Source organism: Nicotiana tabacum, chromosome 12 (assembly GCF_000715075.1).
Source record: "Nicotiana tabacum cultivar K326 chromosome 12, ASM71507v2, whole genome shotgun sequence".
Taxonomy (NCBI): Eukaryota; Viridiplantae; Streptophyta; class Magnoliopsida; order Solanales; family Solanaceae; genus Nicotiana; species Nicotiana tabacum.
Window position 1 is genome coordinate 127,997,705 of NC_134091.1, and position 72,089 is coordinate 128,069,793.

The window sequence follows — 72,089 nt, forward strand, 5'->3', positions numbered from 1 at the left end:
AGCAATAGTTGAAGCTCCCAGCTGTTGTCATAATCGCACATGCGCTTGGCCAGTCGCAGGTGCGATCTCGCAGAAGCGACCAATGAAGGGCAGCCCGGAATCCGCAGATGCGCCCCAACCTCCGCAGAAGCGGGACCTCGCCCGCAGAAGCAGAGCCAGCCTGCCTGGGCACTTTCACAGAAGTGGACTTTTGTCCGCAGAAGCGACAACGCAGGTGCGGCCCTACGACAGCAGGTGCGAGATCGCTGGAGCCAGTGCGGTCTCTTTTAAAATGAGACTTAGTCATTTTGGCTCATTTATTTCCATTGTTGGGCGATTTTGGAGCTCTTAGAGAGGGGATTTCACCTAGCACTTTGAGGTAAGTAATTTCTATACAATGTGTGTTAAATACATAGTTTATGGGTAGATTATAACATGTAAATTAGTGAAAATTTTGGGTTTAGGTGAAAACCTAGGTTTTTGATAAAAATGAGATTTAATCATGAAATTCGTTATGGAACTTAGTAAAAATCATATTTTTGAGTTCATGAGGTCATGGGTAGCAACTTTCTTCAAATAATTTCGGAATCCGGGCACGTGGGCCCGGGGTGAATTTTAGGAATTTTGCAAATAGGCTGGGGAAATCGATTTGATAGTTGGGATATGAACTTTTAAGCGTGTATTAATTATTTTAAATAATATTTGACTAGTTGCGAGTCGTTTGACGCCAAATTGAGGGTCTGGGCACAATCTTGGACCGGAAAGTAGGCCTTGAGATGAGGTAAGTCTCTTTTCTAACCTTGTAAAAGAGGATTTAACCCCATAGGTTAATTTAATCATTATGTACTTCTGTTTGTGGGGGCTACGTACGTACAAAGTGATGAGAGCCCGTGCGTAGCTACTATTCATGCTTATATCCGGGTAGATTTAGGCTTACACCATATTTTTGTTAATACCGTTGCTTATTTATGCTTATTAATTGTTTGGATTAAAGAAGAGGTTGATGATTTCAATATTTTAAAGGTTCCTAGCTGAATTTCTTATTTTGAAAAAGAATTGAGAAATATTGTGATAACTTGAGAAAATCTATATTTAACCGCTTCGCAAGTATATGCCGCGAGCGGGATAAATTTTCACTACTCTCATGGGAGCGGGTCGTTCGCCTTGGCAGGTTAATTGGTGTATTTATGGTTCGGGTCGTTCGACCCTCGACAATGCACAATATATTTGGATCGGGTCGTACGTCCTCAGCATAATTCGTGCGTAAAGATATTGCAACTCTTTTATATTTAATATTGTTCCGTGGACTTGAAAGGTGTAAGGTTTAGACGAGAGAAATGACTTGGTTCTTACTTGAAACGGAAGAATTGTTTACTTACTTTTCATGCTTTGAGTTCTAATATCAGTTTATATATCATGTTTAATTAGAATTTCATACTATTATATTTTTGGCCTATAGTAAGTGTCGAAGTCGACCTCTCGTCACTACTTCTTTGAGGTACATGTTGCTTATGTACTCATGCTACACTTCTGCACTTGATGTGCAGGATCCAAAGTAGGTATATCTGGTTATCAGTCCGGCGCGCACACTTGACTTCTGGTTCGAGACCACACTGTGAGCTGCCCTTCCGAGCCGTTCAGCAGTAGCCAGAGTCTCTCTTTTGAGTTATTTTCTGTCTATTCTTTTTCAGACAGTAGAGTAGAGATCTTTTGTATATTCTACTAGTAGCCCACACACTTGTGACATCAGATCTTGGCACACACTAGTAGACTCATGATTTTGGTTTTATTCCTATGGCCATAAATACATTCAGTTGCTTTCGTTTTATTTATTTAAATTTGTTTTTTATTAAACCTATTAAATTAAGGAAAGTTATTTACTTGGGAAAAACTTATTGAAATGGGAAAATCACTAGATTGTTCACTATTGGCTTGCCTACCCACGGTGCTGGGCGTCATTACGGCCTAAAATAGAATTGGGTCGTGACATTATGTATACGAACAGTGGGGGAACATGCAGGGCCTCGGGTTCCAAAAGGAAAAAAACCCTTACAACCCACACAACAAGTACGTTACTGTTACTGTTCATGAAAATTGGCTCTGCACTCACTGTGATAATATTGGATATTTCAAAGAAATATGTAAAGCCAGATTCCAGTCCCAGCAGAAAAACAAAGTTTTTGCTGAAAAAATAACTATTGCTAAAAAACCTGCTCCCTCATATAACAAATGTGTATTGCTTGCTTGGACAAAAAGAACTTTGATTCACCTGTTTCCTCATTACAAGGGATCCAAACTTGTTTGGGTTCCTAAGTTTAATCCTTTATTTTCTTGTACAGGGAGCAGTGAAAGGAAGCAACCAAAGATGGTACATGAATAGTGGCTACTCGAAGTATATGACTGGAAGCACTAATGACTTCCTTTCACTCAAAGCCTTGCAAAGAGGGAGTGTATCCTTTGGAAATGGCAAAAAGGTATACATTCTTGGAGTAGGAAGAATTGGGAAGTCTCTCACTCACTCAATAAAAAATGTGTATTACGTGAATGGCCTGAAGTACAACTTGCTTAGTGTCTCTCATATCTGCGACAAAGGCAACAAGGTGGAATTTATGTCAAAAATCTGCATAGTCACAAACCTTATGACTGGTGATGTGATCCTGATGGCAAAAAGATACAAAAACATCTATGTCGCTAATTTTGAGTCACTACATAATGGGGATTTCACGTGTCTGAGTGTTGTGGATGATGATGTTGAACTATGGCACATAAGGTTGGGCCATGCAAGTTTTACATTGCTGAACAAGTTAGTCAGGAAGGACCTAGTTCGTGGATAGCCTAAGTCAAGCTTCAAAGATCACAATGTGTGTGATGCATGTGCAAAAGGAAAGCAGATCAGGTCCTCATTCAAACCCAAAAAAGGAAGTAAGCACCTCAAGGCCACTTGATCTCCTCCATATGGATCTATGTGGACCTGTGAGAGTGCCAAGTAGAGGAGGAAAAAAGTACATTTTTGTCATTGTGGATGACTACTTCATGTTCACATGGACCTTGTTCCTCAGAACCAAAGATGAGACCTTTTTAGTGTTTGTTGCTTTTGTCAAAAAGATCCAAGTAAAGATGAGCCATAGTGTTGTGAGTATAAGATCTGATCAGGGTACAGAATTCGATAATGCAAAGTTTGACGAGTTCTGTGCTGAAAATTGTATAAGTCACAATTTTTCAGCTCCAAGAACACCTCAACAAAACGGTATCGTGGGGAGGAAAAATAGGACTCTTGAAGACATGGCTAGGACAATGTTGATTAATGGTGTTGTAAAAGGTTTCTGGGCAGAGACAGTCAACACTGCATGCTACTTAGTGAACAGGTGCATGATCAGGTCCTTCCTGAACAAAACCCCGTATGAACTGCTGAATGGGAGAAAACCTAAGCTAACACACTTGAGGACATTTGGTTGCAAATGCCTTGTCCTCAACAATGGTAAGGAAGCTTTGGGAAAGTTTGATGCCAAGAGTAATGAAGGAATATTTCTTGGATATTCATCACAAATCAAAGCCTACAAGGTATACAACAAAAGAACTCAATGTGTTGAGAAAAGCATACATGTGATCTTTGACGAAGCACAACACCCTCTTGGAAAAGCTGCATATGATAAGGCTGATCAAGATGGAGAGTTATCAAATGTCCCTGGTGAAGTTATTGACACGGCAAATGGAAAGGCCGATATGATGAGTCAGGTCAAGGAATCAAATGACAATGGCACAACTAAATCTCCAGCTGAATAGAGGAACCTGGTCCCTCAATCACAATAACTGAAGCATAAAACAGAGTTGTGGATGTTGTACATGGAACTCCAGCTGCCGAGGTGAGGAACAAGACACATGGATCATATGCAGAAGAACTTGGAACCTCTCATAATGAGATTCATGTGTCTAACTGGAAGCAAAAAAAGCTCACACCCTCTTCAAAATGTGATCACCTTCATTGACTTAGGAATTCAAACTAGATCAAAGTCTAGAAACTCACTTGCCTTCTCTGCATTTCTCTCTCAGATTGAGCCTAAAAATATCAAAAAAAATTGAAAGATGCTGACTGGATTACGACTATGCAAGACGAGCTTCATCAATTTGAGAGGAACAGTGTATGGCACTTGGTTCCTCGACCTGCTAACAGAACTCTCATAAGAACTAGGTGGGTATTTAGAAATAAACTTGATGAGTTTGGAAACACCACAAGAAACAAGGCAAGGTTAGTAGTTCAAGGGTACAATCAAGAAAAAAGAATTGATTATGATGAAACTTTTGCTCCAGTTGCTCGAATGAAGGCCATCAGAATCCTTATTGACTTTGCGTCTCATATGGAATTCAAATTATTTCAAATAGATGTCAAAAGTGCATTTTTGAATGACATTCTGAAAGAAGAAGTTTTCATCAAGCAACTGCCTGGTTTCGAGTGCCATGAGCATCCTGAACATGTGTTTAAACTTGACAAGGCATTATATGGACTGAAGCAGGCTCCTCGTGCATTGTATGAAAGGCTCTTCTAGAAAATGGATTTACAAGAGAGAAAATTGACAACACTTATTTCTGAAGAAGCGGGAGAGGAACTTGCTCATAGTGCAAGTCTATGTTGATGACATTATCTTCGGAGCAACAAATGACTCTTTGTGTGAGAAATTTGCAAGACTCATGGGAAGTGAGTTTGAAATGAGCATGATGGGGGAATTGAATTTCTTCTTGGGTCTACAGTCAAGCAAACTCCTAGGGGCACAATGATAAGTCAGCAAAAGTACATCAAAGAGCTTTTGAAGAGATTTGAGATGGAGAGTTCAAAGATCATTGATATACAAATTGCCACTCCCACTCACCTGGAAATGGATGAACCTGGTTCTCCTATAAACGAGACTATGTATAGAGGCATTATTGGGTCACTTCTGTATCTCACAACAAGTAGACCAGACATTTTTTTCAGTGTGGGAGTGTGTGCCAGGTTTCAATCCAATCCAAAGGAGTCTCATATGAAGGATGCAAAGAGAATTTTGAGGTATCTCAAAGGAACGCATGACCTGGTTCTCTACTATCCCTCAGAAATAACTTTGACTTAATAGGGTATATTGATGCTGACTATGCTAGTTATCTGGTGGATAGGAAAAACATTTCTGTTATGGCACATTTTCTGGGTTCGTGTCTAATCTCATGGTGCACAAGAAAACAAAACTCAGTGGCCCTTTCAACTGCTGAAGCTGAGTATGTGGCAGTTGCCTCTTATTGTGCTCAACTGTTGTGGATCAATCAGCAACTAGAAGATTTCAGTACATTTTCTAATTGTGTGCCCTTACTATGTGACAACACAAGTGCTCTCAAAATCCAGTTCAACATAAGAGAACAAAGCATATTGATGTGTGACATTACTTCCTCAGAGACAATGTTGAGAAAGGGATCATTTGCATGAAGTTTTGCAGCACAGAAGATCAAATTGCAAATATCTTCATCAAAGCACTGGGCAGAGAGCACTTTGAAAATAATCGATTAGCACTAGGGTTGATGAAATCTAGCTAGGGACCCGGTCCCTCGATGATTGGCTATGAAAGAAATGCACAGGTAAAATAGCTAAAAAGTATTTTCTGGCAAAGTTTAACTCATATCTATACCGTTACAGGTAGACACACATGACGATTACAGGGCAAACAATTAGCTAATGCATTGCACTTTGGTCAAAGAAAGAGGCTTATATTTGCAAAATCTGTCAGTGAACCTGGTTCCCTTGACACAGGTTAGTAGTTCCTCTGTACTCTCATGCATAATTTTTAAACGGCTGAAACAGTGCCACGTCATTAAATTGTCAGTTTCTCTCTTTCCCGCTTTTTGAACCCAAGCGTCTCACCCATTATGAAGTGACTCGACTACCCAAAATTGATACCCGTTCCTAACCGGTCCCTCACCCCTATTAAATAAATCCTCTCACAGTCACTTTCATAACTGTTCACATACAAGATTTCTAGTCCACTAGTGGAAGAAAATTCTGCGGTATCTACCCCAGGCATTGATTTAAATGTTGTCGATTCTACAGGTAATGCTTTTACTATGCCTTCTGGGTTTACTTTGGAGTTGCAAGAACAAGAGGCTATAGAAAATATGCTATCAATAGTTGTTGAGGTAAGTCTGGTTGAGGGCTATGCGGGTATGTTTGAAACAAATGGGTCTCAAGGGGAAGATGCTAGTACACAAGGAGAGGGTAGGAAACTGGTGCCTGTAAAACCTTGGCATCAGACAATACTACTGGGGAACTAACTGAGGGACCTGATCCCTCCACCTAAGAGGAGCCCTTTGCTTCTACTTGGGATAAAACCCATGGTTCTTCACAAGAACCCCAGGCCAGTACTGGTCCTGCTCCCTCTTGTCATTTATATGTTGAGCCATTATCAATTATTGATCTTGAAATGAGATCTCTATCCGAGGAAGAGAATGAGGGTAGTGAAAAAGACTATGATAATGTGGCTCTTGCATGTTTCATTAGTGTCGGGGGTAGAAAGGGAACTCCCCAGGGGTCAACTTCTAAGAGACCTATCACTAGGTTGCAGAAGAAGGAAGAACTTGAGTTTTAAGGAAAAACAAAAAAGGAAAAGAAGATGAGGAGATTGGTGAAAGATGGAAAGGTTGTAAGTGAGAAGGTAGTGCCTCCTACAATAGTTGTTGATGTTGATGATGAGGTAGAAGAGGAACTTGGTTCCTTGGTTCGTAAGTCCTCAAAGAAACTTACTGTTCCAAAGTCCAAAAGGGAGTCATCTGTGAGTGAAATGGATTTGAGCAAGGTTGAGGGTGAAAAATCTTGTGAGGAAGTAGCTGAGAAATTTGGTGAGAGAGTGGTTGAGGAGTCTGGTGAAAGAGTGGTTGAGGAGTCTGCTGAGAAGGTTTTCAAGAAATGTGCAGACAAATGAATGAGTGTAAGAAAATCAGTGAAGTGAAAGGCTGGTGCTAATGAGGAACCTAGTTCATCTAAAAAGGCCATAGGGAATGTGGTCAGGGATGAGGAAAGGGAGAATTTGAGAAATCAGAAGGTGCTCTGGGGCCGCACATTTGCCCCTGATATTCTTGATATGTCAGGAATGCGCCAACTGGATGACATCGGTGAATACCAACAGTGGACACATTTGTTCATTGGTGACAGTCCCAAAGTTTATGAGGCAGAAGTGCGCAGTTTCTATGCCGACTTCTTCACAGTTGAGGATGATAATATCTGTCTGAAAGTGAATGGTGTTGATTTTGTGATGGACACTACTGTACTGGGAACCATTTTGGGTATCCCTACTGAGGGAATGTCCACCATTGAGGGAACCTGCTCTTCTAACTTCAGAAATGCCATCGTGAAGGATAAGGCCATACAACAAGGGGAGCGGGTACACAAGAAGTCCCTCCTTCTAGTGTACCAACTGCTGTTTGAATTGGTGAATAAAGTTCTGCTCCCACACGCAGAAAGATGGTCCATTACGTCACGAGCATACCTGGTTCTCATGGAAGCATTGGATAGCTACACCGCTATAAACCTGCCTGGTCTTATGATAGAACATATGAAGAAGGTGGCAGAGTTCAAGGGTGGTAATCATGGGATGCCTTATAGGTTCCTCCTCACTAAAGTTTTTGAAATTTTCAAAGTCCCTTTGAGACCACCCTAGAAGAGTGTGAGTGCATTGACAAAAGTGGAAGGGTTGTCAACAATTATACTATCTCTCAGTTGATCAACACTCAGAACAGTGCCACTGGAAAGATATGGAAGTTGAAGGCAAGGAATGCCATTCTCGAAGGTCATCTTAGTCAGGTTCAGGAGGCACCTGATTCTAGTAGCTCTCACAGCACAAAGGTTGCCCGTCTGACAAAAGAAAATGCTGACCTCAGGAAACAGGTTGAGGACCTGAAGGAGAGACTGCTCAACGAGCAGGTGTCAGCTAATGCTCGAATGTACATCCTTCTTAGAACCCTTGCCTCTTCATCTAGGCCTTCTCCTTCCAGTGCCCCCTAAAAATAGTTCCCTTCCCAGTGTCAAGTTCCTAGTGTCCGTCCTCTGTTTTTAGTCTTAGTGATGTTTATGACTGGTACCTTATGTTGTTTTTATTTTGTGGATGTTTTGGTAACAATGGAACTGCTCCCTGCTTAATTTCCAAAAATTAATGGAAGTTTCATCCTTTTGCTATGTATGTCTTGCTCTTTTGCTCTGTTTTTAGTCATGATTGTGTGCACACATGTAGTATGAGTTAACCAAGCTAGACTTCTTTTTGCTTATTTTTTGCTACTGATCTTTTTATGATGCCAAAAGGGAAAAAAATAATTGAGGGGGAACAAACTGGGGAACAGATTCAGGGGGAATACAAGAAACTGATCTACCATTCTGGTTCTTATGAGGGACTTCAATTATAAGTTTGTCATCATCAAAAAAAAGGAGAAATTGATAGGTTATATGTATCCTTGTTATGTTTTGATGATCTAACAAACTTAATGATAAGAACCATATAAGGAGCCTGTTACATATCCTCAAGTACTTAAAAACAACAAGTCTCAAGTCAGGGACGTGGTTCAACTCTTCGGAGTCAAAGGAATAACAAAGGAAATAGATGGCCACCAGTTCCCTTGGTGACTGTACAAGTCAACTCTCCACATATGTAAAGTTGTTTCATGCACACGCAACAGAGCAAAAACAGTGCAACGGTCAATTTTATGGGGAATGCCTTTTACCTAACTTGCTTGCATCATTCAAGTGATGTCACAAATAAATTATTAACATCATGCAAAGGTAAAACAAAATACTCGCACATATTCAAGAATCGATCAAGCATTTTCTCAAGTATGTGTCAATCTTGCAAGTAATTCTCAAGGGCATCAAGAATGAAGAACAACATAACGAAGGACCAGTTTATTTTATTGAGTCATTACATGTCCTGAGTTGTGTTGCACCTTTATTAAAGCACTTTATTTGTAATTCCTACTTAGCTTAGTTAGAAGAATTTGTGTAGAAAATCTTTGTAAAATCATAAACCCTGTGTTTGTGTCTTGGCTAGAGTTAGTCGAGTTGTAAGCTTTGTAATAGAGTTATTACAAATGGGCTTGTAATAGAGTTGTTACAAGTTAGTAAGAGATTAAGATGTTAATTCTTAGGTTACAATAGTTTGTAATCTGAAGTTTGCTCAGTAGTGAAGTTGAAATCCTACAAGGGTAGGACGTGGTTTTTAATCCCGTGAGCTGGAAATTTTCCACGTAAAATTTCATTGTGTCACTTACTTATTGCAGTGTGCGTGTGTTCTGTAAGAACTTATAGAGAACCTGGTTCTCTATATAGTTTAGTGTTCTCCTATATTTTGATTAGGAAAGTGGCATATACTAGGGGTAGTGACTATTTATTAAAATAATTGAAAGTGTCTTGTGTCCCAAGCTTATGTTCATGTATAAGCCTTTGATTTATACACAATGCAATGAAACTTCTTAAGTTGTGCCAAGGCCACACTTGATTCACTTTTAGAGAAGAAGCTTTAATAGTGGTCACAATAGTGTTACTGTCTGATTTTAATACTAGAAAATCAAATTGCTAAAATGATTTATAACTAGGACAATACATCCGAAGTAAAAGATTTTCAATTCAAGTTGTGTTTCATATTCTCATTTACTTAAAGTAGTATAGTTTCATGCATATTTTTTGTCATTTTCAGCGTGAAGGAAACTTATTGATTACAGGTCCAATACATCCGAAGTAAAAGATCTTCAGTTCAAGTTGTATTTTATATTCTCATCTACTTAAAGTAATATAGTTTCATGTCTATTCTTCGTCATTTTCTCTAACATTTCCTGCGCTAATTTATGTGTATTTTATAGGAAAAACTAAGAAACTATTTAGACACGAGACAACGTCTGGATTATAAAGGTCAGCGTGAAGGGAAACTTATTGATTAGAGGTCTAATATTAATGATCACCTTATTGATTAATTAAGGTCTTTGTTTATGTCAGTTCCGAGCTTACTTCAAATTAAGAAGGTGAAAAGGTGTCTGATTGTATTATATTGTATTATTTTGATATATAATGTTTGGATAAATTGTAGTGTTTGTCATCGTTTCATAATGTTAACAATATAAAAATTAAACTTGTAATATATGAAGTAGAATTATTATATAAAGAAGTAGGGTAAATATAAAATAAGACTATTTAATATTAAAGAAGGGTAAGACGAAATTAAAAAAATAAGATGACAACCAACTATACCAAATAGATCCTACCATAAAGCAATACTTTTGGAGTCCATAGGATTCAATAAAATTTAACTAACAATGAAGTGAAAGATACTTTCTCATAACTCACAGTATTACCCATCTCCCACCTCTTCAAAAATCCCCCTCTTCCCTCTCTTCATCTCTTAACCTCCGTTCCCTTTTCCTAAACCCTAGCGCTCTCTCTCTCATTCGCTCCGCAACATTTCTCTTATAATATTATCTCATATTGTGTTTAACCTCCAATGGCGGAAGCTACTGATGATTCCAACGACATCGAGAAACTGTACGAGTTCGGCGAACGGCTCAACGAGGCCAAAGACAAGTCTCAAGTCAGTAATATCTTATCTTCAGTTTAATTTTCGCTTTTTGTTGTTTCTGCTAGGGTTTCTGGAAGCTTCCATTACACATATTTTGATTATTTAGTTTTGTGAATTGCTTGCTCATGTCTGTCTCAAGCCAGTAGTTTCTCAACTTCAGTGTTTATTTTTTACATTTGTTTTTTTTCTGTTAGGGTTTCTGGAAGCTTCCATTACACTTTATTTGATTATTTAGTTTTTGTGAATTGTTTGCTTCGATTGAAAACAGCATAGGCAGGAATATGAGGGCATTATTGCGGCAGCAAATGGCAGTGGAAAGGCCAAGCAGTTAGCTGCGCAGCTTATTCCGAAGTTCTTCAAGTTTTTTCCTCAGTTAGCGGAGCAAGCTATTGAGCAGCAATGGTATTTATGCGAAGACGAAGAGCTTGGGGTTAGTATTCAACCCATACTTACCATTAACCTGTTATAGAATGTTGCTTACTATTTACTTTAGGTTACTAATCAATACTATTAAATGGAGTTACATGCGATTACATTTTAAAGTGACCTTATTGTTTAAGTTATATAGAATTTAAACTCCTATGACATAGCCTTGAGGTGCCCAGACCCTTTAAATGTATAAAACCCTTTGTGGGTGTTGGACTAATTTAAAAACGATTATCCATATCTCAAGCAGAAGTTATTAGATGGAACTCTTTAATTTCTTAACTAGAAGATATTATTTACTTTGTTCCAAAATCAACACCAAATCATGCGAGTAGTCATCAGATGTGCTAAGGGACATACGTGGCGTACATATTTAGCCAACTTTGTTAGGTGGCTTGCCCAAGAACAATAACTATAATAAGTGATAGTAAAACATAATTTGAAATCATAATTCAACATTCATCATCTTTCCAAGTTTCATAAAACACTTCAAAACCAGTTTAGGCTCCTTAGGACATAACCATAATTGTAAATCCATTTTATTATATTGGGAGTACCATTAAGACACTGACATTTACCACCATGTGACCAACATGGTTTACTCCGCTACACATTGTGTAAGTGGATAAAAGATGATACATACCCAATATGTATGGTTTCCAGAGATACTCGCCCCTATCTATAATATGAACACCCATCTCAGTAACCCAAGGTAATTTCCAAAGCATTTATAACTAGAAGTTAGTATAAGTTATTACATGGAACTCTTTGATTTTCTAACTAGAAGATACTATTTACTCTGTTATAAATCAACTCCAAATCATCTGAGTAGCCATCAGACATATAAAGAGACATACCTAGCGTATGTATTTAGCCAGCTTTGTTCTGTGGCTCACCCAGAAAAATAACTGTGATGGTGTGATGGCATTAATGTGGTTGTGTCCTCATTGTTATATAATAGAAATTGTCAAAAACTAGTTGTTATTGGTGGCTTATTAGTGAAGAAGTTGGAATATTTTAGAACTAGGTTTGACTTTTACCTTATATTGTCTAATAAATTTTGCATTTTCTTTATTGACTACCAGGTCCGTGTACAAGCGATCCGTGGACTTCCGCTTTTCTGCAAAGATACACCTGAGCATTTGTCTAAAATTGTTGACATTCTTGGCCCGCTCCTCGTGGCAGGTAAATTTTGTGCTCAATGCCTTGTGGACTTGGTTGGTTCGTATCATTTGTTCATATTGATACAGTTTATACCAATTATGTCAGGTGAAAATGTAGAGCGTGATGCTGTACACAAGGCTCTTATGACCTTGTTACGTCAGGATGTGAAGAGTGAGTTTCTGCTCCTGAAGTTTAGCATTAAATCAGCTCTCCCCGAAACTATAGAAGTCCAAGAGTTTCATGGTCAATAATTTATCTTCCACTTACATCTGTTATTACTTATTAGTAACATTATGAAGGTTTCTAGTGTGATTATTCATCACAACTATCCTTACTTTTGTATTAACTGGAATTCTCAATGTTGATGTCGTTAACGAATTAACATTAGTAGTCATTGCAATGTCTACTAAACCTACAATTACTTCTAATCTTACTTACACTGGGAAAAATAAGAGAAGCTACAATAACATCTAATCTTATCAGATCAGGCCCAGTGTTGTGAAGAGCGTGAAGCGAGAAAAAACGACAAACCCCATTTCGCTTAAAGCGAGAAGCGAGAAGCGAAGCGCTCGCTTTTTTGAAGTGAAGCGAAATTTAAAATAAAATAAAATTGCATAGACAACACATATAATTGTAAGCAAATGTTCAATACTTCAATGTAAAAACTAAATAGTAGCATCAATTAAAGCACAAAATGAGCATCCTATTCTTCTACAAGATTGTCAAATTCTTGTATTCCACTATCATTATTATATTGCTCGTCATCTTCTTCAACCTCTTCTTCTTCATCAACTAGGGACATAGTAGCTGCCTCTTTTCCCTTCCTCTGTGAACTTGAAGTTGAGGTACCCCCCTCAAACCATAAATCCTCTCCCCAATTCCACGCGCCTCCGCAACATCACCCCAAGTGAAATCAGAAGTTTCCTCAAATACTTCTTCATCTGCATGATCTTCCGGGACTCCAGTTAGCCATTCATTAGCATCATCGACGTTGTCCAAACTAATTGGATCAATTACATTGCGAGCGTTGTAACGACGCCTCAATGTTCTATTGTACTTAATGAATACTAGATCATTGAGACGCTTCAAGGTTAGTTTGTTCCTTTTTTTGGTATGAATCTGCAAATAATAAGTAATTAGTCAGTTTAGGACAATTGAGATATAATTTAATTATCTCAATATACTAAATCTTTCTTCTTAGTTCTTACTTGTTCAAACACGCTCCAATTCCTTTCACACCCGGATGAGCTACATTTTAGACTTAGAACCTTAATGGAAAACTTTTGTAAATCCGGAGTGGAATGGCCATATTGCTTCCACCATTCAACTGTAGAAGTAGAACAAATTTTCAAAACATAATATTGATAAAGAAATAACTTATTAACTATAAAACAACATATAAGCACTCGCTCACCTGGTGACTTCGTCTTTCTTTGTCTAATCGCCATGTTTTTTCCAAAAAGTTGCTCAGCGTTCCTATAAATACTAAATTGCTCTGTTATTTTATCTTGCACGGATTCTTCAGGTATCAACTTCTCAATACATTCATAGTATCCATTCCACAAAGGTTCATCTCCTAGAATCCTTTCTTCATTGTCATAAAACAGTTCCGGGTTCAAAACAAGTCCAGCTGCATGCAAAGGGCTATGAAGCTTACTATCCCACCTTTTATCTATGATCTCAAAGACTTTTTTGTATTTTCTTTGATCATTAAACGAGACTTGAATAGCCTCCTTTGCCCTATCCATTGCTTCGTACAGGTAGCCCATTGGTGGCCTTTGCTCCCCATCCACCAAACGAAGCACTTTAACTAAAGGACCACCAATCTTCAATGCATGAACCACATTGTTCCAGAATGAAGGAGAAAGTATAATATCTGCAGATTCTCTCCCTCGAGCTTCCCTTCCATAGGCACTGTTAGTGTACTCATCTGAAACAAACAACTTCTTCAAATTGCTTTTTTGCTCATACATCCTATGCAAAGTCAAGAAAGCAGTAGCAAATCTTGTCTTTGCGGGTTTCACCAAGCTTCTTTGTTTAGTGATTCTCTTCATCATATTCAATAACAAAGGCCTTTGAACAATATAGGAATGCACTCTAATTGCCTGATTAAAGATTGAACTAAAGGGTCTTTCCTTGAAAATGTCACCGAAGATCAAATTAATGGAATGTGCTGCACACGGAGTCCAATAAATATGCGGGTACCCAGCAGACATCAAATCGCCAGCTTTAACATTTTCACTGGCGTTGTCCGTGACAACTTGAACAACATTTTCTGCTCCAATAGAGTCTATTGTACTCTTGAACAAGGAGTACATTTTGGTTGAATCAGTCGAAGAGTCGCTTGCATCAACGGACTCAAGAAACAGGCTTCCCTTAGGAGAATTCACCAAGATATTGATGATCATTTTTCCATTTCTCGCCGTCCACTTATCCATCATAATGGAACAACCAAACTTGTTCCATTCTACTTTGTGCTCCTCCACGATTTTGTTCACCTCTGCCACCTCTTTTTTTAGATATGACCCTCTAACTTCATGATATGTTGGAGGCTTCATTCCTGGACAATATTGGCCTACGGCCTCAATAAAAGCAGAAAAAGTGTCAGTATAATTAACACAATTAAAAGGAAGACCTGCATCATACATCCACCGCGCAAACATTGTAATTGCACGATCCCTCAAAATCGTTTTGGCATCAATTTGAGGATTACCACTTTTTCTTTCCTTATCTCCAGATTTTTGCGAGAAGTAACAATCCATAGGACCTTTGGTCTTGCCAGTAGATCCACAACTAGAAGACATTGATTGCATCCTTCCCCGCTTTTGTGATTTTGGTGGAAGCGACGAAGCATTGTCACCTTCTTCTGTTTCATCATCGTCATCAAGATTATACAGTTCTTGTTCATGAATCAGTTGAGTCTTTAACTCTCTCTTTTTATGAAGGAATGCTTTCAAATCTTCCTTCACATGCGACGGAACTTTAGGACAAGATGCGACATTTGGATCATTGCCGATTAGATGCGCTTTTTGACGATAGATTCCTCCATTTGAAATTTTGTCACAAAAAAGACATCTAATTGCCATCTTGTTGGTCTCGCAAACTCTTTCAGAGTAAGCCCAAGCCGGATCTTTCCTATCTTCTTTTGGCGCCATTAAAAGAACAACTACATAACACATAAGAAAGGCAATAAGAACTAAGAATAAACTATAAAGGATATAAAAAATCATAGGAATTCTCTGTTAATAACTGAAAAAATTGGGCAGTAAAATTCTGGAAAAATTTCGCCAGAATTTCGCTGCTTTTTGGACGTTTAGAAAGAAAAAGAATAAGAATAAGAAGAAGAAGAAGAAGAATGGAAATCAGAAGTTCAGAACATACCTGTTGAAGTCTTGAAGTCTTGAACTTGAAGTTGAAGAAGAAGAAGAACAACCCTAGTTGATGATTTGAGATTCTTTCAGAAATCAGAAGTAGACGAAGAAGTCGCTGCTGTTGGAAGTTGAAGAATACTAGTCGCTGTTGTTGAAGATCAGTGTTTAATCCAAAAAACTTGTTTTTAATAAAATAGGGTTGAGTATTTTAATATAGAGAAGCGGACGCTTCTTCTCTTCGCTCCGCTTTCCCCGCTTCTCGCTTTTTACAGAGAAGCGATCGCTTTTACTGATCTGAGTCGCTTCAGCAAGCTGAAGAGCTGCCTTTCACGCTTCGCCTCGCTTCTCGCTTAAAGCGATGAAGCGAGCGCTTTTTTAAACATTGATCAGGCCCAGCATGGTTGTCTGAATGGGAAACTCCTTGGTCATAGGGTTTTCTTCAAATTGACACAAGATATCCCTAGAGGATAGAAGATGCCTGAACTGTGTGACTGAAACTGGTCTTTGAAAAAAATAGGAAGTGCTGAATGCGTAGACAAGTCTAATAATCTCAGGAATGTCACTAACTGCTGCTTGTTTCACTAATATGAAACCTAAAATATTTATAATCGTATTTATTACTATCTTGACTTATGAAATCAATCAATCAATCACCTCTACGCATCAATCCTAAACAAGATTACATAGTTGGCGTCAACAGTATGAATTTCTCTTTGACCATTTTACTATATTCGGGCCTTTATAAAACATATTTCATAAGTCATACACACAAAATATAAAAGCTACTTTCGATGTTCTGAAATGGTTGTACTATTTTGTGTTTGTGGATTCTAGAGCCGTCAATATGGGTTTGACCCGTCGGTCCAGCCCGACCCAATGCGTGATTTAGCAGGATTGAGCTAGAATTTTTGGAGCCCATTTAAAAACGAGGCATTTAAGCCCGACCCGATTAAGTCCGTGACACGTGAGGCGTCAAAGAGGCTGGCCCGGCCCGGCATGTGGGCCTAATAAAATATTTATTTAAAATATGTAAAAAATAATAAGTATACTGCCTCTAGAGATGGAAAGTCAGAATTGGATCTTTACTTAGAGGAACCAAAACTTGATCTTGAGAAGTTTCAAGAGATGGATGTTGTCATGTATTGGAAGGACCATTCTAGAAAATACAATGATGGCGCGTGATGTACTTTGTATTCCTATTACCATTGTAGCATCGGAATCAACATTTAGCATTGGTGGCGTGTTCTTACAAAGTACATAAGTTGCATTTATTATGAAAATGTCCAAACACTTATTACTACTCGAAATTGGCTGCACAGCTTTTTCCAAACTCAAACTTGAAATACTTTTTTATGTGAATTTGAATATTATTAGTTTTTAAAATTTAATTATTCTTAATAATTAACTAATTAATATTGCATATGAATTGTAAATGTAGATGAAAGTGAGATGTTAAGACAACCTTGTCACAAGTGGATTCAAATGTGTTTGATAAAGATGATGTGTTGGATATCTCATAAGCGTTATGGATGTTCTCTTGAATAGTTTGTTTTGACTTTTGACTTTTAGTGAATGAAATATAGTCTCGTCTTTTACTTTTTTTAGTGTTTATTGTGATATATTGGAACAATATAAAAAGTTATTAAGTTTTGCGAATTTTTTCCAATAAGATATTTTTTAACTTTTAAATAATTATCTTTTTTAGGTCAGAACTTAAAGAAAAAATATAAAATTATATTTTTAAAAATGATGGGCCGGCCCGTGGGGGCCCGTGGCCCACATATGGCTGGGATGTGCTGACCATTATAAGGCCCATCAAAATGGTGGGCTATCCCAATCCAGCCCGCCAATTGCTAAAGCCCACGTGGGCTGGGCTAGCCCGGCACGGCCCATATGACCGCTCTAGTGGATTCACATAAAATCATGTCATGGAGATTTTTATGATATCATTTTTGTGAAAAAGAAGAAGAGGAGAACTGTTGTTATATTTGGGTTGATTAACAATGTAGAAATGGACTCTTAAATAGGAATTTTGTGCCGTATGAATAAGAAAAATCTAACTCTTGGAATTCTTAGTCATAGCATAATTATTTTGATAAGTAATTATGGCATAATTATTAAGATATTCTACACAGAATTCTTAATTATTCTCTTGGCTAATAAATTTTTTCTTTTTTCACGAGTAAATGAATTTCCTCTTGGATATTATATTTATTAAGTATATTTTGTTTAGTTCACTTAACCTTTAACATGCTCCTTCTAACTCAAGATGGTGAAACAAATTATGTTTACTGACTACATAAAAAATAAACAGAATAATAAATAGACGTGCCTGTGTAGTGAATAATCACCAAACGAAAACCACGAGGGAGTTCTTTGTGATTTGGGAAAAAACTGTGGGGCATTGGCATCTGTGAGGGTTCAAGGATTTGATTAATATAACAGGCGCGGTCATTGTTGTCTTTTCCATTTTAGGGAATTATTGAGTTGCTCAGGTAGTGTAGTAGTGCTGGTGGATGACATTACCGTGAGATGAAGTGAGGTTTGCATCATAAAGGCCTTTTTGTTATTTCGGTGTTAGCACTGGCAATCTAGGTGGCTCGTGCTATGAGGGAAGACTTGATGGGGTGGCTGCCTTTTCTCCTGAGTGACTTTCTTTGTGTGTGGTGTGGGGGGGTGGGAAGATGTTATGCATTCTCAGTAGCTTAGTTGAGTTCTTAATATTAAGATTAATATATTCTTGAACTGTTTTGCATGCAAAGGATTTCACTATTTTAGTCTGTCATATACCATACCAAAGAATGAGGTGAGTGCAATTCCATCTGGGTGATTCTGAACACTGTTTGGTAATTTAATACACCTGCAATTTGGGCACAGTACCCTTTTTCCTGGTTTCTTTTTGACATCGGCTATTTTCACATCTTTCCTTGCACAAGGGATGATAGTTAGTGTGCTGCCTTGATACTAGCTACCATGCTATGGAAAATGGTTATATTATTGGTTTTCTGGTACTCACATTATATTGATGAATGCTTTATAGATATTATGTTTGCATTTATTCTCTAGGTCAGGTGTTTGAAGTCATGCAATTCACATTGGTTATCCTGCTTACGATTTGGTTGCACTTGTCTATTGCAGCCTCTTTAACTGCTCTGTTTAAGCATATTGGAAGCATCGAGGATCGGAGTGCTGAGGATCTTAGCACTTGGGAAACCATTCGTGAAAAAACTCTGTTATTTCTTAGAGATAAGGTGTTTCTCTACTCTTGAAGTATTTTCTCAAGGAAAAGGAAAATGAACTCTTCCCATTTGATTTATGCTGGCAGTCAATTGACTAAGAAGGGATGAATTTAACACGGTGACTGCAAAATGTCTTTGTTGTCCACATGATCATGGATTTCCAGTTCATTTGACTTGGACTAACTGCATATATCTTTTCAGAAGTGTCTATTGATGAACTCCATAAGTTTGTGGCTGATCATTGCTATAATGAATCCCATTATTTTGCAGGTGTTCCCTCTTAAGATGGAGCTCCTAATGCCAGAGGAGGTGCAGAAGCATGTAACTACTTTGGTAAAGCAGGTATGGATTGGTATCATGTTGAATTTTCTCAAAGAAGTTCTCTTTCAAATTCCCAGTTTCTTTTATATCAATTTTCTTTTTAAATTTTAGGGCTAAAGATACTAATCCATATCAGATGATTCTATTATCGGTATCTGTGGGTTTTAACTGTCCTTGCTTTTGTTAACCAATCCAAAAAAATGATGTTTTGTAGAATTTGCAAGATGTAACGGCTGCTGAGTTTAAAATGTTCATGGACTTTTTGAAAAGCTTGAGCTTATTTGGCCGTGATGCTCCTGCAGAGCGTATTCAGGAGCTTGTTGAGATTATTGAAGGTCAGGCTGATCTTGATGCTCAATTTAATGTAAGTGATTTAGTTCCTTTCCTTTGTTGGGAGGCAACCCTAGTTTTGTATGGTTGTTATGTTATTGGTGTTAAGCAACTCTCATTACCATGGCTATGCTTGGGTGATCACTGCTTTGACTAATGCAATCTTATAACTGCATTTTTACTGATAAATTTTTTATAGCTGCACTACTGTTCCCCGTTAAGGCTCAGGATTTTACTCAATTCGTGCTCAATTCTGAGTTCTGCTTGCTTTTGTGCATTTCCTCTTCAGAATCTTGAGGGTACACCCAGTCATTAAAGGTCAATGCTTCTAGGATCTGAGAGAATCTACTTGAATTTTGAACTGAATATGTTTCCAGGCCTTTTAGAAGGTAGAAGGAAAAGAGATTTGTATGGTTAAACAAAGAGTCTTTGTTAATTCTAATCCAAAATGCTTTCTGGGAAACTATTTGATCAGAAAGGTCAGTAACGTACCATTTCTTTGAAGATCTCCAGTACAGGGGTATAGTCTTGGTACTACTTTACATAGTATTTACAGATAGTATTTCAGTGGTTTTATGAAGGCCTAAGGTTAGCTTTTGATCTCTTACTGCCATAGGTATCTGATGGAGTTCATGTCCACAGTTTCCTTTGCATTCGCTGCAACCTTCCCTTTTAACAAAACTCAGAAAAATTGATACCTGCTGCCTTTGGAATATGCATCTAAAGTGCTTGTTTACCTTTCTGGTAGGTGTCAGATGCTGATCATATCGAGAGGTACATATTATGCCTTTCAATGGCACTTCCCTTCTTCAAGGTGTGTACTATTTTCCCTTAAGTTGTCCAATGTATAGTACTCTTGCAGTAGTCATTGACTTCACATTCATTTGTCTTTAGAGGGGTGCATCGGCCATTAAGTTTCTCAACTATCTGAACAAGCAAATCGTGCCTGTTTTTGACAAGGTAACCCTTATGATTCCTATATTAGTTTCTTCATGCAGTGAGTACATTTTACACACTTACAGTTAGGTAACGTGCAATTACTTTATAGTACTAATGCAAATGTTTTTGCTGCAAGCTTTATTTTATGTTTTTTCCTGATTTTATGCATTGATGCTGTAGAAACATTTGTTTCTTGTTATTATGGTTAGAATGCGTAAGAACCATTACTCTTCTGTATACGGTGAAGGGTCGCTTATCAACAGTTACTAGGTTGGAGTTTGGACACCTTATAGATTAAAGTAGCAAATTATTTTGTTTGCTGCTAAGGAGGGCTTGTTTTGAAGTGTCGAAATAGAAGAGACGAGTACCAGGTGGTCTATTTTTGGATTTATGAGCAGTTATGATTTTTGAAGAGAAGGGAACTAGGCTAAAAGGAATTCCAGGAATCATGTACAGTCGTCGATTCCTGAGGCATCTTATTTATGTTTAGAACTTCATTATACAATTTTTCGATTAGGCCAACTGCATCATACAATTTGAAACAGCAACTTTTACAAAAAACCTATATTGATTGGACTAATTGACTGAGGAGATTTGTTGCTGGTATCTACAGGTTGGAAACATCTGTTTCTTTCCCAAAAAGCATAGAAATATCCATAAGTGTCCCTATGAAGCTACTTTTAAGCTTAGACGAATGCAATAGCTTGACCCGGTTACAGTGATGAAGTATAGTATTCTAGGAAATTAATGAAGTACCACTACTGCTGGGAAGTTCCAGAATCACAATTGTCGGAGAAAAGAAAAGAAAAACACAACGGAATTAGGACTACAAAAGAATTAATTTTTTTTTGGACTAGAGTAACTAGGCCGGAATCAGTATATATTGAAAGTAGCCATTGCATGCATAATTTGTTATTGTGGTTTGGCAGAATCTTATGATTTGATGCAATTTCTTAGCAAGTGTCCAACTATTGTTGGATTTTTTTATCTCAATAAGATAATACACTTGAATCTTGATTAAATTAAGTTTTGGCACTCCAAACTATTTAATTCTTTGATTTTGGTGCATACTAGCTTCTGCTAGAAGCGCCATCTATGATATTATTTATTGGAGAAAATTTTGAATTCCATACTATACTAGCAGAAGGCTTAGTTTATGACCCGTGCTTTCAAAATCGCAAAGAAGCAACGAGGTCCATGAAATTCAAAGCGAAAAGCGAGAGGTGAAGTGCACACTTCTTTTAAGTGAAGCGCACTGTTTACGGAAAATAGAATTACAATACATGAATGAATTTAGTACTATAGTAGTCAATTTCAATTAAATTAACTAATCTCAACTACAATAATGCTGTTGTTAATCCAACTCAAAGTTGAGATTTGAAGAATCGACTGTTTCTCATTAGAATAACTTTGTGCATCATTTGAAGCTTGCATTTTTTCTGAAGCGCAATACATCATCCCTGAAACAGTGACCCTTAACTTCGCATCGCTTCATTGCTTTAACAGACAAAGTGATAGCTTTTAATAACCCTGGTTATGACTTGATCCGATAGAGTCAGCACACAATTATATCTCAAAGAAATGGTGCTCGTAACATGTTAAATATAACAATCCCAATTACAGAATCAGAGATTCAGAGTAGTCAAAAGCGAGAAGTGCTTAGGTCTTTTAGAGCTTTAAATGCAAAGTGCAAGTAAAGTGTGGGCTTTAGCCAAGAAAAGCGCCAATGAAGAAAAAATAGAAAATAGAAATGTAATGCAAGAAAAAGTAACTATAAACACAACAATAATTTTTTGGACAAAAGAATAGAGAAGGCTTTATATATATCTATACTATATTAAAAGCACTAAGCCCTTAGTGAAATGTTGTTCACCTTTTTTACCCTTTAAAAATAGAGTTTACACTAGATAAAATAGCCATTTAAGTATTTCCTAATATTTAAGACTCGAAAATTCGTTGAAATTGGTTATTAAATCTTTCCTTATTTAAACTAAATACCTAAAATTTAGGACTTTAAATTTGATTAAAATTTTACCTTAACTAAATTTTTAAAAAGTCAATTATTTGGAATGTTAGTACAAAAGTTATAGACGGTCTTTGAAGTATTTTGGCAATTAAGTGACATCCTAATGACACTCTAATTGTATTATGATGAACAAAATAATTTTGTAACATCAATGAGTAATTTTTTTAAGAATAATTTTACTTCATTTAGTATTTATAACAACTTACATTTATTTATTCTAATTATGTGGTAAGTTATGTGAGACTAAAATTAAAAACTACTAAATATATAAGAAAATTATGTTTCACTTTTCTATTAATTTTGGCTTTTTCAATCACTCTAGACTATTATAAAATCACGAAACTTCAACGCAAAATTGATCACTTTTTAATATTTAAAAATAAATTCATATCGGACAATATCGTAGTTTAGTTAGTACTTTCTAATATTTAAGACGTTATCAACTAAAATTTTGACTATTAAATCTTTTTTATTTAAACTATATAGGAAATCCTAATATGTGGGAATGTAATCACAATAAGATAAATTATATAAGTTGAGTAAGTTAATTTTCACAAGAATTCATAATTTTAGGAATTGTTATTTCACTCGGAACAACAATAATCCGGGTGATATTATAAGTTTTCCACTTTAAAATACTAAGATACGAAAACTTAAAGCAAATTGTACATAAATCATACTTAGGAGCTCACGATTATTTTCAGATTGCTAAAATTTTAATATTTAAGGTTGGTAATGTTGAAAATGTTAGCTATTTAAGCTATTCTTTTTTAAGAAAATGTTAATAAAATATTTTTTAAAGTGTTGTCATAGTAATTTCTTATAATGTCGATAAATCCATCTAGCGGATAGATATTGGATGTAATGCAAAAAAAATATCAAACTAGGAATATGTAGCTAACTGATATTACCAATTACTATTGAGTTAAAGGAAGTAACAACATATATTAGCAAGTATCATCTCTTATCATGATAATAATTGAATCAACCTAGAAAAGATGGCATGAGAACCTAAATCTATCCCTAACGAAAGTCCAAATAATAAGGCATTTGTAGAGAAGAGATCTTTTTTTATTGAGTTAGATAAATGTGATTCATGTTCCTGATTTTTTCCCAGTAGTTTGAATTTTTAAATTTTTGTTGATAATTCAAACACTTTCGTGCATAATATCTCTGTAACTTGTATTTATTGATATGAAATACACGCGCAACACGCGTACTCTAAGACTACTATATGTTGTACCCTTAAATACAGAAATCATGACTGAAGGTGAACACACTTTAGAGAAGAGGGTGGAAAAACTATAACTAAGCTATATGTATGCTGTTGTGCCCTTAAAGACATCCCATTGGTGAAAATGCACATGCCTTAGCACCTTGATGCCTAGTTGCCTACACTCTGAGCGAGGAGGAGCGCACAACCCGGCTTCAGGGCTAAGGCACGCTATTAGCGAGCCTTTAACAACACTTTAACTACACTTCTCCGAGTTTGAGTTTCTCTCTTTTTTTTTTCCTTCTTTTTTTCTGTTTTTTACCACTCTTCGCTGGTCCATATTTTATGATTAGGGTTTCCAAGTTTTCAAGGGCAGTAATTTTTTTTTCAGCTTCCAGAAGAACGGAGATTGGACTTGCTAAAGAACCTTTCTGAATGCTCACTTTATGCAACAACTCAGGATTCTCGACAGCTGCTTCCATCATTAGTTCAGCTCTTAAAGGTTTAACTTTGAAGGTTTCATGAATATTGCATTTGGAACTTTAGAGTTGGGTAGATATGGAGATTCTATATGTGTTCCCATCACTTGCTGCTTATCCTTTTTCTCTTAAACATCAATGCTTCTATTTCTGGTTTAGTACGTGAAAGTACAGGGAGAACACACAAATACATTCTTGCTCTTGCCATGTTTATTGCATAATTCATGAAGTACAAAAATTAGTGTAGTTTGTTTTTTTGTGGTTGCTTAGTATCATAAGCTGTACTGCTGTTATTCAGTCTAGTTCATTGCATTTCCTATCAGCATTTGGTTTTAGCTGTACTGCTGTTATTCAGTCTAGTTCATTGCATTTCCTATCAGCATTTGGTTTTAGCATATTATTGATCTTCTCTCTTCTAATTGACTCCTGTGCATACAACATAGTTTAGGTATGCTCTTACTAGTTTTGCTGTGTGTTTCCAGTCACTAGGATCCCCTATTGAAATGCTTTGAAACTCTTGCTGAAAATGACGTTCTGGTGTTCTCTCAGAAATACATGGTTCGAAGAAAGATTGAAGAAATTAACTACACGTGTATTGAGTGTTTGTTGTATACCTTTCACCATTTAGCTCACAAGGTAAGAAAGTTCCTTTTCACCCATGGATAATATACCTGATGCATGGAGCCAACCTGCTTAATACTTCTTGATTTGGAATTTTATAGGCTCCAAACGCCACAAACAGTCTCTGTGGCTACAAGATTGTCACTGGACAACCATCGGATAGACTGGGGGAGGATTTCTCGGAGCAATATAAGGACTTTACTGAGAGGTGCTTCTTCTTGTTCTTCTGTTCGTTCATGTTACAATCAAACTGTATAACCAATGCTTGCTATTTCCGAAGACATGATGCCAATTAATGATTAGATTATGTTTTTGATCAAGAAAATTCATTTTGAACTAAAAATGGGATGCCGGCTTCAATATCAATATTCTGGTTTGTGGAAAACCATCTATTTTTAGTTCATACAACTGTATATTCATCTAGCCGAGTAGCGTCATTCCCAAGAGAGCATCTCATTACGTTTTGTTTAACACAAGAAATATCAGACACCCCTTTCTTTTTCCCTTAAATATTGAATATGGTGAATTGTGTGTGTAAGGTAATTTTCATGCATCTTAAGTCTACTTTACTAACCTGACGACAGCTGAATATCCTATGAGCACCACAAGTAGTCATGCAATAAGAGGGTTTACACCACTTCCAGAATTAAGAGAACTGAGGGCTTCTCTCTTTCCTTTCTTCCCCCTCTGAGTAATTGGTAAGAATAAAGGCCGAACATGGGTTGGGGGTTGGATTTTTCTGTGTCTTTATTGGGTTAACAAGAACTTAGGAAGAGGCTGTGGGTAGTATGGAGCATGCTCCTACTAGCCCAAGGAGAGGAGTTAAAGGAGAAGCTGGAGTTCTGTCATATTGTAGTTGTTGCTGGTCTTTGCTTTTAATCTTTTCAGGCTGACGTCCTTCATGTTGATGAAACAGGTTGAGCACGGTTGAGGATTTGGCTAGGGCTATGATCAAGAAATTAACCCAAGGAATGTCAGATCAAAACAAAGCAATGGCTGCTGCTAAAACAGAAGATGAAAAGGATGCAATTGTGGGTTTAACCTTCTCTCTCTCTCGCCCTATCCTCCCTTGTAACCAATTTTTTTCTTCTGTTGGTGTGAACTTGGCTGTTTTCTATGATCTGCAGAAGACGCAGAAGCAGAATGCTACCTTTACGCTTCGGGCTTGTAACAATATATTAGCAATGACCCAGGTAACGCCTGTTGATTTTGCACTTTTTGTTCTACAATCAGCATGCTAGATGTGTGACATCATATATATCACAGCCATTGCATACAAAAACACCAACTTTTATTGGAGATCAAAAAGTAAATTTATCATGGAAAGAAGTCGCGAAGCCATCGGGTCCTTCAACTGCTGCTGTTGCAGGGTATGTGGATTGTTGACTTTAGTCATCGGTAGTATTTCTCATTGATGAAGATAGTAATGTCTAATTATATAATATTTTGGTCACAGTCAGAAGCGACCAGCTGCTACTACAAATGTGTCGAGCAATAATGCAACAAAAAAGGGCCGTGGAGCCGGTGGTATGCAGCACCAGCTAGTTAACAAGGCATTTGCAGGTATATATGATGCTGGAAGAAGCAGTGGAAGAGGAGGTAGGAGTTGGCGTGGTCGTGGAAGAAGAGGGTCTTACCGCTAACGTGCATGCTCCACTGTAACATTAATTACTTTCAGAACGATCAGGTGATCTTTTCCCTCGGTAGGATTTGGATATATCTTATAGAGACCCCGATGAGTTGTTTAGGCATCTAAGGAGAAGGCAGGTTTATTGACAGAGGTTCTGATTCTGTAGATTTCTTACTGATAGTACTTTATTTTCTTTATGTAACTTAAGTTTGTACTACGAACCTATAATAATACAGTAGTATTTAGTTGCTATGAAATTATTGAATTTCCTATGTTCGTTTTTATCGCATTAGTTTGGTTGAATCAATGCATTTTCATTGTTGGTATGATTTGGCAGCTCATCAAGAGGCACTGAAGGAAATTGAAAAGACAGATTCATGAACTGATTATGCAAAAAATTTCAACGGTAAGATTCTTTCTCTTGTGTTCAGATTGGAGCAAAGCCCTGAACATTTGACCCAAAATCAGAACGAACACACTAAAGGGCAACCCGGTGTTTTGACACCTAGGTTGTAGCGACAAAAACATCTGATAGATCAAAAGCTAAGTGTCCCGGGTGTGTGTGGCCCGAGTGTTCTTATGTTTGTTGTGTTCTTCGCTAAGTCATTGATTCTTTGCAATGAGTGCCTAGGTTTTTGGCTTACAGATAATAAGAAAAAAAAAGAAAAAAAACTCATTCGGGGTTCAGTGGAATTAGAATTTCTACCGTTGCAATTAAGCCTTTATTTTAAACGCTACAAATATATTTATTGCACCAGTTAAGGGAACCTTATTACAACCATTGCTGTAGATAATCAATGGCAATGGTTCTATAGTCGAAATCTTGTTAAACATTATCCACATCAACAAATTTTAGACGGATATTTTCTGAAATTTCAGAAACAGATTCTAGTTAAATTCGTTAAATTCTTTTACTATGGTGGTCAGTCGAAATAAAAATAATTACTGGCAAAAATCATCTGAGAAATCTAGAAGTTTAACCTTTTTTGTCGATAAATCGAAAAGCTATATATTATTTTTTGGAAAAATGACTATGTATAGTCAATCTCAGAATAATAGCTGAAAAAATGTATATTTTTTGTATATATATATATTCTGTATGTATGGGATTAAACTGGGTTTGTTGTTATTGTTTGTATGTTATATATAAAAATTATACAAATTTAATATACTTTTTCGGCTAGCAAATATAAATAGTTATAGCGCGGGCTAAAAGTAATAATATCCCTTATTTTTTTGTATTTGTATCTTTTCAACCCGGATCACACTCATTGCTAATCGGGTTTATTTTACGTCCCTAAAGGCTAAAGAGGCCGAGCCAAATTGTCGACGATATCTGTCGGAAACTTTACCAACAAAAGATTTTCCGATAAGCAGCGACCATCTATTACTTAATTTTACCCACTATGGCTAGTGAGTATATTTTCATTACTTTAATGTGTTAAGAAGAAATTTGTGACTTTATCCAATATTTTAATTCAGTGACCAATGATCACTTAATTCACTTTACTCAATATAGTCACACAGTAAAGTTCAATAACTTTAATGAGATAAATTGTGACTTTACTATTATAGTTGCCGTTGGTAAAAGTTAATGACGATACGTCAAATTACCCATTTTTTCCCCCTACTTTTTATCCAGGCATTCCAAAAGGGATATTCTATGATTGCTGAGAATTAGGCAATGAAATAAAACGCCCGTGTCTCAGCAGCTTATTTCTGTGTGCTGTTTGCATTTACTGTAGGGGTACTTCAACAGCTGCACTTGCAATCTACGTTATTCGTCGAAAATCAAGAAGTAGCACTTGTATTTGTACTGAGACAATTAATTCTCTCTCTCTCTCTATATCTCAGCACAGATCCAGCTTCCTCATCACCACTGAGATCTTCAAGTGGTTCCAAAGCTTAAGTACAGCATTGCGATACTATACTTGCCTCGTCTTTCCGTTGATTACTTGTTGATAAGGGTAGCAAGTGGGCCGGCCCGGGCCCGCGGACTAAGTTGGCTAAGTGAGCTGGGACCGTTAGGACCGCTAGAGGTGGGATCATGCCGGTCTCATGGGCCGGTTCTTAGCTAGGAACCGTTAGGATCGGGCCCGTTTGGCCCACCAAGAGACCGGGACCGGACCGGTGCCAAACGGACCCAACGAATATTTTTTTTTTAAAAAAAGAGCCGTTTGGCTTTTGAAAAAAAGAGCTGTTGGGGGTTTAAAAAATAGCCGTTGGCTATTTTAAAAACCCCCCCCAATTTAGTTTTAACCCCAAACGTTATATAATTACACTTTTTACCTATTTTCAACTATAAATACCCCCTCATTCTTTCATTTTCTTACGATCTCAATATCAATCTATCACAATCTCTATCTAATTTTCTTCTATACTTGCTACTATTGCTTACTTTATTCCAAAAAATAGTCAAAAAATATTGAGGTGGTTACAATTTATGAATAAATTGTGAAGTTGGTGAATTGAATTTTTCAAGTCTTCAACGATAATCAATTTTCAACAAGTTGTTCGTCAATTCGGTAAACTCGTTCCAACTCTAAAGTCTTAATATTATAGTTTTGTTTCTTTTATGTATTTGCTATTACTTTATTAATTAAGATGTCTTCCTTAAGAAATATTTTTGGTAAAAATAAGAATAAGGAAAAATCCAAGACTAGCGAATCTAGTGGTACTGCTGTTCCTCTTCCCCTGCCCCCGGCTCCCCGAACCAAACCCCATACACGTCCTTAACCTGCTATTCTTGATACCGATAATAGTTTATTATAATTTATCGAGACTGAATTTTGCCATAATATTGCACCCGGTGAACATTTAGACCATAAATTAATGAATGCTCTTTATTCTAATAATTATAATACTATTGATGAAAATGATGATGAGGAAATTGATCTTGATGAAACTCAATCGAATGATGATACATCTACTAGTCATGCTCCTGATGTTAACCCAACTAGTGACAACGCTGCTAATCCAAATGATGACCCATCTGATACTCCCGTTACTGCTCCTACTTTTTCTAGACAACCTACCAAACGGCAGGAAACGAAATTTGAATGGAAGCGGCGATGATCAAGCTACTTTTCCACACCACCAACGGAACTTCCTCCGAACCTTGAAGGATTTATGAAGTTTGTAAGAGATAGCATGTAACTTATATGAACAAAAATTAGTGTGTATTATGTAACTTTTATTTTGGCACATCTTGATTAGTTCCTTTTTCTTCTCAATGGTGGTATTAGCACCTTGTTGTGCTCATTCCATAGGGGGGAGGAAGACTAAGAAAGATATTGCCATATTTTTTATTGTTATAATAAAATTACAAGGCATTGCTTTGAATATCTTTTTACAATATTTTTGTTTTTAAATTTGAATTAAAAAAATAGTTCATAATTCTATAATAAATTTATAAGGCATTACCTCAGATATTTTTTAAAAATCTTTTTGTCTCTAATTTTTATTTATTTCTTTAAAAAAATCACTACTTACCCGTTGGGTCCACTTAGCCCACGAGCCAGATCCGTTTAGTCTGCGACCATGAGCTTGTGGGCCCGGTCCCGGGTCGGTTCCTACAAAAAGATCGTTTAGCCCGGGACCGTTTAGCCCGTTTATTTAAGGATCGGGACCGCGATCCACGAGATCGGCCCACTTGGCCCGTTTAGGGACCGGCCCGACCCACTTGCCACCTCTACTTGTTGATCTAAGTTACTACTCACCTAAGCACAATTACCACCCGCCCGGTGCACAAAGCATCTCGTATTCACGCAGAATTTGGGTAAGGGCCGCACCCGTTCCAGAGACCTCAAAAAGAAAAAAAGGAACCAGAAAAAGAGGAATATTAGAATATATATACTGGAGTACATTATACAACTAGTGATAAGTATAATGGTCAGGGTGATACAGGTCCCATGCATGTCATGTCCATATTATTTTAGTTTGTAAGTTTTGTAGTTTGTTATCACAAAAATGATAATTGGTGGCAATATATTTTGGTGGTATTGATATTGTCTCTTTTCGTGTTCTTGAGCCGAGGGTCTTTCGAAAATAACCTCTCTATTCCCTCGAGGTAGGGGTAAGGTCTGCGTACATATTACCCTATCCATACCCCATTAGTGGTATTTTACTGGGTCGTCGTTGTTATTGTTGTAAAGAAGGCACTTCAAATGGATTTGTTTATGCAGTCAGGTGGAAGAAACCTCAAATGGATTTATTCAGAATTTCAGATAGACTTATGAAATGGTAACTTGCAAGAAACCTCGTAATAATTATGTCAATTCTGCCTAAAAATCTCTTCAGGTGATCAAGGGGCTCCCTTTTTCAGTAGATGAGATTAGGAGAATTTTTTTTGAATTGACTCCCGACATGTTCAATAGTGATCTTTTGGCCATTGAAGGGGCACCCAACGGTAAACCATGGTTTACTGACATCAAGAAATATATTGAACACCAAACGTATCCCAAACATGCAACTTCAATTACCATATGGAAATGGAGATCGTCCAACATTATGTTCCAGTACCGCCCCTGAATTAATCAACCAAGTAGAAGTTGAAGTTCAGTTGGAATCTATATAGTCTTGTCGTTTTTTTTACTATGAATAGCCCCCTTGACTCTTGTTGAGTGTGCGAATAAAGTCTCATATTTGTACTTGAAAAGATTGGGATCCTACATATAAGCAGAGGCGGACCTACCCTTTTGGATAGGGGGAGTCATCAACCCCCAGTAAATTCAGAAAAAATGTATGTATATATGTGTATATATCTTAAATAATACGACGCCCCAAGATTCAAATCTTAGACAATTGTATTGGTCGATTTAGGGGGGCACAACCTGACTTTTAGTGTGCTACCTGAGTTCAATTCCAACTCCGGCATTTGCTCAAATTTTTATTCGACATTGGTGCCCCGCCACTTTCAAATCCAGGGTTCGCCTTTGCATATAAGGTGTATGGATCTCTTAATAGCGTGAGACCTTTTGGAAAAAACAGTGCGTGCTTGGCCCAAAACATACAATATCACATTATATTAAAAGTATTTTCGGATTGGTTTAGCCCAACACCTCTATTCACCATGTCACATATTTAAGTAATCATAACATGAAATAAAATCCATTTGAAAGAGGTCACAAAAGCTTCAGCAACTCATCAAATTTGTATAATCAAACACGATGTAGTGATCATCGTGTAAAAGCAGCTTGTAGTGATAAAATTCAGGAAAAATCGTCGTTCTTGAGAGCTCCTTGTAAGCCTGTGTAAAAACAGCTATGAATGAATACAGTGAATTGAATACAACCGAATATTACTGTTTTTGTGCCTTTTTGTTATTTCACGGAGAATACTACGATCGCCAAGGGAGGTGAAAGGATTTTCAAGATTAAATATGTCTTTCTTATTGAACTTCAGTTGTACTCTTTGTTTGGATCCAATACATTTAATATGTCTCAACCAAACTTCAAATGTTTGTTAGTATCTGTAAGCAGAAATTGAGGAGGAACAACTTTTTTAGATTGCAGCAACTGAAGCAAAGGAGGAGTGTTGAATATTACTTCTGTTACTTAATGCTGATTTGCTAGAATAATATAAGTTGTTTAGCGGTAGGAGGAGTCAACTTTGTTTAAATTTAAATTTCTGTTAGATAGTTTTTGTTGTTGAGATATTTTAGGCTTATGAATTTTACTTTGCAGATTTCATGCTTAATAAAAAAGAGCAGACAACTTCAATCATTCTTTTATTCTTGTTGATGCACCATCTTTTAGTGATTTATGTGTCACTTTCTTTATTTTTAGAAATTCGTGTCAAGTAGCTAAGACTCTCAGTTTAGTAGCTTACTTGTTTTTCTTAAAGAATTTCTTTCAAACCATTCAGTATAATCATTCTTCTGTTTACCCTTTTGACGGACTCGTTTACTAAGAGCTTGCCACCGAAAATTTTCGATAGGCATATAGAGAAAATGAATATTAAGGTTGTAGACGCATGAATATGAGTCTAAGTTGGAGATTGTTAAGATATACTGCTACAAACCATGCGCTTTGTTATTGTACTCTTTATGGAATAATTAGTTATTTATTTATTTATTTTAATAAATTTTTAGCATAAATAAATTAGGTATTCATTTATGTGTTCTTTGCTTATATTATAGATAATTTAATGTACAAAGTTTTAGCTTATACACGAAAAATTAATTCATCTGTTTTTATAAGTCATAAAATTTATATTCACAATCTAATGATGAGATTGGAGAAACAATCAGAATGATTGTATCACAAGATTAGATATAATTTATCTTGATTATAGGAATGGTTTAATTCCGATTTCTTGTGCTAATGACTTTGGTACGTATTGCTTCTCACTGTAATTTGGGGAACTTGTGTTGGCAGTCAAGAATCAACAAATGGTGTGACATCCAATCCTTCAGCTGGTACAAATCAGAGGCAAAACCATTTAGAAAGATTTTTGTCCCAATGGACTGGTTTGTTCTTACTACTTACTCCAACAACAATAACAACAACCTAGTAAAATCTCATAAGTGGAGTTTGAAGAGGGTAGTGTATACGCAAATCTTACCCCTACTCGAGAAAGTAGAGAGGCTGTTTTCGAAAGACCCTCGGCTCAAGACGACGAAAAGAAACACTATATTAGTACCATCAACAGAAAAATCAAGAAATAATTACAGCAACATAAGAACCACAAAATAAATATAAAGAAATAACAATAACCAGTAAATAAAGCCCAACACAATGAAAACGGGTTCTTACTACTTACTCCCTTCATCCCTATTTATGTGACGGTGATTGACTAAACACTGAGTTTAAGAAAAAAATAAAAGTTTTTGAAACTTGTGATCTAAAATAAGACATAGATATTTGTATGGCTATAAATCATCTTATTAAGGGTACAAATAGCATTTTTAAATCAAATTGTCACTAAATATAAAAAGATGTTACTCCTTCCGTCCCAATTTATATGAATATATTTGACTAGACACAAAGTTTAAGAAACAAAGAAAAACTTTTGAAACTTATTGTCTAAAATAAACCATAGAAATTTGTGTGGCTAGAAATCATTTTATTAAGAGTAGAAAGGAAAATTTAAAGTTGAATTATTACTGAATATAGAAGGATATCATTAAGAAAAATTTAAAGTTGAATTATTACTGAATATAGAAAGATATCATTCTTTTTGGGACTAACTAAAAGGAAAGAGTGTTGCATAAATTGAGACAAAAGAAATATTATACTCTTTTTGGGACTGACTTAAAAGAAAGAATGTGATATAAATTGAGACAGAGTTATAATGCTACATATGTTTGATCTCGACGATGATGGGATGATAAATATAGATGAATTTGTCAAAGGTTTCAAAAGATGGATAGATGAAATAAAGGATGCAATGGGTAAAAGATATCATTCCATAAGATCTTTGAACGATATATATGAGGTAATATGATCTAGCTCTTTTTCGTTTGGCTTTCCACTCGGTGTTCTGTATTCGTATTAGAGCCTAACTAAATCCGGATTCACACTGGGAAGTCTTACATTGAGAACTTTATATCTATCTTACTGGCTTTATAAGAGCTATATAAGATTACTAACAAGGGTTGTGGTGTAGTGGGGGTCAAGTGTTCCTTAACAAAGGCGACTCCATACTCAGGGCTCGAACTCGAGACCTCTGGTTAAGGATGAAGGAGTACTTACCACTCCACCACAACCCTTGTTGGTAATCTTATATAGCTTTTATAAAGCCAGTAAGATAGATATAAAGTTATTAGTATGGTATAATCACATAACAAACATTGATTATGTTCTTGAAGCAAAGTAATTAATCTCTAGCACTTAGGATTTATCTTCCTTTTTGGTTAAATCATGCTATCACCAGAGTCGAAAGATGAAACATATTCTATCAGATATTTTTCAACATGTTGAAAGCATTGCAGTAGGACATCATTCTCCTCTATCACCAGAGTCGAAAGATGATATCTACCAAGTAAGCAAAAACCATGCATGCACGTTACTTCATCTCTATGTTACTAAGATCCTTCAAAATTTTTACCGAATGTTGATACTTCAAAAGTTATTCAATTTTGAAGGATCCGAGCAACATAGCTTCAGAGTCTAATCCATGAATATATGATGCACGTACGAGTGCATGTTGCTGCATTACTATGTTGTTCGGATCCTTCAAAAATCCCATCGAATGTGTGTCAGATCCTTCAAAAGCTATTCAATTTTGAAAGAGCCGAGCAACATCGCTTCAGAGTCTAATCCATGAATATATGATGCACGTAAGAATTCATGTCGTATGTTGCTCGGATCCTTCAAAAATGCCATCGGGTGTATGTTGAATCGTTCAAAAGTTATTCAATCTTGGAGGATCCAATCAACATAGCTTCAAAGTCTATAATCCATGAATATATCATGCACGTAAGAATGCACGTCGCTTCATTACTATGTTGCTCAGATCCTTCAAAAATGCCATCATGTGTGTGTTTGAATCGTTCAAAAGTTATTCAATCTTGGAGGATCCAAGTAACATAGTTTCAGAGTCTATAATCTATGAGTATATCATGCATGTACGAGTGTACGTTGCTTCATTACAACTTTTCAAAAATGCTTCACATGGAGTATCCAAACGGGCAAAAATTGCTCGTAATTGCTCACTTTATCTTTGCCCGAAAACTCTTCATGTTTCCGAGCAAAGAGGGGCAATTGTGGGCACCTAATTTTTGCCTTAATATAAAATTACTCCTAAAAAATCCAAAAAAAAAAATATAGCTTTAAATTATTTTTCTATATTTTTACTTAGTTTGCTTTGTACGTATTCATGTTTGATGCATTTTTAAGTTGCATTTTAAATCCTAAAGAAAATACAAAAATATTTTGATTTTTTTTTTAAATTTTAATTGCATAATCAATTGCATTTGTAAAACACTAAAATACCAAAAAAATACATTAGTAACTCTACATGCATTCTTAGGCTAGTTAATTAATTAGGTCATTAGTCAATTAGTGAGTAAAATATATATAATAGTTTAGCCACACAAATTGATTTAGTCAAGCCCATACCTTTAGAAGCCCAATTTACATGACCCGCCTGGCCCAACCGAACCTCCTCTCTTTAAGGGACCCTAATTCCCCTTCCATTCTCAACAGCAGAGAGAACGGACAGACTCCTCACACTAAAAAAAAACTAGCCGCCCCCTCTCCTTCACTCTCTCATCTTCATCCACACACCGTTACACTCTCTCATTTTTCACTCATCTCTCACGTCATTCTTCCCTTCACTCATAAAGAAAAACAAAACAAACAATTTGAAGACAAGTTTCTAGATTCGAAAATTGCATCTCAAATCTGGAAACAAAAGCTTCATGAAAAGTTGAAAACAAAATAACAACAGAGATGATTTCAGAATTATTTCAATCTTTACTCAGCTGGTATACATATTCTAGGAGTTCGAAGGATATTTGAGGTTTTATAGTTGTTGTTTTTATTGTTAAAGCAGTGTTGAACTCTGTTTGGTTTGGGATTTCGCCTTTATTTGGCCAATCTATTATTGATGTCACTGTTCAGCTAGGTCAGTTCTCAAATTCCTTGTATTATGTTTTGTTGAAATGTTGACAACTAATTGAATTCCTTGCTTGCTGTTGTTCTACCGAAGTTGCTTGTTTAAACTCGTTTTGAATTTTGTTTTCACGTTTGTTAAGAATATAGAGGTGCTGCTTCGGTACTTTTGGGTTATACCTTGTAATGCTTTGGTGTTTATTGGTGAATGGTGTATAAATCGCATTTTGTTTGATAATACGGAATCCGTTTTTATTTTTGAATTGGTTAGAATTTCCAAATGTTGAACGCTATAGTTGAGTATATTTCGGAAGGGCTGTTTTGAGGTGTGGTTGGGCAGATTTTCAATCTGTTTCTGTGGAGTTCTTTGGCTGGAATTTTAGTGTTATTTTGGTGTTGTTTCATGGTATAGTTTGCAGCACTTTTCAGCTGCTGTTTCCCTGCATTTTTGGTGTATTTTAGACTAAAAACAAAGCTGTTTTGAGGCTTATTTCGGGTCGATTTTGGGGCTGGTTTTTGATGGAAGAAAGCTGACATTTCAGCTACTTATTTTTGCTGAAACAGTGGTGTTTGGAAAGTAGTTAAAGGCTGGTTTCAAGGATGATTTTGTTGGGTTAGGAGCTAGTTTTGTTTTGTGGTAATTTTCAAGTTGTTTTGAGGTATCTTAGGGGATTAATGGATTGGATGATGAAGGATCATTACATGGCTACAGTGAGGCAACATAGAAAGATGAAGAAGATCGTGTGTGCTCTTCTGGACGAGTGTTCCTTAACCTTTTGCTATGGGAAGTTTACGTGAGTGGTAAAAATCAAACATGACCCATAATACCTTTGTTTAACCACCAGCTGCACAATGACCTCAAATTTAGGATTAAACATTTCATGAACATCGTAGCTTGCTTTAGACGCGATTAATAAATTATCGTGGCTATGGGTACGATTCCCGTGGCATGGTCATGATGCATAATCCCCAATTCGAGTGCGTTTCACGTTACTCGACCATCACTTCAAACAATAATAAAATAAATATGTTGTAAATTGCGGGTGCGTTTCACGTGACGCGATTCACAATGTGTACAAAAACAAGCGAGTGCGCGACATCGCGACTTGTTCAAACAAATTTCATAAATATTAAAAGCGGTTAAAAAGTTTAAAAATGCACAATAGGTTTTAAACATGTATTGAATCAGATAATTAGGTCAAGTATTAATCATTAAGCGACCGTGCTAAAATCACGGAACTCGGGAGTGCTTCACACCTCCTGGGTTAACAGAATTCCTTACCCGGTCTTCTGTGTTCGCGGACCGTAAAAATAGAGTCAATTTCCTCGATTTGGGATTTAAAATAAACCGGTGACTTGGGACACCAAAAATTATTTCAAGTGGCGACTCTGATCAAATAAATAATCCCATTTCGAATATTGTCACTTTAATTGGAAAAACTTCCCTATCCATATCCCCTCGGGAAAAAGGAGGTGTGACAATGCATGAATGACCAGCAGAGCTAGAAGCCAGGCTACAAATTCAGCCGAACTAGTAGCTTTTGCTCAAACAATGTATTTACGTTAAGAAATAAATTAAATATGTACAAATATTAAAATTAGAACCCATTTATTAGCACTTGAAGTCGTTGGTCTAAAATTTAGAACCTATAAAAGTTAAAATTCTGAATCCGTCTTTGCCAGAATGGAAATGTGCATAATGAAATGATTTGTATATGCAGAAGAATTGGGAAATCACAAAAATATCACATTGCTTTCGTAAGTTGCATAACCTTTACTTCAACATAACTTCTCAAAAGGAGATGTGAACAAAAGACAGTTGTTATTCATCAATTTGTGACCAAAACAGGATATTTGAACATAGAGCACTTTGTTCTTTTCATTTTTAGCAACACAACACCCTAATCTCCATAAGCATTTAGGTCAAGAATTTATAGTACAACCTTACTACATGAACCTAGCAAGTTCAAGTAGAACCCAAATCTCCATATATTCTGGAATTGTTAGTTGTTAAAAGTGATAATTAACAGGCTTGCCTGTTTCGGGTATTATTTGGATCACACAACAGAAGACCGTGGAACTAGAAGATGATCTCATGGATAATTTCTGCTCATGCTTGGAGGCTCTTTTTGCGATTAGTTACACTTCAAGAGATAAATATTGTTGGAAATAAACCCCCACATAAATAATATTCACTGTAATAAAAGCGAAATAATAACGTAGCACCGAGATACAGTAATTAACAAGCATAAAAGAGTGACAACGACACCAAGATTTTTACGTGGAAAACCCTTTTGAATAAGGGAAAAAACTACGTCCCCGAGAGGAGCAACTGATATTACTATATCAAGGAATTTTACACTTTGTAGGTCCGAGTAAAATACTCCAAAGACCACTACAACACTCAAAAGAAATAACCCTCTTTTGATATTCCCACCTCACTATAATACCGCTCACTCTCTATTTTTCTCACAGACTATTTTCTTATACCCTGTCTGTGATGCCTCACTCTTTCTTTCTCTTTTTGTTGGTGTGTTTTACAATGAGAGCAAGACACCTATTTATAATGTTTAGGATTTCTTCATTGATGTCATCAATGATCTCATTAGTTTGGCAAGAGTCAAATATTCAATGTGAAACCAAAGAAATATTTGCCATAAAATCTTCCTTACTATTCCTTTAGTTGGCTTGACATTTCAAAGCCAAAAGGAAGATGTGTTCCTTAAACATGGGATGGACCCATCAAATCTCCCCCTCCGGTCCCATGCACCTGAAGGAGGTAACTCCAGTTTTTCATATAGAGTTCATGCCGACAAGTTCTTTTCATAACTCGAACTTGTCTTTTGGTATCGTCTTGGTCAACATTTCAGTAGGATTTTCACTCGTGTGAATATTTTTGACCTGTAAAGATTCGTTCTCCACCTGATCACGAATCCAATGATATCTCACATCGATATGCTTTGTTCTTGCATAGTACATGAAGTTCTTGCTCAAGTATATTGCACTTTGACTGTCATAATAGACGACATACTCCTTTTGATGCAACTTTGACTTCCATGATATAGCTACCCCTGAAAATGTGAACAGATATCCAGTATTAGATTTACGATTATCAAGATCACCTGCCATATCAACATCCGTGTAGCCCTTCAAGATTGGATCAGATCCTCCAAAATATAAGCAATCTCCTGTGGTACCTCTCGGGTACCTCAATATCCACTTGATTGCTTCTCAATGTTCTTTTCCTGGATTTTCAAGGAACCTGCTAATAATACCAACTGCATGAGCAACATCTGGTCTGGTGCATACCATTGCATATATTCAAGTTTCTAACTGCTGAAGAATAAGGAACTCTAGCCATGTTCCCTTTCTCCTCCACTGTTGTAGGACACATTTTCTTGCTCAAAATTAGATGACCAGCAAGAGGTGTGCTGACTGGCTTAGCACTTTTCATGTTGAACCGTTCTAATACACGTTCAATGTACTTCTCCCGAGATAGCTACAACTTTCTACTTGTTCGCTCTCGAACTATCTTCATCTCTAGAATTTGTTGCGCTCGGCCCAAGTCCTTCATATTAAATGCCTTTGACAAATCTCTCCTCAACTTTGTAATCAACTCTTTGTCTTATCCTACAATCAACATGTCATCCACATACAACAATAATATAATGAAGTTATTCTTAGAAAATCTTTTGAAGTATACACACGAATCAGAATAGGTCTTTATGTATGTTTGACTTTTTATGAATGAGTCAAACTTCATGTACCACTGCCTTGGTGCCTGCTTCAATCCATAAAGACTCTTATTTAATTTGCACATCATGTGTTTCTTTCTAGCTACTTCAAATCCTTACGGCTGCTCCATATAAATCTCATCTTCCAAATCTCTATGAAGAAATGTAGTTTTCACATCCAACTGCTCCACTTTAAGATCTAGGCTAGCTGCTAAACTCAAAATTGTTCGAATAGAAGTCATTTTGACATCAGGTGAGAAAATTTTGTCAAAATCAATACCTTTCTTCTGTTCGAAGCTTTTAACCACCAATCGAGCTTTGTATCTGACCATCTTCCCATTTCCATCTTTCTTGAGTTTAAAGACCCACTTACATTTGAGTGGTCTTTTACATTTTGGAAGTTTAACCAACTTGTACGTATCATTTTTCTGTAGAGATTCCATCTCTTCTTGCATGGCTTTCATCCACTGGTTTTTTTATGGATGGGACAACACCTCCTTAAGACTTTATAGCTCCCCCTCATCACTGATGAGGACATACTTTGTGGAAGGGTACCTGCATGAATCTACCCTTGGCCTTTCTGATCTCCTCAAGGGTAGAGGTTGTTCTTCTCCCTGAGTGGGGTGCTCCACTTGCTCTACACCATTATCAAGTTGCTCCTCCTGTTCAATAACCTCATCAGGTTGCTCCCCCTGCTCGGCAACCTCGTCAGTCCTACTTTCTGTATTTGTGGGATTGTTAGAAATAAAAGGAATAATAACAAGGTTAAGAATTATACCATTCTTGGTATTCTTTGGCATATCATCAGCCGTTCCAACTTCACTTTCTCGGAAGACTACATCTCTGCTTCTGATGACCTTCTTCTTTATATGATCCCACAATTTGTACCCGAACTCTTCATCTCCATATCCAATGAATATGCAGGGAACAGATTAATCATCCGACTTTGTTCTATGCTCCTTTGGTACATGTGCAAAAGCTCTGCAACCGAATACCTTTAGATGTGAGTAGGACACTTCCTTGTTAGTCCAAACTCTCTCTGGGATGTCAAACTCCAATGGAACTGATGGACTCCTATTGATTAGGTAACAAGTTGTCTGAACTGCTTCACCCCAGAATGACTTAGGTAGTTTAGCCATTCTGAGCATGCTTCTCACCTTCTCAACAATGGTGCGGTTCATCCTCTCGGCTATGTCATTGTGCTGTGGGGTTCCAGAAGCTGTGTTTTCATGTCTGATCCCATGACTTGAACAATACTCTTCAAATTCCCTTGAAGTGTACTCACCTTCATTTCGGAGATGCTTTAGCTTTTGGCATGTCTCCCTTTCCACCATGGCATGAAACTTCTGGAAAATTTGAAACACCTGATCTTTGGTTTTCAAAATATAAACTCATAATTTTCGTGAAGCATCATCAATAAAAATAACAAAATATTTATTACCGCCCATCGATTCAATTTTTATTGGACCACAAATATCAGAATATACCAAATCAAGTATATTCAATTTTTTTTAGACGATGTCTGAAATGAGACTCTATGCTACTTACCAAATAAATAGTAGTCACAAGGTTTTACCGTTGTACCTTTGGCATAAGAAATGAGTGATTTACTGGCAAGAATCTGCAATCCCTTCTCGCTCATATGATCCATCCTTTTGTGCCACAAATCTGCAGAAATCTCATCTTGTGCTGCGTTTAATTCACCTTGGCATATTTCAGCATTTGTCCCGTATAACGTGCCACGAGCAACTCCCTTTGCAATCACTAATGATCCCTTGGTGAGTCTCCACTTTTGATTTGCAAAATAGTTCTCGTATCCATATCGGTCTAAAGCAATTCCCAAGATCAAGTTCATCCGCAAATCAGGTACATGTCGCACGTCCTTTAGAACCAATGTGCATCCGACATTTGTCTTGATACAAATGTCACCAATCCCCGCAATCTTTGAGTAACTTGTGTTATCCATTCTCATAGTGCCAAAATCACCTGCTACATATCTACAAAAAAGATCTCTTACCGGTGTGGCATGGTAAGATGCCGATGTGTCAACCACTCATTCCGACTCTGAACCTGATAAGTGCATGCATTCCTCTTCCTCATTTATAAAGAGGAAAACATTATCATTGTTTTGCACCATGGAGGTTGTGTTGTCGTCATTCTTCTGGCCATTGCTTTCACCTTTGCCATTCCTTGGATTTGGACAATCTCTTTTGAAGTGACCTGCTGATCACAATTGTAGCAATTTCTGGCTCTTGATTTGGATCGATTCTTAGACTTCCCACGAGCTCCGGATCTACCATAGTTGCTCAAACTCCTTTGATAACTCGTGCCTCTACCTTCTATGATGAAAGCTTGTCCTTGATTTTCAGGCTTCTTTCTCATCTTCTCATTGAGTAGAAGAACCGATGTGACGTCTTTCAACTCAATGGTAGTTTTACCGTGCAGGATGGTTATTGCCAAATTATCGTACGAAGATGGCAACGAGTTCAATAACAAGATGGCTTTATCTTCTTCCTCGATTTTCACACCAAGGTTGGCGAGCTGTGTGATTAGTCCGTTAAATACATTTAAATATGACAAAAAATTTGTAGCTTCACCCATATGTACGGCATATAACTGCTTCTTTAGGTACAATTTATTTGTCAGCGTTTTGGACATGTATAGGCTTTTCAACTTTGTCCAAATGCCATATGCGGTGTTTTCATCAATGATATTATTTACCACATCATCTGATAAGTGCAACCTGATTGTACTAGCAGCCCTTTCATCCAAGTCATCCCAATCCTCAGCTTTCATGGTATCATGCTTTTTGGCATCATCATCTAGTACCTTGTATAATCCTTGTTGGATGAGAATACCCCTCATCCTTTTTTGCCATGCTGAGAAATCGCTATCTCCATTAAATTTGCTACCTCGTACTTTACTCCAGAAATTTTTATTTTTCACCGAGTATAGTACTACCGACAATGAATAGTATTTTTGTGAACGAGCAGAGTCTGTGCTCTGATACCAGTTGTTGGGAATAAACCCCCATAGAAATAATATTCATTGTAATAAAAGCAAAATAATAACGTAGCACCGAGATACGGTAATTAACAAGAATAAAAGAGTGACAACGACACCAAGATTTTTACGTGAAAAACCTTTTTGAATAAGGAAAAAAATCACGGGCCCGAGAGGAGCAACTTATATTACTATAGCAAGAAATTTTACACTTTGCATGTCCGAGTAAAATACTCCAAAGACCACTACAACACTCAAAAGAAATAACCCTCTTTTAATATTCTCACCTCACTATAATACCGCTCATTCTTTATTTTTCTCACAGACTATTTTCTTATACCCTGTCTGTGATGCCTCACTCTTTCTTTCTCTCTTTGTTGGTGTGTTTTTACAATGAGAGCAAGACACCTATTTATAGTGTTTAGGATTGTTTCATTGATGTCATCAATGATCTCATGAGTTTGGCAAGAGTCAAATATTCAATGTGAAACCAAAGAAATATTTGCCATAAAATCTTCCTTACTATTCCTTTAGTTGGCTTGACATTTCAAAGTCAAAAGGAAGATGTCTTCCTTACACATGGGATGGACCCATCAAGTATCGATTTTATGTTTGAATAGAATTTGTAACTATGTGTTATCTATATTACATGCTAGTGATCCTGACTATTTGGTTCCATTGTTTATACTTGTTTTCCATCACCCACGAGGATATCAGAACGGATATTCTCTTTGCAAAGCACCATAGTGCATGGACTATAACTTGTATAGCTTCAGATCCAAATCAACATTTCCTCCTACTTCAGTATGAAAGTTGCTTCCACGAGTTCTTTCTTTGCGAATTGATGTGCTTTGGCTTGAAGGCGGCGTAGGCTCTGCAACAGCTACATGTAGATTAAACACGCGCGCAACATAGTGAAACAAAGATAAAAAAGCACAGTACAAAAACAAGAATATAAATTCTAAAGTCCTCTAGTCTCACCTGACAGGGTACAAAGTTAAATAGCTCAAGAGTTTGTGGGGCTGGATTAGTTAAAAAACGTCGATTTACTTCTTCTAAATGTGGCAAAAAGACTAATTAACAGGTTTCTCAAGTATTAAAATTAAGCAATTTCCAGGTTAGATATAAAACCTTTTAAGTGCATTGCCCTCTTCTATATTGACTGAGCATTTGTTGCTTTCTGGGGAGAAGGGATTGGTCCTCTTTGCTCCAGCCATCTATATTACATCATCAACAAACCAAAAATATAGCTGTCAGAAAAATATAGGTGTCTCTGAGGTGTTTTAAAGGGCAGCCCGGCACACAAAGCATTCTAGATTTATGCAGGCGGAGCCACATTCAACCGAGGTGTGTCAATCGTATTGCTAGATAAAATTTTCTGTTTTATATGTATTTACTATATGTTGACTCCCTTAAACTTTTTGGTGTATTCATATTTTTATATTTTGACATCCCTTGGTGAAAATTCTGGCTCTGCCACTGCACGTAGGGTCTGGGGAAGGGCCGCACTATGTAGACAACCTATCCTAATGCAAGCATTATTGACTGCTTCCACGGGTCAAACCCCTAAGGGTGTGATGCATACAACCTACCCTAATGCAAGTATTATTGGTTGCTTCCATGAGTCGAACCCGTACCTATAGACCACACGCAGATAACTTTAACGTCGCACCAAAACTCTCCTTCTGTCTCCTTAGTGTTTTGAATTAAAGAATTAACCTAAATAGTCGCCCACTCAATCAACCGATTAAAACTAAAAATAACAGGTGAAAATATAATACATGTATAATATATATACAACCGTATACAATTAGTGTATAATCTATATAAACAGTGAATTCGGCCGGTCATTTGTGTAAAGATCACCCCTTTTGAATTAGCAAGATTTTTATGTTTATATCTGATTGATGACTTTATATATAGTTTTTCAAGCAAACTGTATGGAATTGCATGTCTTCCTTTGCCATATCTAAACAATATTCACATAACTATTCTGTCCAAAAAACTTAGAGGATTTCTAAATCCCAAAAAAGGAAAAGGAATAGTATATTACCTTCACTTCTTCAGGCCAAAGAGGTAAAACATTACAGCCATAATAATTTTGGTTTGAAGGGAGCTCCATCTGAAATTTTTTACAAAAACAAAACTATACACATGTTAATCCAAAATTTATACACAGAGCTGCAAATATTTTAATCAGCTGACTTACCATTGATGAAAAACTAGAAGTTTGCTGATGATAATGTTAAGATTTTTGTAACACATTGTGTAGGGGAAAAATGAGATTATGTGGTTCACTAGGAAAAATTTCAAAATTCATCTTCAATTGAAATTTGAAAATTTTATGGCCAAACACTGATTTCGAAAAAAAGTGAAAATATTTCGGAAAAAGGTGAATTGTTTTTAATGTCCAAACGGGCTCTTAACCATTGTTGCCTCACATTCTAGTATTTTTAATTGTGTTTTGAGTATTAATTATATTATTTTGTGCTTAATATTATATTTTAACTATGTAGGAATAAAACGGTGTGAAGATGAAGAGATTTGAAGCAAAATTAATAAAACGCGAAAGAAAAAAAAGAAAAGAAAACAAATAAATAAGAAAAGACAAAGGGTACACCCATTGGTGTTTGTCCCCCGAGTGCAAGACAAAAAAGGGAGGAAAATTGGAATTGAAATCGTGGAAACGTTTCTGGTTTGTGCGCAACATAGAGACTGGATCCTATGTTGCGGGATTTTTCCTATTTCGCCTGTGATAAGGTTATTTCGGTCCTATATGGTCCCAACTTGTATAAAAGGGGTTCTAAACATATTTTTGAGGGGAGGACGTTTCTGAAAGTAACTTTTGACAAGGGGAGAGCACAGACCTGCCGTGGAGGCCGGGTTTCATCTTTTCTTCCACCAAACTTAGTAATTTTTGTGTTTCTTTCTATGATTTATTGTTTTGCTACCATGTCTATGTGGAGCTAAACTTCACGCTCTAGGGTTGCGGTTCTTTCATGACTATTGTTATTCGGATATTGATTTTGCTTTCTTGATTTATCATATTGATTTATTTATTCAATCCTGTGCTTAATTATTTAATTGCTTGATCACCAATTGAATACTATCTACGAATCTAGAGTTGAACTCGAAAGTGGAAAGTCAAGATTGCACATAGGATTGAGTAGATCAAGTTCTTGACACTGGGCATTGGGGAATGAATTCACAGTTAGAATAGACATATACCTAACTGCCTTGCTTGGTTGATGTAAAGGAATTATAAATGCGTTCTTGTTAGTTCTAATTCCATATACATATAGGTGTTAGATAAGCTTGAATATGCGAGTAAGAACTCGACAAATTCTTATGAGAAATATTAACCATGTTAACCAATAAATAAGATAAATTAATTAGTTAATTGAATTGAAGAATACAATAGGATTGTTAGATATCCCGTAACCCTAGATCGTTTTCATCGCATTGATAACATAAAAATCTGCTATTCACTATTTATTTTTCTTTATTTTAATTAGTTAGAATCAAATACTTCTCGGGTTCAATTCTTGTTTGGATAATTAGGATAGTTTAATTTAGTTAATAGTTAATCACAAGTTCTCGTGGGTTCGACATATGACTTTTAGTCACTTTATTAATTGACGACAGCGTATACTTGCATGTGCGTTTGGCTGCAACAAATTTTTGGCGCCGTTGCTGGGGACTTAGAATTAGCCATTTTTCTAGATTAGACATTTATATTTTTGATCTATTCAATTTATTTATTTTTAGTTTATTTAGTAGTTTTTATTTATTTTAGTATGGCATCTTGGAATAAAAATTGTTCGAATGATAGTTATTCTTATTTTAATGATCCTTGTCCATATTGTGGAGGACCCCACTGGTGAAAAAATTGTCAGAATATTCCCAGGAGTGAGTTGTGCGCACAGTCTCAATCCTTTGAGTGAAATATTTATAATATGTGTGGTGGTCAAGATGGCCATTGGGATGGTTGTTCTAATTCTTTTTATCCTTCTTTGGGCCCTTATTATGATCTTTCTAACAGTGTTTGTAAGTTTGATAGGGGCAATGAAGTACATGATATTGAACGTAATGCATATATTAGGGATATTTTGAGGCATGTAGCAGAGAAACAAGATGAACTTAAAAATGATATGAAAAGAACGAGGGTAGCAATCACAAGAATGAAGGCCAACCTAGAAGAATTAAATGAAAGGAGCGAGTACCAGCAAAAGGAAAATTTTGAAAAAGAGGAGATTTTGAGCCAAACTTGGCTGGTGGAACAAGCTGAAAGATTAGAAATATATGAGGCTCAGCGTGAAGAAATTACAAATGAGATGAGATACTTTATAGAAGGAAAAGCTAAACTGGGACAAGCGATCGATAAATTTGGCACTGCTATTCACGACTTAGAGGCTCAATTGAATTTAAAGGTTGATGCGTCTAACGCCCAACAAAATATTAATGAGTTGTGTGAAGCTAAAAAGAAGCTTATACACCAAATTAAGGAGCTAAAAGTGGAGAGCCAATCATTCAAGCATATTTTTGTTGGTGATGCCCATGTTGAGATAAGTACACTAGAGCCATGTGAGAAACCAGATAATGTTATATTTGAAGACTCTTGTGCATGTAAATATGAGGGTGTAAAGTGTAATACAATTCTAGAATTAGAGCGTATTGGTCCTCATTCCATACATTTTTCAACATTGTGTTTGGATGATGACATAGAAATCGAGTCATCTGAGCCTTTGTAGGAGCCAATGGACGAGGAACAGGGTGCTTACATTCTTGAATTCGTCGTGCCAGAGAGACATAATTACATACCTCATCATAAGGTCAAGAAGTATAGAATGCGATATTGGTTGCTTGGCCCAATTAAATTTGTCTCAACGCCCAAGGAGCATAACAGAAAGCTTGAATCCAAATTAGGGGCTCAAATCATAAGTTCGAGATGGAGGCAAAAAGTGGTTCACGTCATGCCACGACGTTAAATTAGGCGTTTGTTGGGAGGCAACCCAGCTTTACTGCTTTCTTTTAGTTTTGATTTTTTTTAATTGTATTATTTGTGTATTGTTGTTTTATTTTGTAGAATTTTGAGCATAGGGAGAAAAGCCATAGGAAGTGTGCAAAAGTGAGCTAGAGAGTTGGAACTAGTGTGAAGTATCCGCACAAAGGACCATTCTTGGGAGAAGTCTTAGTACCTTGTGAGCTGCTAGTGCTTCGGCCTTTGTCTTTTCAGGGAGTTTCTTGTCCACCCTCGTTATTTTTTTTACTTTATTTGTGCATTGGGGACAATACACTCCTTTAAGTGTGGGGTGGGAGAATTTCTTTAGATCATTAATAGTATTATATTAGTATGTTAATTTCTTATTTTTTTCAGTTTCGTAGTTTTGTTTTTCTATAGTAGTGTAGTATTTTAGGTGATTAATTTTAAAATTAAAAAAAATGAAAACAACTTGAAAAAGTTGGACTTATCCTGGCGATGGATCTCCTAAACAGTTTTCTTGAGGGATTAAAGTCTAAACAAAAATAAAATAAAATAGAAAAACACAAAACATGTCTTTTAGTAATAATTCCTCGTGGTTTTTCTTTGCGCCTCGATTCTTTTCCATGGGATGTAGCTTGAACCGGGTAGTAATTTTTATTTTATTTTTAGAGCAGGATGTAGGAAATAAATGGAAACTAGGCACCTTTGACTTATTTGATAGTAGCATATTTAGACTTTGGCATGTGTAGTATCTTCCCTATATTTTAAAATTGATCATGATGCCTTTATAAATTGTATAACATGTTTTGTGGTGCCTATGTGTCGTTTACTTGACTTATGTTTACTTTGTGCTTAATGCTTAATATCTCGTGGCTTTGTGAATACTTGCATTAGTTGAGAGTCTGTCACGACCCAAAATCTCACATGTCGTGATGACGCCTATCTTAATACTAGGCAAACTGACAACCTCAATAAACCACGATTTCTTTTAAGTTTGAAAACACAATAAATAAATTTAAGCGTAAAATCTCACAAACTTTTGATACAAAATACTGTCTTTATACAATACACTCCCAAAACCCGATGTCACTGAGTACATGAGTATCTAAATGACAACACAATCTGACTGATAAGAATACTGTCTGAAAATATAGAACATCACAAATAACTGAAAGGGAAGAGAGTCAAGGTCTGCATACGCCAAGCAACTACCTCGATAGTCTCCAACAGATAAATCCACAAATCTAGCAACCACCGTATCCGAAAGTACCCGAATCTATACACGAGGTGCAGATTGTAGTGTGAGTATAACCAACTCAATAAGTATCACAAATAAATAGGGCAAGGTAAGAGAAGCTTAATTTGTTGAATTCACTAGTTAATTCAGTACAACTATATCATGCTCAACAGTATTATGGTATGTAGGGGAAAGAAAGCAAGTAAATCAGATAATGATCAAGAAAATACAAGTTTCATACATTGCACGGATAACTCACGTGCTAACAATAAAATCTGCACTGAAACCTCACGTGCGACACAGATAACTCACGTGTCAATAATATCAATATATGGATCTGCACAGACAACTCACATGCCAAAGTATCAATATATGAATCTGCACGGACAACTCACGTGCTGAAGTATCATACAGTAGCTATAAATCAAGGGTACAAGTATATAATGGATGAAATAAGATTTTCTTCTCCCCACATTGGTATAAATAACATGCTAAAGTGTAGGCCTGTGCAAGTGTGCTATCATAACTAATCCAGAAATTTTATCAATGGAAAATATTTATCAAGTTTGTTCCCGAATTTAAACTTCTGAGTAAATACATGATGGTTTACTTAAATCACATAAATTGTTACCACACGTTAGATATTGAAGCTTGAAGCTTAACAGTCATTTCTGGGCTTATATGAGCCCGGGCAAACCCAAACATGAATAAACAACCCCGGTGCCCGCACATGGTACCATCCCCACACATGTGCGCACCAAAATGCACGTGGATATCACAACAATTCAGGCAACTAGTGCCTCAACCGAGTTTAAATACGATACTTACCTCAAGCAGCTTGAATCACTCTGCTAGCAAGCCCTTGCCTCACGAATCGGCCTTCGAACGCCTCAAATCTAGTCACAATTAATTCGATATAGTCAATACGAATTATAGGAATCAATTCCATATGAAAATAATAAATTTCCCAATTAAAATCCGAAATTCAACTCAAAAATCAATAGTAGGGCTGACACTTCGGAACCTGACAAAAGTTACAAAATATGAACGCCCATTCAAACACGAATCTAACCATATCAATTTTACCAAATTCCGACTTCAACTCGACCTACAAATCCTCAAATCTTATTTCAAATTCCTAGGTCCAAATTTTCGAATTACATCTCAAAAATACGTAATCTAGTTGGAATACTCAATGATAATTCAATATTATTGACTAACAATGATCACAAGTGACTTACCTCAGGTTTTCCCGTGAATTCTCGCTCAAAAATCGCCCCAACCCGTGCTTGAAATGTCTAAAAGTGAGAAAAAATCTCGGACACTTCGATTTATACACTACCCAGCATTTTTGCATCTGCGATGTATTTGGCCACATTTGCGGTTCCATTTTTGCGGTGAAGCTTCCGCTTTTATGACTGCCTTTGCTTCTGCAGACAGGAAGTCCGCTTCTGCGAACTCGCTTCTCCGAAGAAGTTGTCCGCTTCTGCGCAGCCTCCCCTCTCGCCCTTTCTCTTCTGCGATCACACACTCGCAGGTAGGGGTGAGCATTCGATACTTCGGTTCGGTGTTTAAGAATTTCATTCGGTATTTCGCTATTCGGTTTATCAATTATGTATATCAAATACCGTATCATAGTATTTCGGTACAGTTCGATATTCCTTATTTTGTTTCGGTACGATTTCAATTTGATACATATTTATGTGTCATGTACTGCTAAGTGCTAAGAGCCTAAGCATTAAGCAAGCAGAAACAAGCTAGATGCACACCTGATTATCACAACAAGTACTTGAAAGAGAAAAGAAGTAAATAAATTATCACAACAAGCTAAGATAGTAAGATGAAGTTGGATGGAAAGGTGATGAGATTTGACTCTCGAAGTTGGATTTTGAGATGGGATTGCATTTTTAAACGTGACTTGTTCACTACACGACAAGTGCTAAGTCGTTGATTGTTGATCGGGTTCATTCTACAACTATCATAATATCTCCCCTAGTGGGGAATATTAATCTCTTTCTTTCGATGTCAACACATTTTTTGTGATATGTCAGTCTCACAGACTCACAGTAAGCCATATGCTGGAAACAAAAAACTGGAAACATTAGCTCAGCGAAGGCTGTTTTTTTCCCCAGAAAATAAGCAAATCAAACAATTATCTTGAATTGGTAATTTATAAAAGAGAGAAAATAATTTGTTGCTATTAAACTATATCAATAATATAAATTTTCAAAGAAAAGTGCAGTAGTCAAAGTCTAAAATTTTGCAGTGACCAAGTAGATCCACAGACAATGGGAAAAAGAAAAACTTAGATCCACAAATAGTTTTCCTTATTCCAAGAACTACCAATTAATCTACCATAAGTTATTATAAAAAAAGCTGAAGATTGAAGAATGAATAAGTTATGAACCTGTTGAAAAGTTGAAGATTGAAGAATGAAGGTCAAAAATGAGGAAATCAACAGTCACACTTGAGAGTCATCGGCGCCGAGGTCATGAACTTGTCGTGTTGCCGTCTCTATCGCACTCCCAAACCGCAGTCGCAGATGCAGTCACAGGCTCACAACTATCTTCTTTCTTGACACTTAGAGTGGAGAGAAACCTAATTCTAATTCCTATAGTGAAACCAAGGAAAGAGACAAAGAGAGTAAGGGAGTTGGGCCTATTCTTATTGGGCTAGAGATACAAACTTAAAATTTTGGGTTGGGCTAGAGCAGTGTAGGACTAGGATAGGAATTAGGAAGCACATAAAATTCTTTAAAAATTCGGTATTTCGGTATACCGAAATTTCAAAATCTTAATACCGAGGACCATACCGTTATACCAAAATACCGAAAATTTAATACCAAATTATACCGAAACCGAAATACCGAATTATTTCGCTCCGGTTCAGAATTTATTTTTTTCGAATTTTATGCCCATCCCTACTCGCAGGTGCGACTCGCTTCTGCGGTCCACCTGCCCGCTTCTGCGATCACCGCCTCAACCCATGCCTGGCTGCTTCTACGATGGAAAACTAGCAAAACTCTACAGGTGCGGTTGCACTAGAAGGCAAAAATTTCTAGCAGCTGTTTAAATCCATATTTTGATCCGTTATCCATCCGAAATCTACCTGAGGCCCTCGAGACCCTAACCAAAATTACCAACAAATCCTAAAACATCATACAAACTTAGTCGATACCTCAAATTGCATCAAACAACGTTAAAAACACGAATCACATCCCAATTCAAGCTTGACGAAAACTAACGAATTCCAACTTCTACATTCGATGCCGAAACCTATCAAATCAAGTCCGATTGACCTCAAATTTTGCACACAAGTCATAAATGACGTAACAGACTTATGAAAATTTTCAGAACTGGATTCGTAGCCCGTTATCAATAAAGTCAACCCCCGGTCAAACTTTCCATTTTCTATTTTCGCCATTTCAAGTCAAATTTAACTACGGACCTCAAAATAACTATCCGGACACACTCCTAAGTCCGAAATCACCATACAGAGCTATTGGAACCATTAAAATTCTATTTTGGGGTCGTTTACACATAATTTATCATCTGACTAATTATTTCAACTTAAGCCTTAAATCTTGGAACTAAGTGTTCCAATTCATTTTAAAACCTCCCTGACAAGTCACGTAATAATAAATAAATACAAAATAAGCAGTAAATAGGGAAATATGTCTGTAATACGCAAACGACCGGCCGGGTCGTTACATTTTTCATCTCTTAAATAAACGTTCATCCTCGAACGTGTTTAGAATCATAACTGAAGTCTCAAATAGGTGTGGATATCTGCTCCGCATCTCCCGCTCAGTCTCCCAAGTAGCTTCTCCGAATGGCTGGCCTCTCCACTGTACCTTCACTGAAGTTATGTTCTTTGACCTTAACTTTCGAATCTGCTGGTCCAAAATGGCCTCTGGCTCCTCATCATAAGTCAAATTACCATCCAACTGAACCGTACTGAAATCCAAAACATGAAGTGGATCTCCCACATACTTCCAGAGCATGGATACATGAAACACTAGATGAACACCCGATAGACTAGGCGACAATGCAAGTTAATAAGCCACCTCTCCAATGTTCTTAAGTATTTCAAAAGGCCCAATAAACCAAAGACTCAACTTGCCCTTCTTCCCGAATCTCATAACACCATTCATAGGAGAAACTCAAAGTAGTACATTCTCTCCTACCATGTAAGTAACATTGCGAACCTTCCGGTCAGCATAACTTTTTTGTCTAGACTGCGCCGTGTGAAGTCATTCCTGAATCAATTTAACCTTTTCCAAAGCATCATGAACTAAATCAGTACCTAATAGCCTAGCCTCACCCGACTCAAACTAACCCACCGGATACTGACACCGCCTCCCATATAAAGCCTCATACGGAGCTATCTAAGTGCTCGATTGGTAGCTGTTGTTATAGGCAAACTCTGCAAGCGGCATAAACTGATCCCAAGAATCCCCAAAATCTATAACACAAGCACGTAGCAAATATTCCAATATCTGAATAGTGCGCTCGGACTGTCCGTTCGTCTGAGGGTGAAATATTGTACTCAACTAAACCTGTGTACCTAATTCTCGCTGCACTGCTCTCCAAAACTATGATGTAAATTGTGTGCCCCGGTCTGAAACGACGGACACTGGCACACCGTGAAGGCAAACAATCTTGCAGATATAAATCTCAGCCAACCGCTCCGAAGAGTAAGTAGTCCCAACTGGAATAAAATGTGCAAACTTGGTCAACCGATCCACAATCACCCAAATAGCATCAAATTTTCTCGAAGTCCGTGGGAGTCAAACTACAAAGTCCATGGTAATACACTCCCATTTCCACTCCGAAATTATCAAGTCTCTGAAGTAATCCGTCCGATCTCTAATGCTCGTACTTCACCTCGTGACAATTTAAACACCAAGCTACAAACCCAACTATATCTTTCTTCATCCTTCTCTACCAATAATGTAGCCTCAAGTCCTGATACATCTTAGCAGCACCCGGATGAATGGAATACCACGAACTGTGGGATTCTTCAATAATCAACTCACGCAGCCCATCTACATTTGATACACAAATCTGACCCTACATCCTCAACATCCCATCATCTTTAATAGTAACATCTTTGGCATCGCCATGTTGAACTGTGTCCTTCAGGATAAACAAATGGGAATCATCATACTGGCGCTATCTGATGCGGTCATATAAGGAAAACCGAGAAACCACACAAGTTAGAACCCGACTAGGCTCCGAAACATCTAATCTCACGAACTGGTTGGCCAAGGCCTGAACATCAACTACAAGAGGACTTTCACCAACATGAATAAATACAAGGCTACTCATACTCACTGTCTTTCTACTCAAGGCATCGGCCACCACATTGGCATTCCCGGGATGATACATAATAGTAATATCATTGTCCTTTAGCATCTCCAACTATCTCTGTTGTTTCAAATTTAGATTTTTTTTGTTTGAATAAGTACTGAAGACTCCAATGATCCGTAAATACTGCACAAGACACACCGTAGAGATAGTGCCTCCAAATCTTTAATGCATGAACAATGACTACCAATTCTAAATCATGAACATGGTAGTTATTTTCAAGTGGCTTCAACTGTCATGAAGCATAAGCAATCACTCTACCCTCCTGCATTAAGACACCCAATAACAATCCGAGAATTATTACAATATACAGTATAAGAACCCGACGATGAAGGCAAGACCAAAAGTAGAGCTGTGGTCAAGGTAGTCTTGAGCTTCTAAAAGCTCTCTTCACACTTATCCGACCACCTGAATGGAGCACCTTTTTGGGTCAATTTAGTTAAGGGAGGTGCAATAGACGAGAAGCCTTCCACAAAGAGACAATAATACTTGGCCAAGCCTAGAAAACTCCGAATCTCGGTAGCTGAGGATGGCCTGAACCAACTCTGAACTGCCTCTATCTTTTTCATATCTACCTGAATCCCCTCACTCAACACCTCGTGCCCTAAGAACGCCACCGGCATAAAGTTTCTCCTCTCTCAACCTCTGTAATACAATACTCAAGTGATGTACATGCTTCACCTGGCTACGTGAGTATACCAAGATATCATCAATAAATACTATAACGAATGAATAAAGATATGACTAGAATATATTGTTCATCAAGTGCATGAACGTTGTTGGGGCGTTGGTCAACCCAAAAAACATCACGAGAAATTCATAGTGACCATAGCGGGTCCTGAATGCCGTTTTAAAATATCCGAATCCCGAATCTTCAACTGGTGATACCCAGACCTCAAATCAATCTTGGAGAACACCCTCTCTCCTTGAAGCTGGTGAAATAAATCATTAATACATGGCAAAGGGTACTTATTCTTGAATGTAATTTTGTTCAACTGCCTATAGTCGATGCACATCTGCATAGTACCGTATTTATTTTTATCAAATAGAACTGGTGCACCCCAAGGCGACACACTAGGCCTAATAAACCCCTTATCAAGAAGTTCCTAAAGTTGCTCTTTCAATTCAACTGGTGCCATACGATACGGAGGAATAGAAATGGGCTGGGTACCCGGCACCAAGTTAATACCAAAGTCAATATCCCTGTCGGGTGGCATACCCGGCAGGTCTGCAAGAAATACATCCGGAAAGTTTTGCACTACCGGTACATAATCAATAGTAGGAGTGTCTGCATCAACATCTCTCACAAAGGAAATATAACAAATACCCCTTCCCAACCATCCGTTGGGCCTTCAAATAAGAAATTACCCTGCTGGGAACATAATCTAGAGAACCTCTCCACTCGACCCTCGGCAATCCCGGTATCGCCAACATCACGATTTTTGTGTGACAGTCCTGAATTGTATGACACGGATATAACCAATCCATACCCAAGATTACATCAAAATCAACCATACTAAGCAATAAGAGATCAACTCTAGTCTCCAGTCCCCCAATAGTCACTGCACATGACCGATATACACGGTCCACAATAATAGTATCGCTCACTAACGTAGATACATGAACAGGTAAAACTAAGGACTCACGGGGCATATTCAGATAACGAGCAAAATATGATGATACATACGAATATGTGAAACTAGGGTCAAATAATATAGAAGCTTCCCCGTGGCACATTGAGACAATACCTGGGATTACTGCATTGGAAGCAACGACATCTAGCCTAGCGAGAATAGCATAGAATCGGGCCTGACCGCCACCTAATCGACCTCCCCCTCTTGGGCGACCCCTAGTTTCTTGAGACCCTCCCCGAGCTGGTTGGGTGGGTGGTGGAACTGCCGGTGCTAGTGCCCTCAGCCTAGAACTCTATTGTGTAGTCGTACTCGACAATATAGGGAAATCTCTCTTGATGTGACCCAAGTCCCCGCACTTGAAACAACCCCTCCTCTAAAGGAGCTACTGCTCCTGATAACCCGACACACTATCTATAGAAACCTGAGCAGACGAGGCATGGTGCGAACTCTGTGTTGGTAGTGCACTGAATGAGAACTAGCATGAGCGAGAACTATAAGAACCGTTGTTGTCCGATGCACCACGCTGAGATGGACGAGCCATATGAGCAGGCCTATAAGGACGACCCATGTTGTGGTAGGGCTGCCCCCATAATGAACACCACTGGGATTACCCGGACCATGAGACCTCTTGGCCTCCCTCTCCTTATGCTCCTGGACATGGACCATCTCTAGACACCGAGCACTATCAACCACCTCGTCAAATTTAGCCCATGTTATATTTCCCAGAGTCATAACAAAACGAAACTGCTGGTTGATGCTATTAATGAACTTCTTGATCTTCTCCCTCTCAGTTGGAACCAACCAAATTGCATGACGAGCCAATTCTGAAAATTGCATCTCATACTAGGTCACGGACATGTCTTCTTGACTTAAATGCTTGAACTGCCTGTGCAATTCCTCTCTGCGGGTATGTGGCACAAACTTCTCAAGGAATAATACAGAGAACTCATGCCATGATATTGGTGCTGCACCAACTGGTATGCTCTTCTCATATGTCTCCCACCATCTGAAGGCTGCTCCGGTCAACTGAAAAGTAGTAAATGAGACCCTACTGGTCTCCAGAATACCCGTTGTACGAAGAATCTGCTGGCATCTATCCAAGAAATCCCAAGCATCCTCTGACTCAGCTCCACTGAGTGATGAAGGACGAAGTCTCTTAAATCTCTCTAGTCTCTTCTGCTCCTCGTCATTCATAATAGGGCCCACATGGGCCAAAGAAGCTGCAACCGGCTGGACTGGTAGTGCCCCCGGTATCTGAAGTCCCTACACTACCTGCTCTGGAGTACGAGCAACAAGGGTATGAGTACCTCCCCCGGCCTGAGAAGAAACCATATGAGCAAGGCTATTGCATACAGTCAATATCTGGGCCAAAGGCTCCTGAAGGCCTGGAATCACAATAGGCATAGCTGGTGCCTGAGCTGGTCCCACCGGCTCAACTATATTTGGAATCCGCTCCTAAGTTGGAGCAACTGGTGGGTCAATAGGTGCTACTCTAGCTTACTAGCTGCACCTCGGTCTCTACCGTGGCCCCGACCTCTACCATGACCCCGATCTCTCATGGCCCTAACTGGTGATACTGGTGGCTGGTCGTCCGATCCAGTAGTATATATCATCACCATTTGTGAGAGAATAGAATAAAGAATTTTAGTTTTCGGAATCAACAAATCCGCACGACAAGAATACAAGAAAGTGAAATATTCCTAAGGATTCGGCAGCCTCTCGAAGATAAGTACAGACGTCTCCGTAGCGATCTGCAAGACTCTACTAAACCTACTCATGACTCGTGAGACCTATGTAACTTTGGATCTGATACCAACTTGTCACGACCCAAAATCTCACCTGTCGTGATGGCCCCTATCTTAATACTAGGCAAGCTGACAACCTCAGTAAACTTCAATTTCTTTTAAGTTTGAAAACACAATAAATAAATTTAAGAGTAAAATCCCACAAACTATTGATACAAAATACTGTCTTTATACAATACACTCCCAAAACTCGGTGTCACTGAGTATATGAGCATCTAAATGACAACACAATCTCACTAATAAAAATATTGTCTGAAAATATAAAACAACATAAATAACTGAAAGGGAAGAGAGTTAAGGTCTGCGGACGCCAAGCAACTACCTCGATAGTCTTCAACAGATAAATCCACAAATCTAGCAACCGCCGTATTCGGAAGTACCTGAATCTACACATGGGGTGCATGGTGTAGTGTGAGTATAATCAACTTAATAAGTATCGCAAATAAACAAGGCAAGGTAAGAGAAGCTTAATTTGTTGAATTCACTGGTTAATTCAGTACAACTATATTATGCTCAACAGTATTATGGTATATAGGGGAAAGAAAGCAAGTAAATCAGATAATGATCAAGAAAATACAAGTTTCACATATTGCACGGACAACTCACGTGCTAATAATAAAATCTGCACTGACAACTCACGTGCGACACTGACAACTCACGTGTCAATAATATCAATATATGGATCCGCACGGACAACTCACATGCTGCACGGATAACTTATGTACCAAAGTATCAATATATGGATCCGCACGGATAACTCACGTGTTGCATGGACATCTCATGTGCCAAAGTATCATACAATAGCTATAAGCAAGGGTATAAGTATATAATGGATAAAATAAGATTTTCTTCTCCCTGGACTGGTATAAATAATATGCTAAAGTGTAGGCCTGTGCAAGTGTGCTATCGTAACTCATCCGGAAATTTCATCAATGAAAAATAATTATCAAGTTTGTTCCTGTATTTAAACCTTTGAGTAAACACATCATGGTTTACTTAAATCACATAAATTGTTACCATATGTTAGATATCGAAGCTCGAAGCTTAACAGTCATTTCTGGGCTTATAGGAGCCCGAGCACAACCCAAACATGAATAAACAACTCCGGTGTCCGCACATGGGACCATCCCCACACATGTGCGCACACAAAAGCACGTTTATATCATAACAATTGAGGCAACTAGTGCCCAAATCGAGTTTAAATACGATACTTACCTCAGGCAACTCGAATCACTCCGCTAGCAAACTCTTGGCTCGCGAATCGGCCTCCGAACGCATCAAATATAGTCACAATTAATTTGATAAAGTCAACAGGAATTATAGGAATCAATTCCACATGAAAATACTAAATTTCCCAATTAAAATCCGAAATTCAACTCAAAAGTCATCAGTGGGACCCACATATTGGAACCCGACAAATGTTACAAAATATGAACGCCCATTCAAACACGAGTCCAACCATACCAATTTTACCAAATTCCGACTTCAACTCGACCTCCAAATCCTCAAATCTTATTTCAAATCCCAGGCCCAAATTCTCGAATTACACCTCAAAAACACGTAATCTAGTCGGAATACTCAATGATAATTCAATATTATTAATTAACAATGATCACAAGTGACTTACCTTAGGTTTTCCATGAATTCTCGCTCAAAGATCGCCCCAACCCGTGCTTGAAATGTCCAAAAGTGAGAAAAAATCTAAGACACTTCGATTTATATACTACCCAGCATTTTCTCATCTAAGATGCATTTGACCGTATTTGCGGTTCTACTTTTGCGGTGAAGCTTCCACTTCTGCGACAAGAAGTACGCTTCTGCGAAGCAGCCTCCCCTCTCGCCCTTCTGCTTTTGCGATCGCACACTCACAGGTGCGACTCGCTTCTGCGGTCCACCTGCCTGCTTCTGCTATCACTGACTCAACCCACGCCTGACTGATTCTGTGATGGAAAACTCGCTTCTGCGAGGTTGCACCTGCGAGCAAAACTCCGCAGGTGCGATTGCACCAGAAGGCTAAAATTTTCAACAGTTGTTTAAGTCAAAATTTTGATCTGTTACCCATCCGGAATCCACCCGAGGCCCTCGGGACCCTAACCAAAAATACCAACAAGTCTTAAAACATCATACGAACTTAGTCGAGTCCTCAAATCACATCAAACAACGCTAAAATACGAATAGCACCTCAATTCAAGCTTGACGAAAACTAACGAATTCCAACTTCTACATTCGATGCCAAAACCTATCAAATCAAGTTCGATTGGCCTCAAATTTTGCACACAAGTAATAAATGACATAACGAACCTATAAAAACTTTTAGAACTGGATTTCGAGCCCGTTATCAATAAATCCAACCCTCGGTCAAACTTCCAAACTTTTCATTTTCTATTTTTGCCATTTCAAGCCAAATTTAACTACGGACCTCAAAATAAATATCCGGATACACTCCTAAGTCTAAAATCACCATACAAGGCTATTGGAACCATCAGAATTCTATTTCGGGGTCGTTTACATATGATTTATCATCTGATCAATTATTTCAACTTAAGTCTTAAATCTTGGAACTAAGTGTTCCAATTCATTTTAAAACCTCCCCGACAAGTCACGTAATTTTAATTGAACACAAAATAAGTAGTAAATGGGAAAACAAGAATATAATACTCAAACCACTTGACCGGTCGTTACAAAGTCGGAATGGAACCGTCCCTTAGTGAGCCATGTGCCATGTGTGGTAAGATTTTTTTGTAGTCTATGTATTGTATTTGTGTCTAGAACTTGCCCAGTATGTGAGTTGAAGCGAAATTTTAGGTGATGCTTAGTTTGAAAAATGATTTTAGGCTTTCTTTGATCTTTTTTGAGCTTTATTGCTTATCATGAATAAAATTTATGCCTAGTTAATCCTTTTGAGCCTATAGATTTTATTTGGCACCCACATTACAAGCCTATACCCTTTTTGCTCTTAATTGATATTGTTTTGACCATTTTACCTCTTAAAGCATTTTAATTATGAAATGAGCGCTAAAAGATGTAAGATGGGACTAAGTGTGATGTGGCTCTTGAGTGGAACCAATGAAAGGAAGAAATGTGCACTTGTTTTGTAAAAGAATACGCCACTAGTAGAAAGTGCAAAAGAGAAAAACAAATAGTTGGAAAAAAATAGATGAATAAATATCTTGTTTTTACTAGTGGAGTGTAAATGACGATAATGCTTAATGAAAGAGGGAATATTTTTGGGGGTAATTTTAGTTGTGAAATTAAAGTGTATTGAAGGATTTGCGCTTAAGTTATCATGTGATGTGTTAAAGTGCTTAATAGGGTGAGTCACTATTCCTAAAATATATCCTACCCGTCCCTTAGCCCACATTACAACCATGAAAAGTCCTAATTGATTTTAAATCAAGCGAGCTTACATTAGTAGAAATTTATATTAAAGGCATACTTATGGTACCAATTACATGCATGTGACTTCTTTTGTGAGAGTGATCGATTTTCTTTGATATATGTGAGTTCTTAAAATATATTTGACCATTTGATTTGAATGTGTGGATTCAACGTATTCTCTTGTTCTTGTTGTGAGGGCACATGATTTCATGAGGGATAAGTAACGTTATTAGATTTCTCTATGATGTTGGGTGTTCAAGTCGTAGGTGCATCGTGACATTGAGCCAGTTTTTGAAGCTAGGATTGTTATGAGCACGTTGTCTTTGTTGTGAATATTTTTGAAGTATGGCATAAGTTAAAGGGAAGTGTGTGATGAATGCATATGCTAGAGATTAATTACTTGTTACTATCAACCATGGTCATAGGTGTAATGTGCTTTTAATGTGAGGAGCATAATTTTGTTTCGTCTACTGTAGTTATAGTTTGTTCGAGGACGAGCAAGAGTTTAAGTGTGGGGTGGTGATGTTTGGCTAAAACATACATATAATTAACCATTGTTGCCTTACATTTTAGTACTTTTAATCATTTTTTGAGTATTAATTATATTATTTTGTGTTTAATATTATATTTTAACTGTGTAGGAATAAAGCGGTGTGAAGATGAAGAGATTTGGAGCAAAATTAATAAAACGCGGAAGAAGAAAAAAAGAAAAGAAAATAATTAAATAAGAAAAGACAAAGGGGGACACCATTTGGTGTTTGTCTTCCCAAGTGCAAGACTAAAAAGGGAGGAAATAGAATTCTTGAATTGGAATTGAAATCATGAAAACGTTTCTGGTTTATGCTCCAGATCCGGCGCCTCGTGCTGCCCTAGACCAAACGTTGCAGGATTTTTTCTATTTCGTCCGGGAGATGGTTATTTCGTTCTTACACGGTCCCAACTTGTATAAAAGTGGTCCTAAACATATTTTTGAGGGAGAAGACATTTTTGAGAGTAACTTTTTACAAGAGGAGAGCACAGAGCCGCCATGGAGATCGAGTTTCATCTTTTCTTCCACTAAACTTAGAAATTTTTATGTTTCTTTGTATGATTTATTATTTTGCTACCATGTCTATGTGGAGCAAAACTTCACGTTCTAGGGTTGTGGTTCTTTCATGACTATTGTTGTTCAGATATTAATTTTTCTTTCTTGATTTATCATATTGGTTTATTTATCCAATCATGCGCTTAATTATTTAATTGCTTGATCACCAATTGAATACTATCTACGAATCTAGAGTTGAACTCGAAAGTGGGAATTCAAGATTGCACATAGGATTGAGTAGAGCAAGTTCTTGACCCTGAGCATCGGGGACCAGATTCGCGGTTAGGATAGATATATACCTAATTGCCTTGCTTGGTTGATGTACATGAATTATAAATGCATTCTTGTTAGTTCTAATTTCAGAGACATATAGTTGTTAGGTTAGCTTGAATAGGCGACCCAGAACTCGATATATTCTTATGAGCAATATTAACTAATAAACAAGATAAATTAATTAGTTAATTCAATTGAAGAATACAATAGGATTGTTAGATATCCCGTAGCCCTAGATCGTTTTCATCGCATTGATAACATAAAAATCTGCTATTCTTTTGTTCAAAATTCACTATTTATTTTTCTTTATTTTAATTAGTTAGAATCAAATACTTCTCGGGTTCAATTCTTGTTTAGATAATTAGGATAGTTTAATTTAGTTAATAGTTAATCACAAATTCTCGTGGGTTCGACATCCGAATTTTAGTCACTTTATTACTTGATGACCGCGTATACTTGCATGTGTGTTTGGCCGCAATACTTAATACTGGTTTTGGCTAAATTAAAAGACTTCTTTTTCTGTTGCTGCATGTCAAGCATACTGAGGCTGTTGCATTTGGTCAATCAATTTACCAAGCCTCGCTTATATTGCGCGAATTCTCCAAAATGATGTTGTACCTGTATCGGATCCTCCAAAATTGTACTATTTTTGGAAGATCCGACATGCATCCAACGACATTTTCGAAGAGTCCGAGCAACATTGCCTATCGCAACTTGTTTGGAAAATTTGAGCAAAGATTACATCAACAAAAACTTCCTAAATATAGAGAAGAAACACCTTCCCTTCTCGTCTTGTCCCAAAGCCAAAAAAAGCTACTTTAGGCCAGGGGCGGATTAGTAGCTTAATATATGGGACACGTGAACCCATGGTCTCTCGGTCAAACTAGGTATTCTATGTACATATCTTCTGGAATTGATCTAATATTATTTGCTGACACCCATGCTCCAATGAAACTAAATGGTGCACTTGATTGAATGTTGAATTTTTTTTACCTAGAGGAGTGGGATCAATACCCACTTCATGCTTCCTTTATTCTTTTTTCTTTAGTGGTGTACCCATATTATAAACCTTCTAAATCCGCCTCTCCTTTGAGCTACCTTTTTTCCTATTCACATTAGCGTTTTAACTTCACTTCCCTATACTATTAGTGTGAAAACAAAATATACAATATAATGCGTAACTGTCCATAAAAAGAGCGCAATTAATAACCTTAAAAACAAGTTAAGTTATATGCTACAAATGACTACTAAGTTTGTAGCTTTATTAATCGGATAAGTAACAGCCGACTTTTAAGATTGTACTATATTTTTATTTTTAGAAGTAACTAAAATATATATTTCTCTAAAAAGTATATAGCCTTTACATATGCAAACTAAGCACATAGTACATCTTAACGCATACAACTCCACTCAGCTTGGGTCAGAAGTGGGTAAGTGATGGAATATATACATTTTATTTATATATTTATATACATCACACAAGATATGACATGTAGAAAGTCCACTTGCTTTAACATTTATTTATTAAAAAAGGAAGTGACTTTTATTTTATTACTTTAAGAATTATAATTCGAAAGTAAAACGTTACAACTTAATCACATCAAGAACTATCACTATAAGAAAAAGAGAAGGAGAGTGCGGCAAGTAGTCCATACTATATCGTACAATAATCTGTTCGTCCAAAATTACAAATACACAGGCTCGAGTCAATTATTCCCCCAACTTCATTATATGTAACAATTTTTTCCTTTTTAATCTGTATAAAAAAGAATTAAAAAGTAATTAAATTTTAAATTTCTATTTTATCTTTAATGAAATAATTTAATTATAGATACAAAACCGTTATAGCATGTTTTAGACCACAACTCTATATTGAAAATTTTCTTAAATTTCATATCCTCAAACACCATCACACAAACCAGAATGGAGGAGTACATATCTTAAAGAGCTTCACGGCTGTTGAAGGTACTAAAAGTATTCTTAGAACACGTGTTCTAAAATATGTCATGACATTTATATGACCGCAAGAAACATATCATTAATTTATAAAATAAATTTTTTAAAGTTAGTGCATTAATTAATAACAAACTAAAAATAAAAGTGTCACATATAACACGATCAGACGGAGTGTATTTTTCAAAAATACAGAAAAACTTAAAATTGAACATATAATATATATGATTTATAACAATTTATTTTCTCTTTAAATCTTACATCCACCTCTGTCAACAACCCTAATGATGTTTAGGGTCAGGTCCTCCAGGACTTAACCGATTCACATCATACTTGATTATTGCATGTCTCAATCTTTCCCTTAAAATTTCTCGGGCTGTTTCCATCATTGTCTCTCTTTTCCTTCGTGAAAATACTGGCTCGAGCGGGCGACTTTTAAAGGCAGGACATGAAAGCAAAATAAGAATGATGCAAAACCAAAACTTAAAACTAGCCATTCTTGGGGAAAGTTAATTTTTAGAAAAAAAGAGCTTATCTGTATCCGTTTCTCTTATTAATTCGAACTAGTCACCCCTTCAAAACCGTCTCAAGAAACCTTCTAAATAGCTCTAAGCCCCTTGTAAATGTAGATGTCTATTAGGATGTTTGGAGTTTATATAGGCGCTTGTGATCGTAAATTTCATGATATTTAATTAAGGAGAGGCGTGAAGTAGCGCAAGTATGTGGCGAAGATGAAAAATGCCACTTAATAATTAGGCCATCAGAAATTCAAGTGGGAGTTTATTTTAAGTTGCTAAAACAAAAAAGTGAGTGCGGTGCACTAAGCTCCCATTATGTACGTGATCCGGGGAAGGACCAGACCACAAGAATCTATTGTACGTAGCCTTATCCTGCATTTCTGCAAGAGGCTATTTCCACGGCTCGAACCCGTGATCTCCTGATTATATGATAATAACTTTATCAGTAACGTCAAAGCTCTCTTCCTTAAGTTGCTACTAAATCAAAAAGGTGAAGATGCAGTGACATTTGCTTAAGACAAAATTATAACTCAAATCTATTATTTTATTCACTTCTTTTAGGGCATTTGACTCCAAAAAAAAATAAAGAAAAAGAATCAGCTGAATATTTAAGCTGCCGAAGTGGATATATCATATATTCATGCGCCTTTTTGTTCTTTATCATATATAATTTTTATATACTTTCGTGCCGCCTCTTAAGATTCTCAAAACGAAGTCACAAGTCATAATCACACGTTAAACCAATGCATCTCTAGATTTGTGATGATATAATCATACCATATTGCCAAAGAACAACATATACATAAGATAGCCCATTAGTCAGAACTTTTACTAAATGGATTCAAAATAATATAAAAAAATAAATACATTAAGAAATCAGTTTTAATATTTACGATATATACATAAAAAGTGATTTTAGTCTTGCAAATGTAATGTAATTTTATGGCGAGGGAGATTCGGATAAAACCCATGCACCTCAGAATCCGCCATCCCCCACCCCCCACCCCCCAAGAAAAATAATGAGATGAATATTCCTAGTCATAGAGCAGTGGACTTTAGCACAACCATATTGGAATAAGACTATTGGAACTACATCAATTAACTTTTCCCGTTGAGGTTCTGAAAGGTCAATCGTCTTAGCTTAGCTTTTTTTTCTTCACCAATTATTTATTTCGCATTGAATTAAACTTCGTTAAGGATGGATACCTTTAGAAATGGCGATTTTTATTTTATTTTATGTAATATATAAATGATAAAATATCCTCCCCACCATGGTTGTGCATAATTTAGTAAATACTGAATTACTGTACCGAAATCGAAATTTTGATATTTAGTATTCAATATTTTGATAATTGGTATAGTATTTGGTTTAAACTTTAAAAAACAATTGGCATTAGATATGATATTCGATATTTAAAAATAAAATATCGAAATACTGATACAATACCGAAATATATACTAAGTTACACAATACACATATTATTGATTATAACTGTAACGACCCGACCAATCGTTTTACTTTCTAGATCCCCGTTCCCCTAATTAAGACTCCTCGTATGTACCTTTACTGTTTTATGACTTGCAGGGATGGTTAGTTTGGGTTTGAAAGGGTTTTGGTTGAAATCGGAACACCTAGTTCCTTAATTTTGGCCTAAAATTGTTAAGTTTGACTTGAATCATTGTTTTGAATAAACGACCTCGGAACTGGGGTTTGACGGTCCCAACAGGTTCGTATGATGATTTTGGACTTGGGCGTATGTTCGGATCGGGTTTCAGATGACCCGGGAGCGTTTCGGCGCTTAATATTGAAAGTTGGCGCATTGAAGTTTTCAAGTTCTTTAAGATTGGGTTGGAGTAGGTTTTGGTGTTATCAAGGTCCGTTTGGGATTCCGAGCATGGAAATAGCTTTGTATGGTAATTTAAGACTTGCACGCAAAATTTAGTATCGTTACGGGTAGTTTAAATATGATTCGGTGCGTTCAGAGTAAGTTGGAATAACTTGAAGTTCATAAGTTGATTTGATTTGGTTTGGGGGTGCAATCCTTAGTTTTGATGTTGTTTTACGTGCTGCGAGGGTTCGAGCTAATCCGTATTATATTTACAAACTTGTTGGTATGCTTGGTTGGGGTCCCGGGGTCTCAGGTGGATTTCAGATGGTTAACGGAGTGAAATGGGACTTGGAATGATTGCTGAAGCCTGCTGGTGGAGTGTTCTGGTTTCCTTCTATGCGATCGCGAGGATAGGTACGCGATCGCGAAGGGTTGATGGTCACTGATGGGAATTTGTTCTATGCGATCGTGAGGAGAGTTCTGCGATCGCGTAGCTGGAGAAGTCGATACATCGTGAACGCGTAGCTCAGGTCGCGTTCGCGTAGAGGAAAGGCATGACTGGGGGTTCACGCGCATTTTGTTCATCGGGAATGCGTGATATAGTTCACGATCGCGTAGGTCTGAAGGTCAGTGCATCGTGTTCGCATGAAGTTTTTTGCGTTCGCGTAGGGTTAAATTGTGGACAGTATAAATTGTGCTTCGCGATCGCGAAGCAGATTCCGCGATGGCGAAGAAGGAATGCCTGGCAGTGACTTAATAAAAATCGGGATTTTGGCCATTTTGTTCACTTCTCTCATTTATTGGCCGATTTTGGAGCTTCTTAAAGAGGGATTTTCACCTAGCATCTTGAGGTAAGTGTATTCCACACAATGTGAGTTTAATACCTAGATTATGGGTAGATCTTAACATAAAAAATTATAGAAATTTTAGCATTTTGTTAGAAAACCTAGGTTTTGATAAAAATGAGATTTAACCACGAAAATGATTATGGAATTTGGTAGAAATTATATATTTGAATTCGTGAGGTTATAGTTAATATTTATCTTCGAAAATTTTCGGAATCCGGACACATCATCTCGGGGGGTAAATTTTAGGAATCTTCCAATTTGGGTTGGGTAATTACTCTAATAGATAAATTATAAACTTGTGAGTGTATGCTGATTAATTTATATAATATTTGGCTAGCTTCGGATTGTTCGGCGCCAAGTTGAGGCTTTAAAGTGAATTTGTGGACCGGAAAGTGAGCTTCGAGACGAGGTAAGTCTCTTGCCTAACCTGGTAAGAGGGAATTTACCCCGTAGGTGTTTTAAATTACCACTTGCTTCTAATTGTAGGGGCTACGTACGTATGAGGTGACAAGAGTCCGTGCGTAGCTACAAATCATGCTTAAGTCTGGGTAGTATTAGGACCCAAATCATAAAATACTTGTATTGTTTATACTCTACTTGTTAATTTAATTGCCTAAATTATATTGCAACTTGATAAAGGATTCGTAAGGATCGAATTTCACTTACTTTGAGTTATGGCGGGTTACTTGACCGTTAATAGAAATCGTGCCTCCTTGTGTACTAGTCTTGTGATAGCTTTTAAATCGAATGTTCATAGAGTATTATCTCTTCTTATGGAGCGGGCCAAACGCCTCAACAGTATAATAGATGCATCTATGGTTCGTGCCGCTAGACCCTCAGAAGTGTACATATTATTCTAGATCGGGTCGTACGACCTCGACATAAATCTTGCGTGATAAAGCTCGGAGTCCGATTACACTTGATATCATTCCTATGACTTGAGAAAATTATAATTTACTTGATGGCCTGTAATTGTTGAAGTCAGTATGTGTCAGTGGAGATTTTAAATTGACTTTTAGTTAAAGAATTACTTATTATTATTGTTATTATTATTATTATTATTATTATTATTATTATTATTATTATTATTATTATTATTATTATTATTATTATTATTATTATTATTATTATTATTATTATTATTATTATTATTATTATTATTGATGTATTCCATGCCTGTTTATAATTCCTGCATTTTATTATTGGCTCATAGTAAGTGTCGATGTCGACCCCTCGTCACTACTTCTTCGAGGTTAGACTGGATACTTACTGGGTACATGTTGTTTACGTACTCACACTATACTTCTGCACTAATCATGCAGGATCTGAGGCAGGTACATCTTGCTGTTATTCAGGTGCACACCCCCGTTACCCCGAAGAATAGTGGTGAGCTACTTCCTAAGTCCGTTCTGCAGCGCCCGCAGTCTCTCTTTTGCATTTACTTTCTGTCTATCTTATTTCAGAAAGTAGCGTAGATGTTTTGTATGTTCTACTAGTTGCTCATACGCTTGTGACACCGGATCTTGGGAACATTCTAGTAGATACTTTACGATTTTGGGTATTTCTTTCACCATATCATGCTCTTTCATTGGTTCACGCTTTACTTTACTATAATTTTTCACTTCTCATTTACTTAATAAATAAGAATCGACCACTTTGAAATTGTTAAAAAGAATAAATACATGGCTAGGCTTGCCTAGCGACGATGTTGGGCGCCATCACGGCCTATATTGGAAAATTGGGTCGTGATAACATGGTATCAGAGCACTAGGTTTACGTAGGTCTCACAAGTCATGGGCAGGCCTCATAGAGTCTTATGGATTAGTGCGGAGACGTCCGTACTTATCTTCGAGAGGCTATAGGATGTTAGGAAACTACTCTTTCTTCATCTCCTATCGTGCAGTTGGTGTTGTACTAAGTATCTTTCTCTTATTCTCTCACAGATGGTGAGAACGCGCGCGCTAGATGTACCCAGCCATGGAGGAGCTGCTCCCCCTGTTGCTAGAGGCCGAGGGAGGGCTCCAGCTCGTGGTAAAGAACGAGGGTGTCCTAGAGTTGCTTCAAGTTATTTATTGCGATTCGTTGGTTACATGCACATATGGTGCGGTTGTATTGGGGCCTTATAGTGGGATTTGAGCGAGAATAGTATTGGATATTGCTTGGTTGATGGCGTATTGGTCATGTTCTTTCGGGTTTTGTGTGGCATGGTGTCGTTTGCTTCTCCGTGGTTATGGTAATGCACTTTGGGTACTTGATGTCGAATTGCGCATGGTTATTGATTTTAGCAGGGTGGCTTGAGGTGTTTCAGATGGACCAGTATTTGGATAGGGTAACATATTGCAGTAGAGTTATGTGGGAATATGATCCTTTATGTAAGATTCATGTGATATGGGTCTGCGGTTAGTGATGGGTTCTTAGCATTGCGTCGGGGTGGTACCCATCGAGCTTGCAGAACGGTTCTCCTGTTTGGGTCCTTGCTACGATTGGGTACACTTAGAATATTGCTATCTGGTGCACGGATTGCACGGGTTGTGGCTTTAGATTGTATTGATGTGTCATGTCACTAGAGTGGTCGTGTGGGATGAGACGAGGTCATTGGGCCTAGAATGGATGCTATCAGATTTGATTGTGGTATAATTGGGAGGATAATATCGGAAGTCGGCTTTGAAATTGGCTATATTTCTTGTAGAGGGAACGAGAGCTCCATGACCTGTGGTCTAATGAATGGTTATGAATTTGGTATGTTTCTTTCATCATCGGCGGTGTACGAAGATTTTGAAATGAGGTTTTATCTGATATGAGGTTATTACCGGCACTGGGTTGAATTGAGTCGATACTGTGATTAGAAATCATTGCTTTGAGCATTCGAGTTATGCGGTATTTGAATTTTAAGTAATTGAGTTATGATTACGGCTTTTGGTACAAATTGTTCAGACTTATACGGTATGTAGATGCAAACTTCTCATCTTATAGGAAATTTCGGATGTTGGAAATTTGATTCGAAGGCTTATGGGCTAGGATGAATTTAGAAATTTCAGTTATGCTGTGCTATCGGACCTGTATGGGATAGGGTGACGTGGGATCGCCCCCGGGTATGTGCATATGAAAGCTACACAGCGATTTGATGGCTTTTGGAACAACTTTGGGCACGTTCGAGGACGAACATGTGTTTAAGTGGGGGAGGATATAATGACCCGACCGGTCGTTTTGAACATTTGCACTTCGCTTGATTGTTTGAGGGCATGAGTAGCTCAGTATGATGTACTTTGACTTGTGTGAATCATCGGTTTTGGGTTGCAGGTATTTCGGAATCGAATTGGAAGAAAGAATTTCATAGTTGAAGCTTTAGATTTGGGAGAGTTGACCAAAATTTGACTCTTTAGCATTTGACCTCGGATTGGAATTCTGATGGTTCCATTAGCTTCGTTAGGTGATTTTGGACTTGGGAGCGTGACCGGAATGTAATTTGGAGGTCCGATGTAGAATTAGGCTTGAATTGGCGAAATTGAAAATTTGGCGATTTCGGTAGGCAGTGGAAAATTTGATATCGGGGTCGGAATTAAATTCCGGAAGTTGGAGTAGGTTCATAGTGTCATTTGTGACGTGTGTACAAAATTTGAGGTCATTCGGACGTGGTTTGGTTGGTTTCGGCATCGGTTGCCTAATTTGGAAATTTAGAAGTTCTTAGGCTTGAATCCGAGGGTAATTTGGTGTTTGGATGTTGTTTTGAGTGATTGAAGGTTCGACTAAGTTTGTATGCTGATATATGACTTGTTAGTATTTTTGGTTGAGGTCCCGAGGGCCTCGGGGTGATTCCGGGTGGTTAACGGATTTGTTGAAGTTGGACTTTGCAGCTGGAGCTGTTGCTTCTGCTATTTCCGCACCTGCGGAAGAAAGGGTCGTAGGTGCGAGGCCGCTGGTGCGCAGGTGCGAGAAACGCTGGCCAAGGCTGGGAACGCAGGTGCGAATAATTGGCCGCATCTATGAGCCCGCAGGTGCGAGGCCTTGAGCGCAGATGCGGAGATGAGGAGTTTGGGCTGGTTTCGCAGATGCGCACCTGGAACCGCAGATGCGATTCCGCAGGTGTGAGGAAGGTGTCCGTAGGTGCGGAAGGTGGGTGATTAAGTGAGTTGCGTAGGTGCGTCTTCTTGGACCGAATGTGTGGTCTCGCGGGTGCGAGAAAATGGCCGCAGGTGCGAAAAACCTAGGCAGAAACCATAAATAGAACCCTTCGCAAATTTTGGTCATTCTTCACAATTTCAACTCGGTTTTTGGAGATTTTGGGAGAGATTTGAAGAGGGAATCAAGGGGATTTCGTTGAGGTAAGTTACTTGAGCCCTATACTTGTATACTTGTGATTTCCCATTATTTTAATCATGGTAATTAGTAAAAATGAGGGGTTAGGGCTTGAAATGTTTGGATGAATTTGGTATGGTTAGACTCGTGAGTGAATGAGCTTTCTTTCGGTTATTTTTATAGTTTTCTTTAACCGCTACCACCTTTTTCTCACTATACTTACTTTCCCACTTTCTTTGATTGCCTACTTACTTTTCAATCTTTCTCCCGTCTAGGTTTAGCAT

At 37.3% G+C, this 72,089-nt stretch overlaps 2 protein-coding genes across 2 annotated transcripts in view; both read left to right on the forward strand.

Annotated features, from left to right (window-relative positions):
• The window catches only part of LOC142167384 (uncharacterized), a 14,313-nt gene extending 11,500 nt beyond the window's left edge, over window positions 1-2,813 (forward strand). The window contains exon 2 of the mRNA XM_075227550.1: window positions 2,319-2,813. Coding sequence (XP_075083651.1) covers window positions 2,319-2,813 — 495 coding nt within the window. The remainder of the gene's footprint in view (window positions 1-2,318) is intronic.
• Window positions 2,814-10,250: 7,437 nt separating this feature from the next.
• LOC107795173 (apoptosis inhibitor 5-like protein API5) lies at window positions 10,251-26,573 on the forward strand. Its single transcript, XM_016617758.2, has 16 exons — window positions 10,251-10,556; window positions 10,813-10,974; window positions 12,056-12,155; window positions 12,240-12,305; window positions 18,644-18,756; window positions 19,015-19,086; window positions 19,280-19,429; window positions 20,144-20,209; window positions 20,290-20,355; window positions 23,965-24,075; window positions 24,602-24,688; window positions 24,775-24,881; window positions 25,590-25,704; window positions 25,801-25,866; window positions 25,940-26,043; window positions 26,130-26,573. Exons 1-16 carry the CDS (start codon window positions 10,470-10,472, stop codon window positions 26,314-26,316), a joined length of 1,659 nt encoding a protein of 552 aa, XP_016473244.1. The 5' UTR covers window positions 10,251-10,469; the 3' UTR covers window positions 26,317-26,573.
• Window positions 26,574-72,089: the final 45,516 nt, after the last annotated feature.

Coding starts and splice junctions, on each gene's coding strand:
- LOC107795173 (XM_016617758.2), top strand. CDS start 10,470: ATGGCGGAAGCTACTGATGATTCCAACGACATCGAGAAACTGTACGAG. Junction 10,975..12,055: donor GCGAAGACGAAGAGCTTGGG/GTTAGTATTCAA, acceptor ATTGACTACCAG/GTCCGTGTACAAGCGATCCG. Junction 12,306..18,643: donor GTTACGTCAGGATGTGAAGA/GTGAGTTTCTGC, acceptor TGTCTATTGCAG/CCTCTTTAACTGCTCTGTTT.